The sequence below is a fragment of the Rhinichthys klamathensis genome, unplaced genomic scaffold (genome assembly GCF_029890125.1).
Source record: "Rhinichthys klamathensis goyatoka isolate OS25496 unplaced genomic scaffold, OSU_Roscu_1.1 h1tg000090l_1, whole genome shotgun sequence".
Classification (NCBI taxonomy): domain Eukaryota; kingdom Metazoa; phylum Chordata; class Actinopteri; order Cypriniformes; family Leuciscidae; genus Rhinichthys; species Rhinichthys klamathensis.
Window position 1 is genome coordinate 88,305 of NW_026606629.1, and position 67,838 is coordinate 156,142.

The following is a 67,838-nucleotide window of genomic DNA, read 5'->3' on the forward strand; positions in this document are numbered from 1 at the left end:
GATGAATCGCACAAATATGATGGTGGGGCTCCGCACTGCACTCCCCGGCACTGCACTCCCTTGGCTCCACTGTGGTCCGTCGGCCCTAGGACTCCTCCGGGATCCCTTGTCCCTCCGCCTCAGCCTCAGTCAATCGTCGCTCTGCCTCTGCCCCGGGTTTCCGGGTCTCCGGCTGCGCCTCAACCCTCCACCATACATCATTAAAGAATGATTAATTTGTTCATTCGTTCATGCATGTTACTTACGACACATTACAGAATAACTGACCTTAAAAAGGGAAAAAAAATTGATTTAGTGAAGGAGATGCGTGGAGCCAGTAGTGACTCCTCCACCATGGCCTGTCTGCCCTAGGACTCCTCCAGGCTCCCTCGTCCCTCCGGCTCAGCCACAGTCAGCTGTCGCTCTGCCTCTGCCTCTTCCGGGTCTCCGGCTGCACCTCAACCCTCCACCATTCCGACTCCACCGGTCTCCTCCTTCCCTCCAGCTTCCTCATTATCCTCACTCCCTCCGATGTTGCCCCACTCTGCTGAGCCCGTCTCCACCATTGTCCTGCGAGCCAGTGACTCCACATTAAGCTTCCAGGCCATGGATGTCACCCTGGTCCGTTGGCCTCTCAGCTCAGCCTGGGTCTCCATCACTTTTAGTTCCACCTCCATCAGTCAGTCCCCAGGTTCCACCTGGAACTTCAACCAAAGCTCCATCCTGGCTCCTCCCACCATTGGCTCCGCCGTGGTGTCTCACACTACTGGCTCCTCCTTGTCCCTGTCCATCACCAGCTCTGCACCCTCCTCCAAAGCCCCCTCTCTCCCTCCACTGTTGAATTATCAGTTACGGCATGAGGACGCGCCTTCCAGGAGGGGGGACTACTAGGGGGGTCATAGTTTGGACTCTTATTTTGACGTTCTGTTTTGTTTCCCTTAGTTCCTATTTCCCGGCTCTGTTTATTTTCGGTTTCCTTGGTTTCTGATAATGTCCCTGTTTATTATTAAGGCTACTTATAATTATCAGCTGTGTCTTATTTAGTTCATTGTTAACTCCTGCATATTCAGTTCAGTCCTCTGTTGGTTATTGTCTATATGTAAAATGTTGTTTATTTCCTTGTGTTCATTTAATGATTTCCTGCATTCACCATTAAAGACTGTTAAAAATATTCCTAGTTTGTGCATGTTGCTTACGACACGTAACAGGAACAATTTGTTTCTTATTTTTTGTTCAGTAGAAGAATGAAAGTTATACAGGTTCAGAACAACATGAGGGTCAATAATTGATGACATACTATTTCTAACCAGCATCATTTACTTTGTCAACCAGCCATACCAAAAAGATCAGCTAGATCAGCACAAAAACCACTAACGTTACCCACCAGAAAGATTTTAGATGCCTACATCTCTTTTTTCCTACTCTTCAAAGAGACAGTGATAGAAGAGACAGAGATGGATATGTGTGTGCCACACAAGTTCAGTGTAGCAATAGACTGTGTTTGTTTTGGAGCATCTCCGTATTCTTTCAGTTGTCAGATAAGCTGCTTCAGACTCCAGAGTGTTTTCCTACCGAAACTCCAGATGAACTGCACAGAGTGTGTCTGAGCTCCAGGCATCAACATTTTAAAAATAGGCCTGGCAGGCCTTGACGGGAAGAGCGGTGTCAGTCGCTCCACTCGTTTTTCTGTCTTGCAGCCTCACTGCTTCACTTTACTCTCACTGCATCTTCCTCACAATCTCTCTCAGGGAGCACTGTGTGTGTGTGTGTGTGTGTGTGTGTGTGTGTGTGTGTGTGTGTGTGCATGTGTGTGGACAGTGGATAGGATAAGTGCCACACCACTATGATTGCTGTTTGTGGAAGTGTAACTTTCATTTAATGTCACAATAGCCTAAACCAGTGTACATGTTGAGCTGTAGCAAATAGCCGTGGTGCTCATACAGGGATCTGGTTTGTGACACTTCCTGGTCCAGTTGGATTTCTTCTCCTCATGTTTCCTTCGTGGCAAAAAAAAAAGAAAAAAAAAGTGCTTTTGTCACATATGTAATTCGATAGGTCTTACAAAATTGGAAATTCATCTGTCCAAAAAAACATTTCAGCACACAATAAACCATTGGGTAAAAATGGATTATGAAAATTAGATGTGATTTAGAGCCATAAATATTGTACAAGCCACATAGAAGACTGTCCATGTTTATTGCCATCTTTAAAGTCTACATGAAATCATAATAGGAATTGTGTGGCTTTTAGTCTATGTCTGTTTGCTTTGAGGTAAATTTTGCTCTCAAATATGATGATCCCTTTACGAGGCACTCCCTTCCTAAAATTTAAAAACAACTATCTATTTTTATGTATTAAAGACACATTTATACACATTATAGAAAAATAAAAATGCTATATTATAAAGACAACATGTTCTTTGAATAAGTAGGTAATTGGCTTTTATGCTGTCATTGCACTAAAGCAATTTATTATAATATTATTGGACTGTAATGTAATGTATAAATTATAAAGGAAATGTTTTCAAATAAATTCAAATGTGCTTCAGTATACGTAAGTATGTGTATATGTAGATTTATTTCTGTCAACTGTCAAAAGAATGAAATAAATACTAATCTTATAATACTAATCTAATATGAAATAAATACTAATTAACACTAAATAACTAATCTTATGATTTTAGACAGTAGAATTAAACAGTAATATTATACAATTGTGTCAAACATATTAGGATCATATGTACACATGTTAATTTTGACATAATTAAAACAAAATTCACATTTAGCAGATATTTGCATTTACAATTTAAAGGGATACTCCACTTTTTTTGGAAATAGGCTCATTTTACAACTCCCCCAGAGTTAAACTGTTGAGTTTTACCGTTTTTGAATCCATTCAGCCGATCTCCGGTTCTGGCAGTACCACTTTTAGCATAGCTTAGCATACATCATTGAAGTGGACAAGACCATTAGCATTTCTAAAAAAAAAATGACCAAAGAGTTTCGATATTTTTCCTATTTAAAACTTGATTCTTCTGTAGTTACATCGTGCACTAAGACCGACGGAAAATGTAAAGTTGCGATTTTCTAGGCTGATATGGCTAGGAACTATACTCTCATTCCTGCGTAATAATCAAGAAACGTTACTGCCGTACCATGAGTGCAGCAGGCGCAATGATATGACGCAGCGCCTGGAAATAGTTCCGTTGTGTTGACGGAAGGTAGCCTATTTTCAGGCGCTGCGTCATATCATTACGCCTGCTGCACTCATGGTACGGCAGTAAAGTTTCTTGATTATTACGCAGGAATGAGAGTATAGTTCCTAGCCATATCTGCCTAGAAAATCGCGACTTTACATTTTCCGTCGGTCTTAGTGCATGATGTAACTACAGAAGAGTCAAGTTTTAAATAGGAAAAATATCGAAACTCTTTGGTCATTTTTTTTTTAGAAATGCTAATGGTCTTGTCCACTTCAATGATGTATGCTAAGCTATGCTAAAAGTGGTACCGCCAGAACCGGAGATCGGCTGAATGGATTCAAAAACGGTAAAACTCAAGTTGTAAAGTTGAAAAATGAGTTGTAAAATGAGCCTATTTCCAAAAAAAAGTGGAGTATCCCTTTAAAGTCTTTCTATTGTGGGAAACTGAACTACAAATATTGGTGACTCATCCTGCACTATACTCAGATTTTTGTCCAATCAATTGCTCTCTACCACCTGTAACCTACTAGTATACGTATGGGATGTAAAAAAAACCTATTGACTGTTTAAAGCATGAAACAGAAATTGTGACAGTCTTTTCTTCCATTTTGTGACATATATCCATGCAGGTAAAACAGCTTCTTGAACAAAACAAAATGTAGGGTGGGACATGGTTTTGAACATTGAGAATTGATTGGATGGTTGTGGTTTGCTATTGCTGTGATGTCATGTGAGTGACAGGTTGGTCCCACCCTCACACCAGTAAACACATCATCAGAGAAGAGAAGAGATGTCGCTGCGAGAGGGAAGGGAAGTTGTTTTGTTTTGATTATGAGGGCACATGATATTAAAATAATAATATGCACAGATAAATCATTTATAATAAACATTGCAATATTCCATAAAAAAAATAGGAACTGTCATTTTGATTTCATGCGCCATTCCACATTCCCCGCCCACACTTTCAGTTTCAATAGGAAGTATGTGGACACAGGACAGAAAACTACACTTGTCAAGCGATTTCACCAGGTCTTTCACTCTTGTCTCCTCACTAATAAAAATCCAAACATGTCAGAGGTTTTTTCTTTCATCTCTCTCCTTCTTACAATATTCCCCCTCTCTCACGTAACTCTTCCTCTCTATCTCTTAATCCCTCAGCCTTGCCTGTTTCTACTGTATTTCTCCCTCTTTTTCTTTGAACATCAGACAGGCTTAGTGTGTCACTCCAGCTGGCAGCTAGTAGAGGATCTTTTAATTAGTGAGTGAGGAAGGTCTGTCAGAAGCATCATAGTTTGCTCTGTAAACATTACCTCATACTTCCTTCTCACCATGGTGCAGGGGTAGGGTGGATGGGTTGCCGTGGGAACACAGGAGTGCAGTGCCCCTGCTTTAAGAGGGGCTCGCTATAACAAGCAGACAAAGAGGAGAATGCCCTAGCTCAGCTATTGGGTCAAAGGCACAGCCCCCAAACAATAGGTCACTCTGTCTGAAGTCTTCAAGAATTGTGAAAACCCGTTGAGAGAGGTGGGAATGGTTGGGGAGAGAGGGGTGAAACGGGACGAGCAGAAAATGTAGCAGAAGTTTATGCTATTTTCAATCTATCCGTGTACATCGATGCCCCAAATGCGGAATATCCCTTCGCACCTGCAGACGACGCTGCTAAACAAGTGACCGAGCTGGAGTTTTTGCGAGTGTGTGGGACGGAGCGGTGGCGCAGAGCTCAGGAGAAAAATCATTGTTTAGAGGAAGGGGGTGTGAGAAGGGGCACGGGGTCACACACGCATGAAAAGAAGGGGACACTTGTTCGGAGGAGAAAGCTCCACAAGTTGAAAGATCAGGGAAAACAATGCCAAGCCATTAGAAAGAGCCCTGGAAAGCACAATGCAATTACTTCCATTGCTCCTAGTAACCGTGTCTGGGTGGGAAGACACTATTTCACACTTGTAATGCGTTCTGTCGAGATTCACTGCGCCCGCACATTACATTTAACATGCTCATTTGAAGCAGAAATTTACAATAAACAAACGAGAGGACACACGCGCCTTTGCTCGAAGTGAAATTCGCCGAAAGTGTCTTGAAGTCTCTGTGGAGTTGAAATGGAGTAGAAATAATCTAAAAGCACTTGATTTGAACTGAGAGAGTGCTCTCATGCGCTCTGTGTCACGCTGAGTTGTTAAGCTGTACTTTAAAAACCTCTCTCTCTTTTTCCCTTCTTAGGATTGGGCAAACAGTGTCTTGATTTTCATACTGAGGAGTTTTGATGGAAAATAGAGAGGAAATGACAGTCTGTGTGTGTGTGTGAGTTGGGGGGGATGGGGTAGGCAATCTCTTCAATGCCACGATGAAAGCCCAAAAGAGGTGGCAAAGAAAAACCTCGGGAATGTTCTGGGGTTGCCACGGTGATAGAGAAGGCCCACTCACAGCGTGGCTTTCAGAAGTTTGGAGGCTTTATCAGTGAGACACAGCATTTGGCCTCAGGCCAGCACTCCAGGAGTACACAGGCAAACACACACAAACACACGGTCTCTTGCATACTCAAACCCAAATGCTATGAACGCTGAAATTCGCATACTTCGTTTTCCATCAAACCGATTCCCAGTAACCCCACCATGAATATGCACCCATGCACCCTAAGTTACTTAACTGTTACCTGAATCAGAATCAGCTTCTTTGGTGTCAGGAGGGGCTTAAGGTCAGCTACCATTAACAAAAATTATGGTTTTAAAAAAAAAAAATTCTCCACGGAACACCAAAGTAATACAAATCTACCATGGATTTACAATGGTCCAGATAAGCAGGTAGTGTCATGGTGCTTACATTTTTCCTCTAGTACTTGCACTCTATCGCAAAACCTAGCGAAAAGGATTTTAAGGCATAGTAATCATGCTCATAAGGCTTAAAGTTGGCTCCCCTTGCAAAAAGTAAATTGATATCATACGTGGTATTCAGTAATCCAAGTTTAAAAGATGTCCAAAAAACATTGTAATACCATGGTGCCCTTTTGTTGAATTTTTCTTGTAGCTCTTTCATTATATTTATGAAATCATCTCATACTAGTGCTCTGTTTCAAAGTGAGCTGCCTACTTAAGCAGTATTTTAAGGCATCATAGGCGTGATAAGAACAGGGAAACTGTTCCAAAAATACAGAATTTTGGTCATTTTGGCTGTCATAAAATAAGATTTTCACTAAACAATGCTCATGACTAAAAGAGTTCAGGATAACAATCTATATATATAAAAAAAAAAAAAAAACATCTTTAACTTCGACACTTCCTGAAAACTGGGGTTTTTAACACCCTATCATTTTAATGCAATCCAAAATAAATAAATAAATGTACTCGGTTACTAACGTAACCTCGGTTCCCTGAGAGTAGGGAACGAGTTTTGCGTAGCTATACGCAGTGGGGAAACTCCTTTTCCTCGAAATTCTGAAGCTTAAAATGTAAAACGCATTTTGCAGCTGCACAGCTAGCACATTGAGTGACTGACTCACTCATTGGCTGTGCAGTGGCAACTGCACATCCAATGGCGTGGGCGGCTCCAACGTGTACACCAATGAGCTATCATTACGTCATACACGTCAGAGCCCGCCACAAGGGGCGTGGCCAGAGCCCATAAAAGCCCCCGAAATAGCCATTATAGCAGGTTACATCAACTGAAGCGACATACTGCCATGCTACTCAGTGCGGCCGGTTATACGCAATACTCGTTCCCTACTCTCAGGGAACCGAGGTTACGTTAGTAATCGAGTACGTTCCCTTTCGATAACGGTCACTTCGTATTGCGTAGCTATACGCAGTGGGGACGCCACGCAAAACGCTGCACCGAGTAGCTGGTTGAAACTGCAGCTCGAGAACTCTGAGCCTACAGAACCAGCCATAACCAGTATATAGTAAGAGACCCGGAGACAGACACCTCAAAATATACCCAATATAATGTAATGTCCAAAACATCCATGTTTAACCCAATAACTTGAGACCAGACGGAGTCGGGTCTTTAAATAAAGGGATAAGATAATCGGCCAGAGGCGGGTTTTATAATGAATGAATGTGTGCTTATGACATTTGACATTTCATGTGGATAAGACCGGACACCAGTCGGGTCTAAATCATACAGAAAGGACCCCCTGCCTGCAGGGAGGGTACCTCCATGTTATAGAACTTCACAAATGTAGAAGGCGAGGACCAACCGGCCGCTGCATAGATATCATGAATGGGAAACCGAGAAGACCAAGCCCAAGACGAGACCATGCCTCTGGTCGAATGAGCTCTGGCCCCAATAGGGCAAACCTGACCCACTGAAGTGTATGCCAGAGAAATAGCATCAACTATCCATCTGGATATCCTCTGCTTTGTGACGGGAGACCCAATGGACCGGCCACCAAAGCAGACAAAGAGCTGTTCAGATTGTTTAAAAGACGCTGAACGCTCCAGATATATTCTCAGTGCTCTGACAGGACAGAGTAGATTAACCTCCCCATCCTCTGAAGAAGGGGGAAGGGCAAATAGAGTGATCACCTGTGCTCTAAACGGCGTTGAGAGCACCTTAGGCACATAGCCGTGTCTGGGTTTAAGAACGACCTTCGAGTCGCCGATACCAAACTCCAAACAGGAGGGGCTCACAGAAAGCGCCTCCAAATCTCCTACTCGCTTGATAGACGCCAGTGCCAGCAGGAGAGCAGTCTTTTGCGAGAGTAGTTTGAGATCAACCGACTGGAGCGGTTCAAATGGTGGGCCCTTCAGGGCCCTAAGGACCGTGGAGAGGTCCCAAGACGGAACAGACGGAGGCCTGGAGGGGTTCAGCCTCCTGGCTCCTTTCAGAAAACGAATCACCAAGTAATTTCTTCCTATCAATCGGCCAGCCACCGGAGCATGATAAGCTGCGATAGCTGCCACATACACTTTGAGCATAGACGGGGACCTACCCGCGTCTAACAGCTCTTGCAGGAAGGAGAGCACCACAGGTACCTCGCATGACATGGGTTCGAACCGTTTGTCCAGGCACCAGCTGGAAAACACTGACCATTTAGAAGCATACAAGCGCCTGGTAGAAGGGGGCCTGGCTTCATTGATCGTGCTTAGGACCTTTTCAGGAAGGTCCCCGGGTACCCGTTGAGGGGGCACACATGGAGAGCCCATAGATCGGGACGTGGATGCCATACCGTCCCTTCCGCCTGTGTGAGAAGATCTTTCCTCAACGTGACAGGCCAAGGGACTCCGTCCACCATCTGAACCAGCTCCGGAACCCACGGTCTGGATTTCCAGAGCGGGGCTACCAGGAGGACTGGGCATCCGCTCTCCCTGACCCGTTCGATAGCCTTTGTCAGGATCCAGGATCCGCTGCTGGTCTCCCTCAAACAGGACCGGAGACGGTGTCTGGGTAGGGGGAAACGAAGCACCCGGGGACGTGACCGGCGTGGGATCGTTAACCTCCATACCCTCCGGTTGACGCTGACTGCGGGGGGGGGGGGGGGGGGGGGGGGGAATCGCACCGTGTACGCCCAGCTTAATATAGGCATTTATTTGCTGTTTGAACACATTATTGCTCTCAAATGGAGAAAGACAAACTTGAAAGGACTGTTGAGTACCCAACGTACCCAACCGTCTAACAGCGTTTTAACAACATGACCAAAAGGTTGCTATAACTACGTTGTGTGGTGAAGGTTGTTACAGCATTGTCACAATGCTGACATTAAACCACCGTTTAGGGCCTTTGCTTAAGGTTGTGCCTATGGTGTCTTGATAACCACTGGACTACATATGTACTGGTCACTGCCCTGAAGTGCGAACATCAGCCTTTTAAATTTCAACCGCCCGTTGGGCTCATTGTGTCGTCTCATTCTTCATCGAGCAAGGATACGTGAGTATTGCATTTAATTTAGCCTACCTCAGCTAAATAAGATACGTAATTATTCAAACTCAACCTACAACTTCATTTTCTAATGTCACTAATGTAGCCTCGCTCGCACTGTTTAGTTTTTCATTTGATTTGTCTGCTATTTAGTCTCATTCGTTTCTTTGCTCCTCTGGATTTGTGGATGTTTCCTGGACTGATTCAGTTTACTGACCTATATCGCCCGGATTTCGACTACTGTCTGCCATGTACAGAACCCGGTTTTGTTCATTAAATGTTCTGATCTTTGGTTTTTATATTTTATTTATTATACTTAAAATAAATTTGTATATTCGTTTATTTAGTGTTTTTCTTTTTTCACAAATGAATGACTTTTGGAAGTGCAATTTGATTACCATATATGCAGTTTTAATAAAGTTGAATTAACGTAACTTTCTGTCATTTTTACTCTTCAAAGTGTACACTTGCAGGTGTTGATTATAATTAGGCTAATTTACTGATAGCCCCATTAAATAATAATAAGGATAAACAATATTTAAAAAGTATTTAATTATCTAACATCTGACTGTTTAAAAATGAACCTCAAAACATAAAATACTAAATGGGGGATATCTATAGGCCTATATAGCATAAAAAAACATAATGGCCGAGGTAAACCCAGGAGGACAGAGGACTGAGGTGGAGCCGGAGGCAAGGCGGAGCCCGACGAAGCCAAAAGGGTGGAGGGTCACAGATGAAGTCCCATAAATCCATGGCAAAGGCAGTGCAACGGCTGACCATGGCGAAGCCGCAGGGACGAGGAAGCTCGGTGGAGCCGTATGGATGACTGTCCCAGGTCGATGGGCTGAGTAGGAGTGATGGGCTCGGAGGTTCTAGGCAGTGCAAACAGGTCAACAGTCCAGGGTCGAGCTGACGAACAATCAGCCTGAGGCGGATACACAATGCACCCAGCAGACAGCGCAGGAGGTGACGAAGGGCTGATGAGAGGCAGTGAGGACAGGGATGAAGGACTGGGCAGTGCAGGCAGGGATTTGACAAACGGTCTTCCTGGGCAATTCTGGATACACAGAGGGTCTAAAAGCGGCTTCCTTGGCCAATATAGAACAGGTAGATTTCTCTTGGCCAGAGCAGAACAGACCTAATTCTCAGGAACAGCTCTCTTGGCCGACTCGGAACAGGGAGAGGAGGTGGGAATGGGTGGCAGGACGGGGACATCAATGACATCAACAACTCGGTGTTAGGCGATGAAACAGGTGCATCCACATCCACCTTAACTGACGGGACAGGGATCCATTCCATCACCTCATATTCCACCAATAATCCCTCTGAGACAGACTATGTTGCCAGCTCAAGCACCTGGTCAGATTCGTACAGTTCGGGCTCTGTGGCGATAAATGGCTTTGGCTCTGGCATCACAGCAGGCTCTGCGGTGGGCTTAGGCTTCAGATCCGTTGGGACGGTGGTGGCAAGTGGCACAAAGTGTGTGGCATTGAAGACTGCATTGTGACCCTCCTCCATCTCACCGATGGTAAAGGGAGACCCACAGTGGAACAGGACCCAGTCCACGAACTCCTGAAAGCTCCCTAAAGTCTCCTGCCTGGAGTTGGACAATGAGGGAGTTTCCAGGAGTCTAAAAACATCAGATCCATTTTGTTTGGTATGTTCTGCTGTCACCAGTGGTTGCAGCAAGGAATGAGATGAACTGGTTCTATTCGCAGCAGGTATGATTTTATTTAATAAAAACTCAAAACACCTTAGACTAGAAAACATGAACAGAACAACCGTGTAAAAATGCGATTAAAACAGACAATAAATTGAAAGTGAACTTAAATACACAAACAAACCAATCAACGAAAGAATGACAGGTGTGCATGATAATCAAATCAAAACCATAGAAATGAACTGAAAGCAAGGAAACAGAACTAAAAATATACTATTTCGATTTTGAAAACATTGATTTATATGTTTTTCCGGCCTGATGTCAGTAGCGTAGCAGCATACAAATGTTAAACTTACATTAAAGCCACCATGAAATAAAAACTGACAGACAGTATTTATTAGATTTTTTTTTACCTGTGCACATCATAATTTTTTTTTTATTCATGTGCCCTTGTAATCTTTTATCAAACTTCCTTTTGCAGCGACATCTCATCTCTTCTCTTCTCTTTTTCGTTCTTGTTCGAGAAGCTGTTTCACACGGATACAGTATGTCATAAAAGGGAAGAAAAGACTATCGCAACTTTTGATCAAACATTAGCTTAGCAATACGCTAATGTTGAGTCTCCTCTGTGTGAGCACTATTTGTATGTTGTGCAGAGCTGCTACCTAGAGTGTTACAAATCAGTCACTTATGAGTTTCATCTAATTTGCAATGCCCTAAAGGCAGCTGCCTATGTAGGCAGTAGACAGCTTGGTTTTGGAGTTTAATCTTGGTGTTTTTGTTCATGTGATGTTTCTCACCACAGACCATAGCTTAACAATCAGTCATTATGTGGGGTGAAATAACACAGGCGATCTGTTGAGTTTCTCAGTGCCAGTCCCTGAACATCATGGAAGATGGAGTTGAGAAAAATGGAGTTGGGTTGAGACATTTGGCATCATGAAGACATACACCTTTCTCAGGTGGAGAGACAGTTCTGATCATTCATCTTCATATACACGGATGCTGCTTGAATCTCAAATTATTCGAGGGTGTGATGGCATGCGTACGTGTTCAGACCTTCTCACCCGTGAACCCCTAAAACTGCTGAACATAGTGATACGCACTGACATTCATAAAGATACACACATTCGGTTTCAATGGATTAGAGGAATAAGACTCAAACAGCTTAAAACTACACATACACACACACTCGCATAGCTGATTTATATTCATTGCCAGTCACAAACTCACAGCAGGACATTGGCAGAGTGCCTTTGTGCAGTCTGCCATTACGGCTTGGCAATGTGCCAGTATCTATGGGGAGTCAGTGGGTCAAGACGACAGCGATGGGGCAAGAGCAACGGAGTCCCTGTAGAGCCAGGCTGCCCGGCCGAGTCCTCCTCCTCCTCCAGCACAGGGTGACTGCTCTCTGGACTCTGAGCATCTCCATACCCCCTGGAGGCCTGGATCTGCCAGTCCTCTCTACCCTAGAGCTGCCCTCCCTCTGCCAGCCCGGCTTTCCACAGTCCCTGGGCAACACAGGCTACTAGGGCCAGCTGGCTTCTGAGTGCCATGGCAAGGGGTTTTTACTGGTAATTTCTGCGAAACACACACACAGAGTGAGCTGTGCCCTCTAAATGCATGCTGTAAATATGCAATGAAAACACTGACGCACAAAGACGCGCTTTGTGTACTTAAGCTCGGTTGGACATCTTCTGTTGCTCTTACTTATTTTCAGTTACTTTAGATAATTTTGCATGTGCAAATATTTTTAATGTTTGCTTGCGAAGATGTTCGTGTTGTGCATCTACTAGAAAAGATTAACATTCCTACGTCGGATTTCTCGCAGGCGTCGTGATGCCAGATATTCGGTGAGGTTGGCACTTCCTTTTTCTGCAGCATCCAGTGGAACACAGCAGGGATTACTGGAAAACACTTGGCAAGCCATAAATCTGTTTCAGCAGAGATGCTGTGCCATTGCAGCGTGTGAAGACGAGGCAGTGGTGATGTTTAGCACACCAGATGTCCTGCTTTTAAGAACTTTTAAAAACTGTACATCATTTCTGACCAAATGGCAAGCGGTGTGTGCCAAATATCAGCGAATCGGCAGATTCGTTCGGTGAAAACTGGTGTACTGCAAAGTCCCAGTGTCTTAAACTCTGTTGATTGCATTTGCTGCTGACTATTGGGTAGTTTGCATGGGCTGAAAATAAAATGCTACTTAAGGATAAGCATTTTAATGCAATGACTGCAGGTAAGATTGCTAGTCAGACAGTCTGCACTACAGGAAGAGAGGGAGGGAGATGAAAGAAGATCCTGTGTCCACAGGTTATCAAACTTTAATACACACTGGAAGCAAAGAAGAGAGAGCAGCAGGAGAGTGAGCACAAATGCACACTAATGAGCATCTATCTATCTATCTATCTATCTATCTATCTATCTATCTATCTATCTATCTATCTATCTATCTATCTATCTATCTATAAAAGGAAAACTTGCAGGGGTCTAACAGACTAAGGGGTTTAAAAGCAGAAATGTATTTTCTTCACCTACATGAATTGTATTTATTTAGTTAGTTGTTTATTTATTTGACCTGCAAATGTAGTTTGAAGTGCGTCCACTTCCTAAGTACACTGCATAGAGAGTCCCATTGTCAGAATTGTTGCAATGCACCAAACCGTTCTCTTCATAGAAATTCCCAGAATGTACTGTAAACAACCAGTGAACATGCACACTATTTTCTCCCTTCCCTAAAATTTAGTAAAATTTTCCATGTCCCTTCATGGTATCTTAAACTGAGCTTGTTAATTTCGTTAAAGAGTTATGTAAACTTTGCATAACAAGGTTGAAAATCTCATTCAATCACATGTAATAATCAAATGTGTGCTGCTCCCTTCTCAGGCAGATTTTTTTTTTTGCTCTTTGACAAACCGACAAGTTTACATTATTTTCAGTGATCAGGACAGGCCTATAAAAAGGTCTATAACACATGGTCTAAAACAGTTGATAATAGTCATATTAATAAACTCTCTTCTCTTTAATCTAATCATATTTTTCCCAGGCTGAAGGCACATATTTGGGTTGTGTTGTTGTTGTCCAGAGTGGTCTATCCACTAAACTCCATCAGTTGTGAAACTGCATTACTCTAGCGAAATCAATCATCTGGAACCTTTAGCATTATGTCGGGAACATTCAGTTTGAGGACAATCAGTGTTAGAACAACAAGAATCAGCAGCCGCTACAAGGACCATCTGTATATAGAGAGAAACACGAGAAACACTAATATTTAGAGCAAAACACTTCCTTTTTACAAATGAACAAACACATGGATTAAGGTTGTTAATGAATGCATAACATAATATTTGTCTTACATCTGTAAGGTGAAAACAATAAAGTGATATTGATTTTTTTAATATAATTTCTATAGTTAACAGTAAATTGAAATCATGATACAGACTAGAAATTCTTCTGTGTGAAATATAATGTAGTAATCAAATGTGAGGGTGACAGTATGCAATTGACAAATCCACATGACTTACAGTATTTATAATATATTGTCTAGTATGTCTACACACACACACACACACACACACACACACGCACACACACACACACACACACACACACACACACACACACACACACACACACACACACACACACACACACACACACATACCTACTTAACCACAATGTGAGGACGTATGACTGGGAACCCTACCTTTAGGGACACCCCTTTCTGAAGGGTCTAGAGACAAAAGAAAGACATGACTGCACTTCTGGAGAAGCTGTCATCACACTTATCACTTGATTTTATTAATAAAAGTCTTCCTTAAAGACCTGACATTTTGCCTTCACTTTAGGGACAGTATTTTTTATGTCCATTTTGGGGACATTAAACACAAACTCTGATCAAGTCATACTTTGAGGACCATGGTGATACACAGACTCTGGTTAAGTCATACTTTGAGGACCATGGTGATACACAGATTCTGGTAAAGGTATAATATCAGGACTTTGTTGAGATGGTATATATTTAGTGAGTAAACAGTTTTTTATTTTTATTTTTATTTCGTCAAGATCACAGAAAATGGGTAGCCAACATTTTTGTCTGATTTGTAGCTTGAGATGAAGTGTCCTTCACTGCTCAGTTGGGGAATGACAATTAACATTCAGAAATATTATTCATTTGACTGTATTTGATTGATTGACTATCAGAGAGAACCAAAGATGGAACTGAAGACAATAGTGTCATTATTCAGCTCAATTCTATTTCAACTGTAAAACAGCTCTACAGAAGTCATTTAATAATTGCTGAAATTTTACAAGTTATGTGCCTGAAGTAGAGGTCAGCACAGGCTTTAAACTTAAGCCCAAACCCGGCCCGTACCCGAAATCATTTAACCTGACCCGAACATTACGGTTATATTTTAAGCCTGAGCCCGACCCAAACCCGAGGTCCGTTTCTCAGTAAATTGCTTTTTTTTTGTGCAATATGCTGTATTTTATGATTGCTTGCCACGATAATTAAAAAAATAAGCTACATGTACAAACACCGTTTCACCAAGGCACATCGGCCCCTCATCAGTCAGCACACAAGAAAAAAAAGAGAAAAAGCACAGAACTTACTAATTACGAAACTTTGATGAGGTTGAAAAGGTGAAACAGTCATAAATTCCCCTGGAACCCAAACATTAAACTTCATAAAGTTTGCGCAGTTGCACAACTATTTACACAAATATAGCCTATCCTTCTCAGTCCGAGTTATGAATGAAGGGAACAGCATCGCGAGCTGATGTTTCAGCGCATCCTCTGACTGCGTGTTGTGACTGAAATTGTGTGTGCGGGAGCACATGCACAAAAAAGTTTTGTAAAATGATATATGATAAAATAAAAATGATTCATATATCATTTTACAAAATTGTTTTGTTTGTTATTTCGATCACATCACAATCAGAGGAGGACGGCTGAAACTGCACACATCTACTTTCTCTCTCGCGTGATCGTATAATTACGATCACAACACAGCAAGCAGCCGAGCACACGGCACGCAAACTAATATATATATATATAGCCTAAATAGTTTTTCTAAGACCACGGCCTGCATCCCTCTAGTTAATTTAGCATCGACTGCAAAATAATCATTATCACAAAAACATCTTGAGTCTTTGGCTACTCACTGGTAGCCTGGTTCTACCAGACTCTCGTACATTTCATTTGTACAGAGAGTCTGGCCTCGCTCCATTGAGAAACGTTTACTTCCTTGTAGGCGGGTTCTCTGTTAAAGTTCAAAACTATTGGATCTGCCCAGCGTCACTCAGGATCTGCCATAGCCAATCGCTAACGTGTGGTCGTGACGTATGTCATGCGCCGTAACCGGCTGGAAACAACAAGTCCGAATTCCATATTCATAAATCTAAATATCTAAATGCTAAACCTCTCTTTCTTATATTTGTGAAAGAATTTTAAAAATACCTCTTTTCAATTAAGTTGTCTGAGAACAAAAAAAGCCTTAAAAACATTAACTGTTTGTAATTATTTTCCTTTTTCAGTGTCATGTAATTCTCTTAACTTGTTCATGTTTATTTTATATTATCCTCCTACTGTTTTATTTTTGTTTTGTTTTTATTATTATTTTTTGTTTGTTTTTGTATTATGTTTTCTGTTATTACTTGTGTATTGTTTTAAGCAATAAAAAAACAAGTCCGAATGATCAGAGGATTATGTTTAGAATAAGATGTCTGTCAACGAGAGCTGCATGTTTTGTTCATCGAATTTAAGAGTTCAAGGAACAATTCTAAATTCTAAATGTTTATTTGACACTAAGGACAGTGATGTATTCAGTCAACTGTCGAAGCTGGGTGTAATCATTAACAATACGCCGCTGCGGTCGTTTCGGATCTGCCGCAAATGCTGTACAGTGATCATCGTGCACGCCGAGCTGCCCAGCACCAACTCCTAACCTTTCTGCCTCCCTCACTTGGTCCTCCATTAGTGCAACAAGAGGAGACGACAACAACTATCGGCTTTGCATCCTATCGTTCGCCTTAGCTAACTCATTCACCACTAGCGGAGTGAGCTGGAAAATTAAACTTTTCCCGAACCCCTTGGGGAGGAGGGCCACAACATCATGGCCACCAACAACACTTAGCAAACATTGATCTTGCTCCGGCTTTAACTTCTGGATATTCGGCAGTTTTGCAACAACGGACCGAATAGATTTTCTCACGTCTTTCTCCGCTGCCATTACTGAACTCCAACTCAAACTGACGCGCTACATCAACGTCATCGTTCTCAGCCACTCCCTCTGTTCGCTGATTGGACCGGTAAAAAAATTATTTCTGGAAACCAAAGTCTACAGCACAATCCCAGACGTAGTACTGAAGGAAAATAAAATTGAGCGGAAGTGCGTAGGAGGGCGGAGCCAGGCTAACTCACTGGGGCTTTAACACATTAGTCATGTTCTTCTGTAAAGTGTAGTAATTGTCCAAAAAACAAACAAAAAAAACACACACTTCAATTAAATGACTCTTTGGGGACTTGATAGACACACACACACTCCGATTAAATGACTCTTTGGGGACTTGAGAGACACACACACTCCGATTAAATGACTCTTTGGGGACTTGAGAGACACACACACTCCGATTAAATGACTCTTTGGGGACTTGAGAGACACACACACTCCGATTAAATGATTCTTTGGGGACTTGAGAGACACACACACACTCCGATTAAATGACTCTTTGGGGACTTGAGAGACACACACACTCCGATTAAATGACTCTTTGGGGACTTGAGAGACACACACACACTCCGATTAAATGACTCTTTGGGGACTTGAGAGACACACACACTCCGATTAAATGACTCTTTGGGGACTTGAGAGACACACACACACACTCCGATTAAATGACTCTTTGGGGACTTGAGAGACACACACACACACTCTGATTAAATGATTCTTTGGGGACTTGAGAGACACACACACTCCGATTAAATGACTCTTTGGGGACTTGAGAGACACACACACACACACACACACTCCGATTAAATGACTCTTTGGGGACTTGAGAGACACACACACTCCGATTAAATGACTCTTTGGGGACTTGAGAGACACACACACTCCGATTAAATGACTCTTTCGGGACTTGAGAGACACACACTCCAAGTAAATGACTCTTTGGGGACTTGAGAGACACACACACTCCGATTAAATGACTCTTTGGGGACTCGAGTGACACACACTCCAATTAAATGACTCTTTAATATTAACAGTCTTGAACACATTGTGTTGAAAGTACACATTGCAGTTAATGACAGAAATTCAAAAACATAAAAAAAAAAAAAAAGAACAATGAAAAATCAATTAACTTGGAGGTGGGAATGATTCTCAGTGCACAACCATCCTCGATATTTCCTCCATCCACCCATCAAAATCTCTACCTCCTCCTTTACCTTCACTCCTCCCTCTTTACCTTCACTCCTCCCTCTTTTCAACCTCTTTACCTTCACTCCTCCCTCTTTTCCATCCTCTTTACCTTCACTCCTCCCCATTTTCTCCCTCTTTACCTTCACTCCTCCCTCTTTTCCATCCTCTTTACCTTCACTCCTCCCCCATTTTCTCCCTCTTTACCTTCACTCCTCCCTCTTTTCCATCCTCTTTACCTTCACTCCTCCCTCTTTTCTCCCTCTTTACCTTCACTCCTCCCTCTTTTCCATCCTCTTTACCTTCACTCCTCCCCCATTTTCTCCCTCTTTACCTTCACTCCTCCCTCTTTTCCATCCTCTTTACCTTCACTCCTCCCTCTTTTCTCCCTCTTTACCTTCACTCCTCCCTCTTTTCCATCCTCTTTACCTTCACTCCTCCCCCATTTTCTCCCTCTTTACCTTCAATCCTCCCTCTTTTCCATCCTCTTTACCTTTACTCCTCCCTCTTTTCAACCTGTTTACCTTCACTCCTCCCTCTTTTCAACCTGTTTACCTTCACTCCTCCCTCTTTTCCATCCTCTTTACCTTCACTCCTCCCCATTTTCTCCCTCTTTACCTTCACTCCTCCCTCTTTCATCCTTTACATTAGCTGTGTTGGACATGGGCTGTGGCTGGATGTAACCGATCGGTGAGAGTTGCCGTGTGGAGGCGGGAGGAGCTGAAAACTGAGACGTGAGTTTGACTCTTTCTGCTTCCCGTAGTGACGCTTGCGCTGTGTTTGCATACTTTACCACAGCTGAAGTGGAATAAATGCATTATTTGCCAAATACACCGATATTTCAGAGACATTTTGATTCAATACATGTACTGCTTAATACAGCGTCTGTTTGTACAAGAATATAGTTCAACATAAGCCTAAATCCCAATGAAGTGGGGTCTACATTGTATCAGTTTTATTTTGATAACCATGACAATATAACATCGCGACTACATGAAAAGAGCTTTCACTGTTATAAAAAACAGATTTGTGCGGTGGATTCGGCAAATCGTGGATCAGTTGTGTCGTCATCAGAGCTCGTGAGTCGCTCTGGAGAAAGTGCTCTGGCTGAGTCCTGCTCTCGAATCGCTCTCGCCGTACTCTGAGACCATACGTCACAGTCACGGGGCGTCGCTGTCTGAAGCCGTACACAAGCTCTAACCGTCATGCACTGCTCAAGTCAGCCGTCTGTGCAGCGCTGTCCAACAAGTTCAACAAGCATAAAGCTCTCCTCCCTCTTTACATCATCTTTATATTCTCCTCCCTCTTTACATCCCCTTTACATTCTCCTCCCTCTTTACATCTTTTACATTCTCTCCTCCCTCTTTACATCCCCTTTACATTCTCTCCTCCCTCTTCACATCCCCTTTACATTCTCTCCTCCCTCTTTACATCCCCTTTACATTCTCTCCTCCCTCTTCACATCCCCTTTACATTCTCTCCTCCCTCTTTACATTCTTTCCCCCCTCTTTACATTCTCTCCTCCCTCTTTACATCCTCTTTACATTCTCTCCTCCCTCTTTAAATTCTCTCCTCCCTCTTTACATCCTCTTTATATTATCTCCTCCCTCTTTACATTCTCTCCTCCCTCTTTACATTCTCTTCTCCCTCTTTACATTCTCTCCTCCCTCTTTACATTCTCTCCTCCCTCTTTACATTCTCTCCTCCCTCTTTACATTCTCTCCTCCCTCTTTACATTCTCTCCTCCCTCTTTACATTCATTCTCTCCTCCCTCTTTACATCCTCTTTACATTCTCTCCTCCCTCTTTACATTCTCTCCTCCCTCTTTACATCCTCTTTATATTCTCTCCTCCCTCTTTACATTCTCTTCTCCCTCTTTACATTCTCTCCTCCCTCTTTACATTCTCTCCTCCCTCTTTACATTCTCTCCTCCCTCTTTACATTCTCTCCTCCCTCTTTACATCCCCTTTACATTCTCATCCCTCTTTACATCCTCTTCTCCCTCTTTACATTCTCTCCTCCCTCTTTACATCCCCTTTACATTCTCTCCTCCCTCTTTACATCCTCTCCTCCCTCTTTACATTCTCTTTATATTCTCTCCTCCCTCTTTACATTCTCTCCTCCCTCTTTACATTCTCTTTATATTATCTCCTCCCTCTTTACATTCTCTCCTCCCTCTTTACATTCTCTTCTCCCTCTTTACATTCTCTCCTCCCTCTTTACATTCTCTCCTCCCTCTTTACATTCTCTCCTCCCTCTTTACATTCTCTCCTCCCTCTTTACATTCTCTCCTCCCTCTTTACATCCCCTTTACATTCTCATCCCCCTTTACATTCTCTCCTCCCTCTTTACATTCTCTCCTCCCTCTTTACATTCATTCTCTCCTCCCTCTTTACATCCTCTTTACATTATCTCCTCCCTCTTTACATTCTCTCCTCCCTCTTTACATTCTCTTCTCCCTCTTTACATTCTCTCCCCCCTCTTTACATTCTCTCCTCCCTCTTTACATTCTCTCCTCCCTCTTTACATTCTCTCCTCCCTCTTTACATTCTCTCCTCCCTCTTTACATCCCCTTTACATTCTCTCCTCCCTCTTTACATTCTCTTCTCCCTCTTTACATTCTCTCCTCCCTCTTTACATTCTCTCCTCCCTCTTTACATCCTCTTTACATTCTCTCCTCCCTCTTTACATCCTCTTTACATTCTCTCCTCCCTCTTTACGTTCCCTCCTCCCTCTTTACATTCTCTCCTCCCTCTTTACATCCTCTTTATATTATCTCCTCCCTCTTTACATTCTCTCCTCCCGCTTTACATTCTCTTCTCCCTCTTTACATTCTCTCCTCCCTCTTTACATTCTCTCCTCCCTCTTTACATTCTCTCCTCCCTCTTTACATCCCCTTTACATTCTCATCCCTCTTTACATCCTCTTCTCCCTCTTTACATTCTCTCCTCCCTCTTTACATCCCCTTTACATTCTCTCCTCCCTCTTTACATTCTCTTCTCCCTCTTTACATTCTCTCCTCCCTCTTCACATCCTCTCCTCCCTCTTTACATCCTCTTTACATTCTCTCCTCCCTCTTTACATCCTCTTTACATTCTCTCCTCCCTCTTTACATTCTCTCCTCCCTCTTTACATCCTTTACATTCTCTCCTCCCTCTTTACAATCTCTCCTCCCTCTTTACATTCTCTCCTCCCTCTTTACATCCCCTTTACATTCTCTCCTCCCTCTTTACATCCCCTTTACATTATCTCCTCCCTCTTTACATTCTCTCCTCCCTCTTTACATTCTCTTCTCCCTCTTTACATTCTCTCCTCCCTCTTTACATCCCCTTTACATTCTCTCCTCCCTCTTTACATCCTTTACATTCTCTCCTCCCTCTTTACATCCTTTACATTCTCTCCTCCCTCTTTACATCCTTTACATTCTCTCCTCCCTCTTTACATTCTCTCCTCCCTCTTTACATCCCCTTTACATTCTCTCCTCCCTCTTTACATTCTCTCCTCCCTCTTTACATCCCCTTTACATTCTCTCCTCCCTCTTTACATTCTCTTCTCTCCTCCCTCTTTACATTCTCTCCTCCCTCTTTACATCCCCTTTACATTCTCTCCTCCCTCTTTACATGCTCTTTACATTCTCTCCTCCCTCTTTACAGTCTCTCCTCCCTCTTTACATCCTTTACATTATCTCCTCCCTCTTTACATTCTCTCCTCCCTCTTTACATTCTCTCCTCCCTCTTTACATCCTTTACATTATCTCCTCCCTCTTTACATTCTCTCCTTCCTCTTTACATTCTCTCCTCCCTCTTTACATCCATTACATTCTCTCCTCCCTCTTTACATTCCCTTTACATTCTCTCCTCCCTCTTTACATCCTTTACATTATCTCCTCCCTCTTTACATTCCCTTTACATTCTCTCCTCCCTCTTTACATCCTTTACATTATCTCCTCCCTCTTTACATTCCCTTTACATTCTCTCCTCCCTCTTTACATCCTTTACATTATCTCCTCCCTCTTTACATTCCCTTTACATTCTCTCCTCCCTCTTTACATTCTCTCCTCCCTCTTTACACCCCCTTTACATTCTCTCCTCCCTCTTTACATCCCCTTTACATTCTCTCCTCCCTCTTTACATCCTCTTTACATTCTCTCCTCCCTCTTTACATCCTCTTTACATTCTCTCCTCCCTCTTTACATCCTCTTTACATTCTCTCCTCTTTACATTCACTCCTCCTCTTTACACCCCCTTTACATTCTCTCCTCCCTCTTTACATCCTCTTTACATTCTCTCCTCCCTCTTTACATCCTCTTTACATTCTCTCCTCCCTCTTTACATCCTCTTTACATTCTCTCTTTACATTCACTCCTCCTCTTTACATCCCCTTTACATTCTCTCCTCCCTCTTTACATTCTCTCCTCCCTCTTTACATCCTCTTTACATTCTCTCCTCTTTACATTCTCTCCTCCCTCTTTACACCCCCTTTACATTCTCTCCTCCCTCTTTACATCCCCTTTACATTCTCTCCTCCCTCTTTACATCCTCTTTACATTCTCTCCTCCCTCTTTACATCCTCTTTACATTCTCTCCTCCCTCTTTACATCCTCTTTACATTCTCTCCTCTTTACATTCACTCCTTCTCTTTACATCCCCTTTACTTTACAGATGTAAAGAGGGAGGAGAATGTAAAGGGGATGTAAAGAGGGAGGAGAATATAAAGATGATGTAAAGAGGGAGGAGAGCTTTATGCTTGTTGAACTTGTTGGACAGCGCTGCACAGACGGCTGACTTGAGCAGTGCATGACGGTTAGAGCTTGTGTACGGCTTCAGACAGCGACGCCCCGTGACTGTGACGTATGGTCTCAGAGTACGGCGAGAGCGATTCGAGAGCAGGACTCAGCCAGAGCACTTTCTCCAGAGCGACTCACGAGCTCTGATGACGACACAACTGATCCACGATTTGCCGAATCCACCGCACAAATCTGTTTTTTATAACAGTGAAAGCTCTTTTCATGTAGTCGCGATGTTATATTGTCATGGTTATCAAAATAAAACTGATACAATGTAGACCCCACTTCATTGGGATTTAGGCTTATGTTGAACTATATTCTTGTACAAACAGACGCTGTATTAAGCAGTACATGTATTGAATCAAAATGTCTCTGAAATATCGGTGTATTTGGCAAATAATGCATTTATTCCACTTCAGCTGTGGTAAAGTATGCAAACACAGCGCAAGCGTCACTACGGGAAGCAGAAAGTGTCAAACTCACGTCTCAGTTTTCAGCTCCTCCCGCCTCCACACGGCAACTCTCACCGATCGGTTACATCCAGCCACAGCCCATGTCCAACACAGCTAATCACTCTTCACTTTATCATCTTTACATTCTCTCCTCCCTCTATAACAGAAATATCAAAAAGTTTAACATGACATTCCATCCAACTTCATTGCAACTGAACAAAGAAAACTGAATAAATGAAATTAGACTATATTACTATCCTCTACTTCTTCATTAGCTTTCTTATACTCTAACTTTTCACTTTATATTCTGTTTCATTCCATCCTCAGAATATTTCTACACCTTTATCCTCATTTCTTTTAATTAAGCTCAATTTCTTACAAAAAGAGCATAATATGCAAAGTGTTGAAGTGTTGATGGCTCCCTACAAACCACCCTTTCTTTTAAGAGTCGTGATCCTGTTCCGCACATAATTTTTCACACCAGTCCATGTTCGCTGCTTCAAAGCTTCTGGCTCTGCGTGAATGCATCTTTCACAGTCTTGCTTACCAGGAACTTTGCATGTCTTGATGAACTTCATCATGTGTCTCTCTACTGCTTTTACCTCACTGTCCTCCCATTTCTTTTTTGGAGCGTGTGAAGAACCTATGAAATAGTTAAAAAGTAAATTCTCATTACAACTAAATCGGTGAGTAAAGACCAAATCAAGATTGTGTCCTCATGTGTTGATTATTTGAATTTGGCTGGATATTGCTGCTTGGAGCTAATTCATGTTTATTTGATTATTGTTGTTTGTGCAGTTTAGAGATTTTTCTTACATTGATCCACCTGTGAAACAGATTGATCAGATTGAACAGGTTGAACAGGTTGATCAGATTGAACAGGTTGAACAGGTCGATCAGTCTCTGCTGGTGCTGTTGTCTGAGATAGGTCACTGTAGTCCTCCTCATCACTTGACATGGAATCACCTTGGGCCTCAAGTTGCTCTAAATAATTAAATGACAATAAAATTAACACTATATTGCTTATACTTAGTATCTGTGACATGATGTGTTTTGCAAATAAGTACAGCACAGATACACACAGACTAAATATACTCATACCATTTGGGTCAATTTCAATGTCATCAAGTTTCTTTCCTTTGTAGTCAGACAGTGTTCCTTTCTCCATGGCCATTAGGACTTTACTCATTTTTGCCAGCTGCAGTGTTCCCTCTGGTAACCGGTAATACTGTCTGTGGATTCTGATATCGTGACCAAGGAAATCAGCCAGTTGGTCTGCTTCATTCTCATCAAGGTTAAGAATTTTAGACATGGTTGCTATGTGTTTCCTGAGCCTAGTTGATGACAGTGCTTCAGGGTTCTTTATGCCACATTCGCAAGCAGCTTTGTTGATGCACTCTCCACCTCTGTAGGCTGACATTGCTCCACATCTGGCAAACATAAAGGGATTCTCTGCTGGAACACCACAAAGCTCCCGCGTTTCAACGAGCAGCTCCATGGCAGAAACCATGGAAGGCTTGAGGAGCACAGGAACCTTTCTGCCTCGTTTACCCCGGATCTCAACTCTTGTGAAGTGCAGACACAGCTTCCTCTCAAACTCAGACAGACAGATGGCAATGTCTTTGTGTAGCTCAGAAGAATCCCTACTTTTAAAAGCTGACAAAAGCATCCGGGATACCTCACCTTCTCTCCTTCGGTTGAACAGGATGACCTGGGACAGTGTGACCTTGGCTAGAGCAGAGTAGCTGTCAGCAGAAGGGCAAGTTCTGAGCTTACTTAGGAGCCCATCGTGTTTCTTTTCAAGATGTGTGTGCAGGACTTTGACATCCTGAGTGAAAGGAATGATCTGTGGTGTGTTCCACTTGGCTTCTTTCAATGTAGTTATAGCACCAGCAGAAATGTACTCATTCCACCTTGCCTGGTGTATTTTCCTGAAGTCTCGGGCGCATTCAGCACGATCATGATCTCCATACATCATGGCATTGCTCTCAACAATGCTACAGACCTTGTTTAAAGAATGCCCAAGTTTGAGAGCTAAAGAAGGAATGCGGTAGGAGTTTTTCTCTTCATTGTAGCCACATAAAACTTTAACAGCTGCTATGACATGTTTGAAGTTTGCTGGTATGAAGAAGTCTACCATTGTTCTCAGTGGGGTAATCTTCCTTGCTTCAAGAAGAAGTCTGCCTACTTCTCTCATCTTCTGTCTGATGTAGTCATGTTTGGTCACATCAGACCCCATCCTGTTGAACATGTGCTCCCCCAGCTGCATGATGCATCTGTCAGTATGAACTACACGCGAAACTTCATCATAGTTCATAAAGGACAGTATTTTCTTGAAACCTTTGCTCACTTCTAAGCCAACTGGTGTGTTTAAAGCACACAGAGATCGAACTCTTTTCCTGCCCTGGGCATCATCCTCTTTAGGTTTAAGGGGACAGTTTTTGATATGCTTCCAAAGGCTATGCTTGTTGTAAAGCCCTTGGCAGTAAATGCAGTGAATAAATTCTTTGGCTCTTTGTCTATTTTTTGGACGGTAGCAGGCAATCATCTCCCCATGTCCTTGTCTCACCACATCTGTGTTGTGGGCAAAGTTGCCCCTTTTTCTAAGGAGGTTTAACTGGACTTGTCTTTCTTTGGAATGTTTTGGAAATGCTATTGCCTTTACAACCCCCACTTCGTTGCGATGGACAAATTCAAGGTGTCTTGCCATTTTTGAATATGGCTTAGAGCAATAAAGGCAATACTGCTTCTTGTTGTACGCCTTGCGTTCCTGCTTTGGTGATGGCATTGACTGAATAAAAGTCTTTTCACCAGACAAAGTGTTTGTCTCTTTAGATTGGCATTTCATCTTTTTTGGTGATGGTGCGGTCATAAATTGATCAGATGAACTACCTGCCTCGTTGGGAGATGTTGGATGTATCAAAGCACTTTTGACCATGTCATGTCCAGAAGAACTACCATCCGATTCATCGGAGCTGATTTTTGGTATGTAGTCAACATCGCTGTAGTCTGTGACATCGCTGTAGTCTGTGTCACAGACGGAACTTCCGGAATACTGAATGAGAGAATTTAACACTTACTCAAGGCAGTGGTTGCTGTAACATTACGTTTCATCATATTGCGGATACTATTATGCAAGCCAATTCATAATTATGCAAAAAAAAATTGCATATAAAGTATCACATGGCAAGTCACATACCTGTCTTTTTCTTGATGGCCTTAAAGAGGATATCTGGAAGAGGATGAATACAAACCAATATAAATGATATATAATTTCATATAATCTATTGTTAGTTCTACCAGTGCAATACACCCCGACCATCCCAATAATTCAGCAAATGAATCTACCCACCTCCCATGAGAGTGTCTCAGACACCTGTGATGAGTGAACCACTGGTGTTGACACAGCACAAGGTGAAGATAAGGGTGGAGCAGGCGAGGATGAGGATGATGAATGCTGCGCATAAGGCGATGAGGGCTTCACAGGCGAGGATGATGAAGGCTGCACAGGCGAGGCTGATGAAGGCTGCACAGGCGAGGCTGATGAAGGCTGCACAGGCGAGGCTGATGAAGGCTGCACAGGCGAGGCTGATGAAGGCTGCACAGGCCAGGCTGATGAAGGCTGCCCAGGCGAGGATGATGAAGGCTGCACAGGCGAGGCTGATGAAGGCTGCACAGGCGAGGCTGATGAAGGCTGCACAGGCGAGGCTGATGAAGGCTGCACAGGCGAGGCTGATGAAGGCTGCACAGGCCAGGCTGATGAAGGCTGCCCAGGCGAGGCTGATGAAGGCTGCCCAGGCGAGGCTGATGAAGGCTGCCCAGGTGAGGATGATGAAGGCTGCACAGGCGAGGATGATGAAGGCTGCCCAGGCCAGGCTGATGAAGGCTGCCCAGGCCAGGCTGATGAAGGCTGCCCAGGCGAGGATGATGAAGGCTGCCCAGGCGAGGCTGATGAAGGCTGCACAGGCGAGGATGATGAAGGCTGCCCAGGCGAGGATGATGAAGGCTGCCCAGGCGAGGATGATGAAGGCTGCCCAGGCGAGGATGATGAAGGCTGCCCAGGCGAGGATGATGAAGGCTGCACAGACGAGGCTGATGAAGGCTGCCCAGGCGAGGCTGATGAAGGCTGCCCAGGCGAGGATGATGAAGGCTGCCCAGGCGAGGCTGATGAAGGCTGCACAGGCGAGGCTGATGAAGGCTGCACAGGCGAGGCTGATGAAGGCTGCCCAGGCCAGGCTGATGAAGGCTGCCCAGGCGAGGCTGATGAAGGCTGCCCAGGCGAGGCTGATGAAGGCTGCCCAGGCGAGGCTGATGAAGGCTGCACAGACGAGGCTGATGAAGGCTGCACAGGCGAGGATGATGAAGGCTGCCCAGGCGAGGCTGATGAAGGCTGCACAGGCGAGGCTGATGAAGGCTGCACAGGCGAGGCTGATGAAGGCTGCCCAGGCGAGGCTGATGAAGGCTGCACAGACGAGGCTGATGAAGGCTGCCCAGGCGAGGATGATGAAGGCTGCCCAGGCGAGGCTGATGAAGGCTGCACAGGCGAGGATGATGAAGGCTGCCCAGGCGAGGCTGATGAAGGCTGCCCAGGCGAGGCTGATGAAGGCTGCCCAGGCGAGGCTGATGAAGGCTGCACAGGCGAGGATGATGAAGGCTGCCCAGGCGAGGCTGATGAAGGCTGCCCAGGCGAGGCTGATGAAGGCTGCCCAGGCGAGGCTGATGAAGGCTGCCCAGGTGAGGCTGATGAAGGCTGCACAGGCGAGGCTGATGAAGGCTGCCTAGGCGAGGATGATGAAGGCTGCCCAGGCGAGGCTGATGAAGGCTGCACAGACGAGGCTGATGAAGGCTTCACAGGCGAGGATGATGAAGGCTGCCCAGGCGAGGCTGATGAAGGCTGCACAGGCGAGGATGATGAAGGCTGCACAGGCGAGGCTGATGAAGGCTGCCCAGGCGAGGATGATGAAGGCTGCCCAGGCCAGGCTGATGAAGGCTGCCCAGGCGAGGCTGATGAAGGCTGCACAGGCGAGGATGATGAAGGCTGCCCAGGCGAGGCTGATGAAGGCTGCCCAGGCGAGGCTGATGAAGGCTGCCCAGGCGAGGCTGATGAAGGCTGCCCAGGCGAGGATGATGAAGGCTGCCCAGGCGAGGCTGATGAAGGCTGCCCAGGCGAGGCTGATGAAGGCTGCCCAGGCGAGGATGATGAAGGCTGCCCAGGCAAGGCTGATGAAGGCTGCCCAGGCGAGGCTGATGAAGGCTGCACAGGCGAGGATGATGAAGGCTGCCCAGGCGAGGCTGATGAAGGCTGCCCAGGCGAGGATGATGAAGGCTGCACAGGCGAGGATGATGAAGGCTGCACAGGCGAGGATGATGAAGGCTGCACAGGCGAGGATGATGAAGGCTGCACAGGCGAGGATGATGAAGGCTGCACAGGCGAGGATGATGAAGGTGACGTGGGAGGTGTTGATGTTGATGAGGACAGGGCAGGAGGGCATGAGGTTGATGAGGCCATTATAGAGGTGGACACAGCACAGGGTGCTGATGAAGAGGGTGCACCAGATATGGATGCGACTGAGGATGACTGTAACAGTCTTGATTGAAACCGCTTCTGCAGATATATAAAGAGATATTTAGCTTAAACAAGAATAAAATGACATTAAAAATATTGAAAACTGTGGCACCCATATAAAACAAAACAAACACACTGTAGGGGTAAACAAAAAATAAAGAAACGTGTTTTGCACACTTCAAAGCAAAGATCATTAATAAAATAAAAAACAACAAAATTGTGACAATAGTCAAATTAATAGTTACACTGGTTCAGACATTAAAACTCTGAACCAATAACTACTTAAATGATTAGTTCACTTCAGAATTAAAATTTCCTGATAATTTACTCGCCATCATCACACCATCTAAGATGTTCATGTCTTTCTTTCTTCAGTGTAAAAGAAATGAAGGTTTTTGAGGAACACACTCCAGGTGTTTCTCCATATAGTGACTTCAATGGGGTCCAACGGGGGGGCTTGTTTGTGTGATAGACATTTTGAACAATCTTTAATGACTCGTGACTACTGAGTTGTCTCAGAGAGTGATTCTTTAATTTTGTGTTGACTGCGCACACACAACATCCTATAGGTTCTGTACTGGAAACAGAAATGATTAGTTAAATCACTCGAGTCTTTGGGTCCTTCGTTCTTCCCATCAGTCCCATTGAGGCTATGCTGTCAGTACTGGAAAGATAAATGATTAGTTCACCTCTCAAGTCCTCGAAGACTCAAAATATGAACTAATCAATTCTGCATCCAGTATTGACTGCATAGCTCAATGGGGCTGCCACGTGATGAACGAATGACTTGAACCCGAAGTCGATAGACTCGAAACGTGTACGTATCCGGTACTACAGACTGCATAGCTCAATGGGGCTGCCACGTGATGAACGAATGACTTGAACCCGAAGTCGATAGACTCGAAACGTGTACGTATCCGGTACTACAGACTGCAAAGTTAAGTTTATGAGGATGTCACAGGATGAACGAACGGCTTAGATCGGGAGGTGAGGTAACTAACAGACTGCATAGCCTGAAGACCCAAATAAATTAATGAATCATTTCCGTCTCTCATAATTTGGCCTTTTCCTTGCATCGCACTTTTTTTCTTATTCTAAATGCGATCAACATTTGATGTGTTTGGGGAATTTGGCTACCATTTTAAATACATTCTACTGAAATGAACAAAAGGTTTTCGAAAAAAGATTTGTTAATTTTGATGAACGAGATTCAAAGATCCAAGTCAGTAAAATGATCCGAACGTGCCACAACTATTACACACGTGTGCTGGATGAAGTGGATATGCACCTGTAGTCAACTGGTTGCCTGTGTTGTTCATTATTTTGGGGGCGGAGCAATGAAGGGAGGTGTGTGTTTGTTTGGCTGTCGATTTTAAATATCAACAGTGTTTATCAGAAATCACTGACTGCACTTTTAACTAGCTGGCAGTAAACATCAGTAGATCGCTGCTGCATGTATGAGATGGTTACCGTTTTATTCCTTGATGTTCTTGCTTTGCCTGACAGCTTATGTGGACCCTTGCTGTTCACCTTGTCCAATTCAGGAAAGGGAAGAGAAGCTGCACAATGGGGCTAAGAAAGCAGGAAATATTTGTGAAGGACAGAAAAACTTGTTTATGTTCATTTCTCTAGCTGTCCTACACTTTAACTATCATTTCTTTCACACACATCTCTAAGCTGAAATAGTCAATAATATAATGATACAGATGTTTTAAAGTGGACCTACCGATTTCTGCGGGCCCAAACTGCTGGCTGGCTTTTTATCAGTGGATTCTGCTGATGCTTGATTTAAAGGCTTCAGAAATATGAGACCACAATCACATGGTAACTAATCAGAATGACAGTAAAAGATTATCATGAATTACTGATCAATCTCTTTAGCATTTTCTTGATAGTACCTTGACTCGCCATGGCCAATCTGAGTCTCCATAATTGTAAGTGATTTCTTCTCCTGGTAGAATGTCTCGTACAGCAAAGAGACACAGGTGAGGTTTTCTGCTCACTTCAACGGTTCTCATTTTGCAAGTAGGATTTCTGGTCTGATCGTTTACAAGTCTTCCCAAGGACAACCCGTCTTCTTTAGATGCATCCATGCTATAAAGACATCCAATTATCACTCAATACTTGTAATCTTAGTATACATGATAGAAATGTACAGTTATTTTCTATAAGTGGTTCTGAACCCCAGTCCTGGGAACCCACCGCTCTGCATATGCTGTATGTCTCGTGTTTTAATCCAGCTGATTCAGATGAGGAGTTTATCATCAGAACACGGCTCTATGAACTCAACTGAGTGTGTCTGGTGAAGGAGACATACAGAATCTGCAGAGAGGGTCTGAAAACCACTGATATATATGATAGTGTACTGCAACATCCTCTCAGCTCTCAGATAAAGCCATCTCAAATTAAAGGGATACTTCACCTCTGCGAAGATGAATATGTATTTAAAATGGGTCATTTATGTAGAAGAAATGTGAAATTATTTTTGAATTTGGAGCTTTCTACTGTAGACTGAGAAAAGCCAGAAAATGTATTTTTGGCTTATGTGGATGAAAGACAACAACTCCCAGAATGCACTTGCTTCGCTGCCCTAGGAGGCCACGCCTACCGGTAACAGAGCGCAGTAGTTAAACAACAAGTATAGGCTACTAGTGAGTTCGAAAATGTGTTTTGAGATCGCCCAAAATGTTCGGGATTCGGCTTTTGCGTTCTACAGTCACCATTCATTATGTTTACTGTGGCGAGCAGGACGAGTGAGAGCCGCGGGAGAACGACGCGAGTCATGTTTACTGTGGCGAGCAGGACGAGTGAGGGCCGCGGGAGAACGACACGAGTCATGTTTACTGTGGCGAGCAGGACGAGTGAGGGCCGCGGGAGAACGCGCGAGTCATGTTTACTGTGGCGAGCAGGACGAGTGAGGGCCGCGGGAGAACGGCACGAGTCATGTTTACTGTGGCGAGCAGGACGAGTGAGGGCCGCGGGAGAACGGCACGAGTCATGTTTACTGTGGCGAGCAGGACGAGTGAGGGCCGCGGGAGAACGGCACGAGTCATGTTTACTGTGGCGATCAGGACGAGTGAGGGCCGCGGGAGAACGGCACGAGTCATGTTTACTGTGGCGAGCAGGACGAGTGAGGGCCGCGGGAGAACGGCACGAGTCATGTTTACTGTGGCGATCAGGACGAGTGAGGGCCGCGGGAGAACGGCGCGAGTCATGTTTACTGTGGCAAGCAGGACGAGTGAGGGCCGCGGGAGAACGGCGCGAGTCATGTTTACTGTGGCGAGCAGGACGAGTGAGAGCCGCGGGAGAACGACGCGAGTCATGTTTACTGTGGCGAGCAGGACGAGTGAGGGCCGCGGGAGAACGGCGCGAGTCATGTTTACTGTGGCGAGCAGGACGAGTGAGGGCCGCGGGAGAACGACGCGAGTCATGTTTACTGTGGCGAGCAGGACGAGTGAGGGCCGCGGGAGAACGACACGAGTCATGTTTACTGTGGCGAGCAGGACGAGTGAGGGCCGCGGGAGAACGCGCGAGTCATGTTTACTGTGGCGAGCAGGACGAGTGAGGGCCGCGGGAGAACGGCACGAGTCATGTTTACTGTGGCGAGCAGGACGAGTGAGGGCCGCGGGAGAACGACGCGAGTCATGTTTACTGTGGCGAGCAGGACGAGTGAGGGCCGCGGGAGAACGACACGAGTCATGTTTACTGTGGCGAGCAGGACGAGTGAGGGCCGCGGGAGAACGCGCGAGTCATGTTTACTGTGGCGAGCAGGACGAGTGAGGGCCGCGGGAGAACGGCACGAGTCATGTTTACTGTGGCGAGCAGGACGAGTGAGGGCCGCGGGAGAACGCACGAGTCATGTTTACTGTGGCGAGCAGGACGAGTGAGGGCCGCGGGAGAACGGCACGAGTCATGTTTACTGTGGCGAGCAGGACGAGTGAGGGCCGCGGGAGAACGGCACGAGTCATGTTTACTGTGGCGAGCAGGACGAGTGAGGGCCGCGGGAGAACGGCGCGAGTCATGTTTACTGTGGCGAGCAGGACGAGTGAGGGCCGCGGGAGAACGGCACGAGTCATGTTTACTGTGGCGAGCAGGACGAGTGAGGGCCGCGGGAGAACGGCACGAGTCATGTTTACTGTGGCGATCAGGACGAGTGAGGGCCGCGGGAGAACGGCACGAGTCATGTTTACTGTGGCGAGCAGGACGAGTGAGGGCCGCGGGAGAACGCGCGAGTCATGTTTACTGTGGCGAGCAGGACGAGTGAGGGCCGCGGGAGAACGGCACGAGTCATGTTTACTGTGGCGATCAGGACGAGTGAGGGCCGCGGGAGAACGGCGCGAGTCATGTTTACTGTGGCGAGCAGGACGAGTGAGGGCCGCGGGAGAACGACGCGAGTCATGTTTAATGTGGCGAGCAGGACGAGTGAGGGCCGCGGGAGAACGGCGCGAGTCATGTTTACTGTGGCGAGCAGGACAAGTGAGGGCCGCGGGAGAACGGCACGAGTCATGTTTACTGTGGCGAGCAGGACGAGTGAGGGCAGAGGGAGAACGGCTCGAGTCATGTTTACTGTGGCGAGCAGGACGAGTGAGGGCCGCGGGAGAACGACACGAGTCATGTTTACTGTGGCGAGCAGGACGAGTGAGGGCCGCGGGAGAACGACACGAGTCATGTTTACTGTGGCGAGCAGGACGAGTGAGGGCAGCGGGAGAACGGTGTGAGTCATGTTTACTGTGGCGAGCAGGACGAGTGAGGGCCGCGGGAGAACGACACGAGTCATGTTTACTGTGGCGAGCAGGACGAGTGAGGGCCGCGGGAGAACGACACGAGTCATGTTTACTGTGGCGAGCAGGACGAGTGAGGGCCGCGGGAGAACGACACGAGTCATGTTTACTGTGGCGAGCAGGACGAGTGAGGGCCGCGGGAGAACGACACGAGTCATGTTTACTGTGGCGAGCAGGACGAGTGAGGGCCGCGGGAGAACGACACGAGTCATGTTTACTGTGGCGAGCAGGACGAGTGAGGGCCGCGGGAGAACGGCGCGAGGCCGGTGGCGTGATTACTGATGAGCGACACCTGTGAGACGAAATTTTCTTAGCAATGTTAAAATGCACATCAACCGATCACTTGTTTAGCTTTCATGTAAACACTACATTCAGATTCACCAATCGGAATGAATTCAGTTAGATTGAAACAAAAGGTGTGCATGTAAACAATGAATGGCGACTGCAGAAAGCAAAAGCTGAATCCCGGACATCGACGGCCGGACATGTCCGGGAAAAAGAGGATGGTAACCCCTACTACTCAGCTTTCGCCACAGAACAAGAACCTGCTAGCTTAGCTTCCAGAAAAAGATGTCTGACACTATGTGTACATTGTGTGAGTGAGATCCCACCCTCTATGGGCGGGTTGAGAACATGCGGGACAGCCCCTACTACTGGCTGTAGTCTTTAGCCTCTGGCCAAAAAATCCTCCGATGACGCAAAATGACGAATTTTGCTTCATCGGAGGATTTTTTCCAGACAAAAAATACATAAATCTCTCGTCTCAGGGGGATATGAGGGTGGAAAGCATGGTAATTCGAAAATACTACAGGTTTTCTACTAATACAAAGCTTAATGCTAAATCCTGAACTATCCCTTTAACCATTTTGTTCTCTTTAGGGAATACAGAGAAAAACTCTGGTGCGGTTTGAATGAAATATGAGCATAACATGGACCAGAGACATATAAACGAACCAAAAACAGGAAGATGTGACCCTAAAAAGGACAAACTGGTCAAGCATAACAGGTTTGACGATAGAAATGCCAATCTGAACACTAAGCAGACCCGGACCAAACGAACCAAGCGAACAGAACTACAGGCATGAACACACCCTGAGTATTTTACAGTTCCAGATATTTTATCATCACTACTACATCAATCCAACAGTTCTTTACTCACCACCAATTTCTGCCATGCCACTGAAAATCAAACAGGAACGTGTTCTCAGCTTCAGTGTAGTGTTCAGTTCGAGCAAGACTCTCCTCTGAACTCAGAAGTTCACCTCTGTATTCAAGAACAAAATCCCCTCTGAAGAAAGCTCCAGTGGTGAAAACTCCACGCCCTGAAGAGGAGAAATTCATTAGCAGCAGTTTCTTTAATGTCAACTATTATTTTGATTATTACTAAAAGTTCTTAACCATATGATGTACATTATATGATGTAAAAGGGAAATTACTGTAGGAAAATAGTCAATAGCCAGGCTAATCTCAAAGTATGCTTTGCTTTTTATACTTTACATTATACTTTTAAAGGGGTCATGACATGAGACCAAATTTGCCTTGATCTTTTGGTATATAAGAGATCTATGTATTATTAAAACTTCCTGCAAGTTTAATAGCTTAAGATGCCCCCCCCCATTATAAACGAAGCATTTATTTAATCAAGCTCTAAATACAGCTCGTTGTGGATCCATGGTACGAGGTGACGTCACGGTACGAAGTGACGTACCAGTCGTTTGCATATGACCGCCTCCAGCACAAGACAACTATGCCTCATTTCGCATCATCGCATGCGTTGTCATGCAGCGAGTGGGTCTGTTTACAAGAAGATTGCGATGCCACGCAGACGTGCTGTTCCTGGCTGCGGACAAACAACATGTTTGAATACGCCACCGAACGATCCAGGCGTCAGGGAAAGCAGTTGGATGCAGTTTATTTGCCCCGCCAAACAGGGGTGATTCTAGGATTTTATAAATGGGGGGGCCACAGGGTGGACCAAGGACCAGTCAGGGGGGCCCATGGGAAATCAGCTAGAAAATTCAACTAGAAATAAATACTTGTTTAGAAAATATTAAACACGAATTAAAAAATCTTTGCAATGCCCAGTGCCCTAATATAGATGGTATTAAATGTGGCACTGAACAAGAGCCTGAAAATCATTTTGTATTTAACATGGATTGGACCACACAGTTTTGTTCTTATAAATAAAAAAAACATCACCTAGGCATTAATTAGTCATCTAACATGCATTATTCTCAACACAAACATTGAATGTGTGTGTGAGTGTCGGTGAACGTTCTCTGCATGAAATCGGTCTCTAAAATGATTTCTTAAAGAAATCTTGGATGTCCTGTTGCGGTGTATAAATAAACAAAAACCCATTAAGTATCTAAATTACACAGTTGCATGTAGCTATGGTGTTAGTTAACATTCTCACATTTTAATGTTCACCACGGCACGACTTTTTTGGAAAAAGATTATTGTGCCTTTAGTATTTAAAACAACAGATAGAGTAATCTATTAAAAATCTATAAAAATTATCTATTTTATATTTATGTGGTCGTGCGCTGCCACGGAATCTCTATTCAGTCTGCCGAAATTACGTTAGCTGATCTAACGGTACTGGCTTGATCAGTCACACATGAAAGTAATCAGACTAACATACGGTGCAATATTTACAATGACGTGTCGAGGTATCTCTCTCTCTCTCTCCTACTGTTTTAAAAACGCGGACCTGTGATTTCGCTTTGCGAATCGCAAATCAAGCAGTGATTGACAGCGCTCTGATCCAATGGCGTTGGGCATTGTCAGGTTGACAGTAAATCTAGCCCAATGATGTTGGGGGGGCACCAGGGGGGGGTCAATCATATTCCAGGGGGGCCAGTGCCACCCCGTGCCCCCCTTCTAGACACGCCCCTGCCGCCAAAGCCTTATTTGATCGGTGAGTGATGTAGATGAGTGTGACAGGGCGCATGTTACTGAAAGAACGAGCAGAGCCCCGGCCGCGCGCGCGCCTTCAAACTGTCTTGCTCTCTCTCTCCCTCCCTCGCGCATATGCAGGGATGCAAACACATGTATGGTCCAAAAAGAGAGAGGTAATCGAAGCCCTCGCCCCGCAAATTTTCTTATAGAAAATATCCAGAAACTTACATTGCCACCAACCCCTGCCATCCCCGGCCCACCCCTATAGGCACATATAGTAAAATTAAATTCGAATAAAGTTGACAAAAAAGGTTTTATAAAAAGATAAACCTCATTCTTTTTATAAAAATGATTTAAAGGCTGAAATATACGAGTAAAAAAAGACAAATTACTTGACATGTACATTAACACTAGAACTCCCAAGGCAGTCATTTTGACTGTTTTAAAATTTTGCAATGTAATAACTTTGTTGAAATAAAACCCATGTAACTATAGGACCCTGACTTTTCCTAAATGTGTCTATATTTTATTCTATCATTGTTATTTTATTAAAATTACAAGACACAAAAGACTGAGTTTTGAGTATTTCTACCTTGAATGGTCATAACAGTCATACTGACCGTATGCATTACAGACCGTGTGTCGGTTGCTCCTTTTTCCTGCTCTTGAAGATGCATCACCGTTGACTAGCAACAATTTCTCTTGTTGTTTGTTTAGTCTATTGCAAAGCTGAAATCTAGCTTTAGCTTCGAGCTAAAACCAAATTGAAATATTGAAAAGAGAATATCAGAACAATGTCAGCAAGAAGAATGACTGCCACAGAGGCTTTAGCCATGCTTCAGAGCCTTGATGAGGCTGAGTGGTTGTTGGTTAACTAATACAATTTTACATACATCATAATTAAAATGTAGTGTTCTGATGTTTATTATTACCTATCCTAACATAACAGATCCATTTATTCTTAGATTTGATATAGCTTTTTGAAATGATATGCAAATAATGTATGAGCAGTCAGAATGACTGCTATGGCCATTATAGTAGTTATAGAATTCTGGGAGTCCTAGTGTTAATGCATATTAGCTTATATTTTATTATTAATAGTAAAATAACAGTCTGATTTTCCCGTGGCGTCTGTTGTTGCTATGCAACCATGCACTGCACTCTCCACAATGACAAAGAAGTTTTAGTAGGATTTTGACTGTACCACTTCTGCATGAGATGAGAACACTTTTTGAGAACACTTTTTAAGATGTTCTTGGGTCAAGAAAACGCTCGCTCTGTCTGGATGTGCTTAAATCCACAATAAGGACACTTTCCAGTCACACATGCTCACTTCAATAAGCCACAGAACGCAGGTTAATGTGTTTACATGCTGGGCAAATCTGGAATAAGGGGCAAAAATCTAGCGGTGTCGATTGGTTTATGCTTATGCCGTTTATGATGACCTTAGTCTGCGTTTACATGACCACACGCACTATGGGCTTATTGTGCATAATTGGGCTAAGAATGCGCAAATAAACACTGACTTTGGGTTGATGGAACCAGAAATGCAAAAATGCAACTGTTTTTGTTTTCGGGCTAATGCCTGCAGAACTCTATTCAGAAATCTTGACTGCACAATAAAAATAAATTATATATTAAATTATCAGTTTTGTAGAGTAACGTTATTACTGCTTATTCATAAATACTTGCCTTTATATTTGCTGATGAACTGCTCTTGAAGCTCAGGCTTGTCGGTTTCACAGGTAATGTGATGCTCAGCGTCCTGCAGAGGTTTCTTACGTCTTTTATTTCCCAGCATGGCGACTCACTTTCTTGAAATGACTGGGAAAAAAAAAAATATATATATATATATATATATATATATAATGTGAATGAAATAAACAAGCATATTTAAAAAATCTTGTTGATCTTACTGGAATTGTTCACCCAAAAACATACGTAATTAACATACAATTATGTTAAGTGTTCCAATTGAACCTCATGTTGTTCCAAACACGTGTGTTTTTTCTGTTCAACACTTAAGTATATATTTATATTATATCACAGAGCTCTATTCAATGACAGCACGTGTGACCAGTCTACAACAGGAATTTAGATTAAAAAAAGGCAATGTCAATGATGCCAAAAAACATTGGTTCTTGTGTGTCTTGTGACCACAATTGACATGAATCTACTATATTGATTAGCTACAGCATACAGGATATTTTCAGTCAATAACCAGCTAGATTTATATGGACTATTTCTAATGTGCTTTTTGTCTGCTTTGGACATTGAAACACACAATAAAAATACTATAAAGTGTCTATGTACCATCATTGGGCAAAAAAAGATAAAAAAGATAAATAATAAATCTAGAAAAAAACATTCCACTGAAAAAAAGATTTTTGGGCAAATATTGTATTACATAAAATTAAAAATATATCAAATAATAATGATATAAAAATATATAATTAATATTTTAAATCACAGTTGCAATTTGACAACACTTGAGAAAAACAATGATATAGTAGGCTATCACTGACTCGTTTTTTTTTTAATTTGTAGAATCTAAAGTACTATTATATAAGAAATAACAAAATTATATTTACTGGTCAATGCCTACAAGTAGGCAATATACTTTTTTCCTTATTGCAACAAATTATCAAATGAGAAACAAATAAAATACAATCGAGAAGTAAATAAAACCCTAAGCAAAAAATAATTAAACCACTAAAATAAACATACATCTTACTAACTTTCATATTTCACAATGTATTTAGTTATCATGCATTTTCAGGACAAGACTTCATCTCACCTTTCCTGCGTGGTGGAGGGTGGAGGGCTGTCGTCTGACTGTTTCGCGTCCCATTGTCACGTGTCTGCATTTCCCGGGAAAATACATCCACTGTCGCAGACGTGCGTAAATGACGTAGTTACGTATTTGGATTTCACGTTGCAATTGTGACTATTTATTTGACCGAATAGAAAACTCTCTGATGACAAGAATCTTTTTTTTTTTAATCGCAGTAGTGTTTCTTCTTCTTCTTCAAAAAAAAAAAAACTGTCGTGGATCAAGTCTTTCTAGTGGACAGAGCACATGATCACTTGTAAACGAACTCACCCGACTCGAACTAGGAACCAGTGCGCATGTCCGAACAAGCACAGGTTTAAAAGAGCAAAAAATGCAAAATGAGCAACCTAGATATCTTGAACAGACATCTTATTTTCTACTAATAGCATTTATTAATCAAAATAGTAAACTGATGTATGCAAATACACAGCAGGGCTGATATTCAAGCTGGTATAATATGTCTCTACTTTTGGAGTCTGTGTTGTTGTCAATTTATTCGAGTTAAGATGGGGGATGGGTGTGGATTATTTCGAGGCTCTAAATTAAACTTTAACAAGTACTTTAACAGCATTATCTTCTTTGTATTTCTTTCATAAATTAATGGTATTTTACATTACAGGGCGGAGAAGCTAATAGACCTTGTAAAAGTGCTTTAAAAACGCATAGCCACGACAGTTTGTGATCTTTTGAGCAGCACTTCTGCTTAGCTATCTACCTGTAACTGTCAGTCTGTTAGTTCAGCCAGAGACAAGTTCAACTCTCTGTCACTCCAGTCAGTCTCAGTGCTGTGGGGGAAGGGCGCGCGCGCGATCAGTCTCTCTCAGTGCTGTGGGGGAAGGGCGCGCGCGCGATCAGTCTCAGTGCTGTGGGGGAAGGGCGGCTGATCACAGTGTGAGCAGATCTCAGTCAGACTGACAGTCACAGGCAGAGCTAGGGTTAGGGTTAGGGTTAGTGCAGATCCAATGGCTTTTAAAATCAAATTAAGTACAAAATAATTATGTAAACAAACATTTAAACGTGTCAGCTTGATTCATGATTCTTTTAAACACTTTTTTTCTTTTGTATGACTATATGTAACTGCTCTGCCCCCCCCCCCCCCCCTCTCTCTCTCTCTCTCTCTCTCTCTCTCTCTCTCTATCTATCTATCTATCGATTTATATATATATATATATATATATATATATATATATATATATATATAGGCTATATATATATATATTGAGAGATAGATAGATAGAGAGAGAGAGAGTGAATGTATGCTGTAACTGCTCTCCTCTATAAACAGTTCTTATCAGTCGCTTTGGTACATTTCTTGAATCATCCTTAAGATTTGCAAACAAGGAAAGTGCATTTCGTACAAACAGCAGAACACAATAGGATTACATGACAGCATTTTGACATTCTTGTTTGTGACACAAGGCACTGATATGTTCATTGATATATATTGTACTAAGGATTTTTAACAAGTTACAGGCTTTTGATGGTTGTCAATATAACTGTATCAGTATTTTGAGAAGTAAACACTGGCTACGATTTTGATGACAATGAAAAGACTGCACATTATCTGTATGACACATAAACACATGTACCCATTATGAGACTGGACTCACAGATACACTGTTGGTCTGTTAAAAAATGACAATGCCATTGCGATGAACAGACTATTCAAACACATACTGTATATGTGTGTGTGTTACATTATGTCTCTATCAAGTATATTTATATAGCGCTTTTCACAATATAGATTGCATCAAAGCAGCTTCACAGTATCAATCAAAACATAATAACAATGTTCGTTTCTTAGTGGAAAAACATCCACGTTTGGTAGAGCTGATCAATGGTATTAATGATTGGTTAATTAATTTGAATATCCCCAACTGAGCAAGCCAAAGGCAACAGTGGCAAGGAACCGAAAAACTCCATCAAGTGACCCGATGGTGTCCTAAAACTCCATCAGGGACCCAATGGAGAAGAAAAAAACCTTGGGAGAACCCAGGCTCAGTGGGGGCCAGTTCTCCTCTGGCGTTTATGAACTAGAGGCCGGATTTACAGTAACTGCAAGGTAAAAATGTATATGAATGTCTCTAAACAGACTTTAAACGTGAACCTGTGATTAACGCTGATGGCGTTCACATGCGCATTAAGAATTGATTCTATAGTTATGTGCGTTTGAATATATGTGCGTAGGTTTGTATTTCCCTAGAAAACCATGCCTGAACAAATTACTTGTCTATAAATTTGATACATAATTTTGTTTTATTTTATCACTTCGGGGTAGGTACGCGAAACTAGATTCACAACGCTTTATCTGTAGAGTTTATTGTTTATTGTTTATTATTTAGATCCCCATTAGCTACTCCATTAAGCAGCAGCTATTCTTCCTGGGGTCTTAACAATTTTTCAACAAAATATTAACATCAAGGCTGTACAACAATGAAGACAAATACAGAAGTGCACACAACATCATTTAAGATATCTAATTAGTGGGAAAGGGATCTCTATCACGTATTTTTACTGTCTCATGTAAAATGCAAGTAGACTCCACTGTAATACAGTAAGTCTACAGCTTATGGTGAACAGTACAGTATAGTGAACACTGTCTGATTACACGCATGTTCTGTCTATAAAGACTTGAATGTTTGAGGACACACACGGTTGTTCTCCCAACATTCAGCTCAGCTTTCAACCCGCCTCGGCCATGAGGTCATGAACATGATCTACAATATTGGCCCCTATTTCTTCAGAAACCTACAATCTCTCTGTTTTACCTCTGTATCCTTCCACCACACATCCTTACTCCTCCTCTTCTTCTTCTCGGCTGTTACCCTGTTGTTCTTCCATTCTCAGAGTGTGTATGTGTTGTGCTCTGTCTATATGGCTTCCAGAGGAAGCTTCATGAGATGCACTCTGAGCGATTATAGAGAACTGGTGATCATTGATTGATCTAATGCTTTACATTCCCCTTCATTAGTGAAATTCAAAATTCACATCTGCAATTCAGGACAAAAAAAGTATAATAGAATTGTATAGAAAATATGTTTGACAGTTTATGACAACTAGTAATTTAATGCCTATATGTTTTGAGGGGTAAGACTATTCAACAGAGAACCAGTATAATACATTTTGATCAACATGACATAAGCAATTGATAATGTAAGAAACAGCAGACACTTACATTTATTGCATGAATGTACCAAAGCATTTGCAATTTGTTCAAAAGAATGATAAACTGCTTTCATGATGTGCACAAGTGACTAGATGATGTGGAGGTTGAACAAGAATTTTAGTTGTGATTTGAGAAATGCACCAAAGCGCCTTAAAAAAACGTATGTAATTAGTGTAAACATTTAATTAATATAATAATATAATATGAGAATGTTTCATGCAGCTGCTCTCCTCTATATAATATAATATAAAATAATATAATATATACTACAAAGAGAATGTTTGCTGTAACTGCTCTCCTCTTTATATAATATAAAATAATACAATGCAATATAATATAATAAGAATAATGTTTGCTGTAACTGCTCTCCTCAATATAATATAATATAATATAATATAATATAATATATAAAGAAAAAAGTTAGCTTGTTTGCTGTAGTGAATGTGTTGCTGTGGTAACTGGTAACGGAGTCCTGTCCTGCTCGTGCGGGGGGTGGGGGAGGGGCGGTGGCCACTCAGGGAAATCACTGATATTATGAGAGGAAACGGCAGAACGCAAAGTAGGAGAAAACACTTCAAACAAATAAAATCACTCATAAAAGCAAGCGATTTAGCATGTTTTCACATCTTTTGGTGGCTTGTGTGTTTTTATTAAACAAACTTGGATGAATAAATCATCACATCCATATTGACAGATTTAAACAGCTGTTCCTCCGCTTTTGGAAGAAAATATGTACTTTGTAAATTCACATGACGTAATGTCTCTGTCTCTTCCCCGCTTCAAACTCGTTCCTACATGATTAATAAACTCCTATGTAAGTTACTGTACAGCTGTATAGTCTCGGTGACGCGCAGCAGCGCGATCTTCACACACACATAACGTTACACAGAGCAGACTCCGATGCGAGAGCAAAACTGCGAGGATTAAAGTTTAATAACATGCCCATATACATCGTGAGAGCTCCTGCTGCTCAGGGTAAATTAGTCTATTTTTATTTAAATAATAATTATTGCGAATTTATCTATTATTGAATGTGGATTATCTGTCAATTCATTCATAATAATGATATCGCCTCCGCTCCGCCATTTTTGTTGATGACGTGATGGCCTCAGATTGGTCAGATCATTAAGTCCCGCTCTCATAGTGGCTTCCTGCGCTCTGATTGGTCAGAATCCCCGAAGTGTGTATCTTTTCCGGAAGTGCAGTACTCCTAGAGGGCGCTGTGTTATACACACTTTAGTGGGGGGGCATACACACTTCACATACACAAATCACTTAAAACTGATTTTTTGGGACAAGTGAGATTTTAAGTCTGGACACCATTTTAGAGTATGCTGAATGCCATTATATAGTCAAACAAATGAGGACATACAAAATGTCCTCAATTTTTGAGGTGGTCCTCAGTTTACTGGTGTGTATCCTGGTGAATGTACCCAAAAGGGACATAAACAAACACACACACACACACACACACACACACAAGCATCACACTATCATTTCCCATTAATTCAGTAGACATACTAGATATAAAGGAAACACATAATATGTGTGGTAACTGTATGCGTAACTGACTATATAAACAGAGCTATTTTTGTTAGTTTGTATGACTTTAGTGTTTATGGGTAGATGTGTACATGTTACCCTACTGAGGTGTGTGTGTGTGTGTGTGTGTGTGTGTCCTGGTAAACCCTACATTATGGGGTTATTATCCCCACAAACATGGCAATATCCAAAGTCCTTGTCCTCGTGGGGACATTTCTTGGTCCCCATGAGGAAAACAGCATATAAATCATACTGAGTGATGTTTTTTGAAAAATATAAAAATGCAGAAAGTTTTGTGTGATGGGTAGGTTAAGGGCTAGGGTTAGTGTAAGGGGATAGAATATACAGTTTGTCCAGTATAAAAATCATTATGTTTATGGAAAATCCCCATAAAACATGGAAGCCAGGTGTGTGTGTGTGTGTGCGTGTGTGTGTGTGTGTGTGTGTGTGTGTGTGTGTGTGTGTGTGTGTGTGTGTGTATGTGTGTTTGTTTCTGTGTGATGTTGGTGCTTTTATGAAGCAGTGTTTGAGCAGTGACAGCCTGTTGAGCACGACAAACTGTGGAAGCTCTTGTGAGAAAGAGATAAGGGATGTGAAGAAAGACCTGAAAAGTGAGGGGAGGGGAATAAACCACAGAACAGAAAGAGTTTGCTAGAGAAAGAGAAGGAAAGCTTTATTTCAACAACTTTTAGTTCAGCTTTACAACTGCAGTTGATCTTCAGAGAAGTGTTTTTGCTCTGTCTGAGACGGGTTGATTGGGAATCTGCCTCCACACATTCACAGAATTGACATTCTCGGGAGTTATGAGTGGAAGAGGGTAAAAGAGACGCTTCATTGTCCTAAAATCTCATAAAGGATAAAAAAAAAGCAAGTTTCTAGCATATTTACATTTATCTATTGAGGTGGACAAATGTGTAACTCTGGTACATCACATCATTAAAAATAAAGAAGAAAAAAGAAAATGCTAAATATAAGTATATTTAAAAAAGAAACACTGAGATGTTCTCTAAAACATGCTATCATTCGATATTTTATGAAGTGTCATTTAAGCATTAATTTCAGTATTACAGCGTGCAAAGGTAAAATACCAGTCATATGTATTTTTTCTTCAAACATATGAAATTCAAATACAAATTGAAGATTTTGTCACCAAATAAATAAATAAATATGATTAAATACACTACCGTTCAAAAGTTTGGGGTCGGTACGATTTTAAATACTTTTAAAAGAATTCTCTTCTGCTAACCATGGCTGCGCTTATTTGATTAAAAATACAACAAAAATCAGTTATAGTATTAAATATTATTCCAGTGTAAATCAGCTGTTTTCTGTGTGAATATATAGTAAAGTGTAATTTATTCCTGTGATCAAAGCTGAATTTTCAGCATCACCAGTGTCAGTGTCTTCAGTGTCAAATGATCCTTCACAAATCAGTATAATATGAAGATTTGATGCTCAAGAAACATTTATTATTATTATCAATGTTGAAACAGTTGTTGGTCTGTCAGTTGTACAGTTTTTTTTTTTTTTTTGGATTCTTTGATGAATAGGAAGTTCAAAAGACTTTTGTAACATTATAAATGTATTTACTGTCACTTTCGATCAAATTAATTATTCCTTGATAAATAAAAGTATTGATTTCTTTCCTCCAAAAAATAAAAATAAAATTCTCACTGACCCCAAACTTTTGAACGGTAGTGTATATATATATATATATATATATATATATATATATATATATATTCATTTAATAGATACATTTATACAAAGGCACAAATTATATTTGTCAAGAAAAAATATTTTAAGCATTTAAGCATAGTCAAACATACAAGTGCTTAAACTTTTAACAGTCTAATTTAACGTTTCATTCTGACTAAATCAACCTGACATATTAGGTTAAGCCAACTAAAGTAATTTACATCACTCTGAAGAGAAGGTTCCCTACAGAACCAAAAGGTTCTTGACCCAATTTTAAATAACCCTATGCCAAAGAGGTTCCATAGGGAGAAATGTCTTAAATTATTGCATACTTTCATGTTTAATGGGTTTTCACCCCAGTTTTTTCTAGAAATAAAGTATGTTTATGAGCTGTTTAATTCATAAAATTGAATCAAAATAAAAAATGAATTAAAACTAAATTAATTCATTAATACTAAATCCCAAGATATATAAAGCGCCTGAGAAAACCCTTATTCTATATAGAATCTTTTCTTTCAAGAGTGTAGGTTAGATCAAGTAAAAAGAGATCGTTGAGGAAACATTGCAATATGTTTCAGTGTTAATGTGCTTTTATACTCTGTGTTAAGATACGTTACTTATTTTGTCTCTTTCAGTGTTCCCCCATCATCCTTATCCCCTCAAGTCTGCTGAGGAAAACCGATTCTCAGATCTTGACACAGGATACATTACATCCTTCTTATCGATGAGTGAAGAACAACATTCTGTCCTCTTCTTTAGTCTTTTAGGCATTTGTTCCAAGTGTCCTAATGTTGTGATCACAAAGCACCTTATCCCTTCCAAAGCTATAAAAGGTCACTCTTGACTGTTGAGGCACATGAACTCACACACACACACCATCCAGCAGGAACAGTGTCAGGAGTGTATCAGGAGTTAATGGACTGTGCGTTAGTCAAACAGCAGCACCTTACTATTCTAAGAATGCTACATTGTCAAAACAGTCAATGTGTTTGAAGGGATAAACTCCTTTATGTGCATTAATCATGCAGGCACAGCAAAGCTATGATTTGGCACAAATTACCCTCAGGATATAGTCACTTGAATTAAGTTAAATCTTACTGCATTGTTGAAGGTTTTACAGGTTCTGCTTTTATCCCACACAAATAAACATCTGATAGGGTTTGAGTCATCCATGCGTGAAATAAATAAATAAATGAAATAACGCTGTTTGGTTTTGAAAGTATTGCTTTATTCTTACACAATAAGTATTCTTGATTGTTATGGATATGAATTCATACCATACTGCCCCGGCTATTTATATTAGACAGATGTAGAGACTCATTATGAAGTCAGACAATTCTGTAAGAGTGAAAGCTTGGCGTCTCTCAATACTGCGAATACGCACAAAGGTGTGTCAGCCGATATATCTATATTTTAGAACAAAAGGAGACGTATTCCTCTCCTCTCTTTCGTTTGTGTGCGCGTATGTGTGTGTGTGTGAGAGAAAGAGAGAGAGAGAGAGTGAAGATGAGAATCATCATCTGGCTTTGACTGGCATAATTGGCTCTTTTCTTCCCCGCCGCTACTTAGCGCTGATAGCCCAATTTAGCCGCCACATGCTAAAGACACTTTCAGAGTGTAATCAGAATTAAAGAGAATGGGTTTTACTCACTTTAAAGGCCCTCTGTGGGCTGAAACATTGATGGGTCCCTTTAGTTGTCAGAAGAGATGGGGGACACATACGGTTGGCAGGGTCTGGGGATGATAACACGCCTGTGGTGTCCTCAGGTAACATGCAAAGACACTTCTCTGAGAATGACCCCGTTCCAAAAGACAGGCCTACGTAATGCGTCTGCTCTACTGTAATAATGCCGGAGATCTGTAAATTGGTCTCGAGATACCATCAAAAGACTATTTAAGACTATCTTAGAGTGAAGATATCCATGGTTAGGTGACAAAAGAACACGTGGATTGCACTTCGTCTAGCGGCGCATGCTGATGCATTTTTCCCATTACGGATGATGGCTTGTGACTATATAGGAAATGGACAGTAGCTTTGAGATTATCTCTCATTTCCTTTCAGTCAGCCTGTCTGTGTTCTTTTTCACGTCTTTTATTCTCTCGTTCTCCCTCTCCTTCTTTCTTGTATGCATAGTGGATAGAGTTTTCTCGCTGCAGGCTATTTCTTTTGCTAAGCTGAGTAAAATGCAAATGCCGCTCGTGAGAAATAAAGGAGGAGAGGACAATTCTGTGATTTTTGCTCCAGCTGCTTTGAGCTTTACTGTTGCTGAATGGCACCTTTGCTAGAGCCCTTCAGAGGTGTTGTAGTGCTCTTTCTAGATGGAAATTATTCAAATCTCTCAATGAGGCTTTTGTCTGTCGATTTGTGGTCAATAATGCAAACATCTGTCCAAAACTACAGTGTGACTGTTTTCTGTACATTGCTAGGAAACCTACCTAGCTGAGATGTCACGCTCACAAGAGAGAAGAGGACAGGAGGAAAGATAATCCTAGCCATCCCGCCCCTATAAAGGAGCTTTCACTGAAAGAAGGCCTTGTGTGTCTTGTGTTTATTAGAGGGACTTGCTCTTACCTGCAGGGGAAAAAGAGATTTGAATTGCAGTCACTTGCAGAAGAAAGCACAGCCAGCACATTTGAAACTTTCCTCAGACTGAACGTAGAGCTGGAAGCGTTAATGACATCGCTGTGATGTCATTTAAATAAGGGAGTGAGGCATCCGAAATTGTTTAGCATTCCTAATCACGCAACTCAACAAAAATCGAAGCGGCAAATTCACTAGCACAACATAAGGGAGAAATTTAGTTGCTGTTTTCAAGGGAGACATGAGGCTGGTTGGCGATGCCATCAAATGCCTTGTTTTAGCGAGGAAGCCCATTTATAGCAGCTTATTCAGTAGTGAATGTCCATAGGTGTAAATATTTCCCATGTATTCTCTTACAAGAAATCACTCAAAAATATGTATGGAAAATAACGGCCGGGCCGCTGAGTTAGGACTCTGTGATGTGATTCAATTTCACTAGGATTTACTGTGATCCATGTGTGGATTCCCTTGGGAAATATGTGCTTTGATTAATGTAATACAGGGACTGGGGGAAATAGGTGTGTGTGTGTGTGTGTGTGTGTGTGTGTGTGTGTGTGCCTGTGTGTGTTTATAAACAGCTTATAAATCATATAACTGATGTTTTTTGAAAATGTAAAACTGCAGAAAGTTTTCTGTGATTGGTAGGTTTAGGGTAGGCAGGGCCGGATTTATGCATGGACATTCAAGGCACATGCCTATGGGGGGGTTATTATTATGGGGGGGGGGTTATTATTATTTCACTCTATTGGAAAAACAATGTAAGATTACTAAATTAACACATTTTTAAATATTGGGCAGTCAAACCTCATTACTCAATAGCCAGGCCTCTATCCTGAATATAAGTGCGCCATGCAGTTTGGACTGTCTCTGCTTGTTTGCAATGCAAGGGTAAATAAAGAACTGGTTGTTTGAATAAGTGCAGCATTTTCTTTACTCAGGAATCTGTCTCTATAAAGGCTAATGTTTTATGTATTTGAAATGCACGCACTTACGAAATGTACTTACTGGCTTAGGTACAGCAGTTCTAATGGAGGACAAAACACGTTGGCTGTGTCTGACATTCACTGGTCAAAAACTCAATTTGAGTTTTGAGTAAAGCCAAATATATATGAAGCCACAATAGGCTATCATATTTGACAACACAGTGTTTAATTGTTTAAAAAAATAGTGGTTGATTTTTCCCCATTTCCTGAAAAGCGGTTTACGAAATTTGAGGTTTCTGACTGAAAGCGACGGTTTATGGTTTTGTATAAGCTACCGGGGTTAATCTAATAGGTTGGCCTATTTCATTATTCATATATAATCTTGCATCAAGTTTCAGAAACTATAGGAATGTAGTCTACAAAGTTACCTTATAATTGTAGATATCCCGTCAGTTCAACTTTGCTTTATCATTTCTTAAGAGTTCCCATTAGGTCCCTTACACTTTTCTAACTTGGTGACGGATTTTCATGTTTTTGTATAAAAGAGCATATAACAGCAGGCATAGTGTACCTACTATAATCCATGCTTATCGTCATACCAAATTACAAATATTAAATTTAGAAAATATGTTTGTAGGCTATGTGTGTCAATGACAAATAAAGTTAGAGAGGATAAAAATGACAAATGCAACTGCAAAGTTCTTTAACTTGAACTTATTTGAAATGTACAACTTTTCTAAAAAAAAAAAAAAAGATTGAATGTCTCTAAAAATGTCAAATGACATAACCACCAAGTAAAAGTATTAAATAAATAATTGTAAAAATTACTTGCGTTTTTTTTTTTTGTATATTAAATATTAAGAGGTTTTCTTGTTACTCCTTTTGACCTAATCCAAATGTGATTTTTTTTATAAAAAGATAAAATATGCGATTTATTTTAAATGGTTAAATACCAACAGGCGGTGTAAAGGCGTCCACTATTTCATGGCTACTTTCATGCAAAACACGACTTTAACCCCAAGTAATACAACCTTTCTATAACAGGAATCAATTAGTCCGCAAAATGAAGGCGTAACAAGAAATAAAGTATCTAAATTTACAAATATCACACTGGGCCATTGTTTAGCATGACTTATGACAGTGATTGATGTATCATCTGTGTACCAATGTCAGCTGATAGACTACATATTTCCCGTTATAAACTTATTGCATGACCTGTTACAGGGAGGGTCATGTTTGTCTTTGCAAATTAATTCAAAATGCTGTTCCGGCAAATATCCCACTGACACTTCACATGGCTTTTTGATTGATCAACCTTGTTTAACGTTTTAAGAAACTGACTTCATACCAGCGATAGAAATTACAACTCATCAACTAAATAATCTTTTAACACGCAATGTTATTGTTTAAAGACTTATAAATGTATTTGACTGTGCTGCTCGCAAGAAACTGTCTTAAAACACTTAAACAACTTATTTGTTTTCAAATTACAGATTTGCAAAGAAAAAAAAAACTCGATTAACTACATTTTAATAACTAATTCGCCATATCTTTGGAACCTAAAATAGCCTACATAATAAGTAGCCTACCGTATAAGTCCATGTTTATAAAGTCTTAGAAGTCTTTGCTTAAGAAGCTTAATGAAATTGTCAAGGAGTTGATGTCATTAAACTCCCTGCATCCCTGATGCATTTGGCGCATTTGTTGGCCCTCGCAATTACGCATTTATTTTAATATAGCCTAAATAATGTGATTGTTTTAAGATTCTTTAGGCTATCAAGGTAAGCGCAAGGCCCTCACTAAAGAACAAGATCCACATAGATATGCATTTTACTGCCGATTTTTACAAACGTGCAATACAACACGACTCTTAAATTCAATATAGGCTACAAATTAAAACAAAACATTCAGGCAGAGAGAGTGAGAAAGAGAGGGAGAGGTAGATTTCTTACCGCAGGAATGAATCCAGCGCAGCTCCCTCTCTCTCTTCCTCCGTCTCGAGTGAATCCCGCTCTCCTCCGCTCCGCTATTATTTTCACTTAAACATATGAAAATTTATGCAAATGAAAATCAGCACTAACTGTTCATCGCTCGCAGTGCACGAGTGTCGCTGTCCTCGACCCTTTTCAATAGGTTAGCCTATATAGGCAGGCTATACCAGGGGTGGATCAATCCTCAAATAAACAAACAACAATAAATCACCACCCAGGGATTAATACGGCGTGTTTTTTGTATTCACCTGATGGGATTTTTTTGTTTTGTTTTCTGGAAAGGTCTAATATAAATTTCTTCAAGTTAGGTGCAAGTGATGTAGCCTACCAAAGTTTCCATTGAAACAAATAAAACAATATGATATATTTGGTGTTTATTAGCTATGCGATTGTGTTTATTTGTGCATTGTTTTTGTATTTTAATGTTTTATTTATTTTTACCTCATTAGGTCATAGTCATAGATGTTACTAAATTTAATAAATACATCAGTTTAAAAGTTTACAGTGCTGGTGCTTGAAACGGCTCGTCTAAATCTGAATAGGCTAGTGCTTTCCGTGAAGTTATTATCAGTCACATACATTTTCTGGATACAAATCTAATATATGCTCACTTCATTTTGTACCCCTAAGCCAATGCTGAAATCCTTAATGTTTTTTATCTGCCTGTTATTTGCTTTGCTTTATCTGTAACCCATCTATTGTGAATTCCATGTTTGTTTGTTACTTGCCCATTGGTAAAAAATCAGACACAATTAGACTCAAATTTATTATCATCATCAGTTTAATTTCAACATTTAAATGCCTGTTGCGGACAAAAGGCCGACATCAGTAAAATAAAACAAACGCTGTAGCGAATTCAAGCCAAACAGTTTCCTCTGCAAAAAAAAAAAAAAAAAAAAAAAGATAAAAAGAAAGAAAAGCTAAACAAAACATCTAAAGCATCGTTAACCTAAGCAAATAATGCCGTAAACTGCAATAGATTTATATAAACTAAGCGTCCTGTTCAGAGAGAAGGTCTAGTCACTTTTATTCGTATGTTGACATATCCAAATTAGACATAGCAAATTGCAACGCCTTAACGTGATTTCTTAGCTGTGCCCTAAGATCTGTCACTCTCCCGAAGGATATCCAATGAGCATCAATCTCGCAGAAACTTCCTCGCGGTAATTGGGTGAAGGATGTGGATGGTGTGCGCACGCGGGGGCTGAACGTAAACATTCGCGTGCACTCGCGCTCAGAGAGAGGAACGGAGCGAGCGAGGACAGTGAAAGTCTCCCTCGCGCGTGTATTTGATAGAGTTGTGTGCAGTGGAATGCATTGAAGATTAACGTCAGATGGACTCTGTGAAAGGAAAAAATATGAGTAGCAAGACTCTGTAAGAAAGGACTGAGGACCAGAGAGAAGTTTACAAACGAGCGTCTTCTGATAAGCCTCCACATAAAAGTCAACAGAGAGCGCGCGATGAAGTTCGGTGTGGGATTTTTGTAATCGCCACGTGAAGTTGATGTGAAGAAGAAAAAGAAGAAGAAGAAGAAGAAGAAGAAGAAGAAGAAGAAGAAGAAGAAGAAGAAGAAGAAGCAACACTTTTTTTGTTCTCATAATTGGTCTTTAAGACAATGAAATTAACAATGGAATTCAATTGTAAAAGCAACTTCCATGCATAATGTGGATTTCTACGCTGAAGGTATTTCTTTCTCCTTTTGCTTACGATAAAAGGAGGTTTTGACGGATATATTTTTTGCCATCTTTTGCTGTGTTGTCGGTGGACCAAATCAAAATACCACGCATATTTTTTCCAGCTTGAATAATTCATGAAATAGTGCGTGCCTTCTAGGCTTGGAAAAAAAAAGTTACGACAATACGGGGAGGGGGGAATAATAAGTAGAATTGTTCAAAGTGGTGAGGGGGGATGGCCACAGCGGCTTCCAATCCTTACCTGGCCAGCAATAGCATTCTCTCATCAGCCTCGATCGTGCACTCGGAGTCCGGAGGTGGTGGCATGCAGCCGGGAAGTGGTGTCGTAACATCGGTGTCGGGAGGGTACAGAGGAGACCCCGCGGTCAAGATGGTGCAGAGCGACTTCATGCAAGGAGCCATGTCGGCCAGTAACGGGGGGCACATGCTGAGCCATGCCCATCAGTGGGTTACCTCACTGCCCCATGCCGCTGCCGCAGCAGCCGCCGCCGCAGCCGCCGCAGCAGCAGAAGCGGGCTCGCCTTGGTCCTCCAGTCCAGTTGGCATGGCCGGTAGCCCACAGCAACAAGACGTGAAGAGCAGTTCAAATAGGGAAGACCTGCACTCGGGCACCGCGTTGCACCACAGACCCTCGCATTTAGGGGCTCACCAGTCGCACCAAAGCGCATGGGGTGGCACCACAGCCTCACACATCCCTACCATCACCGGAGGACAGCAGCAGTCCCAGCAGTCTCTCATTTATTCCCAACCCGGTGGTTTCACAGTCAACGGGATGTTGAACCCTCCTGGGAGTTTAGTCCACCCGGGGCTGATGCGAGGAGACTCTCCAGAAATGGATCACCATCATCACCACCATCATCATCAACAGCAGCACCCTCACCACCACCACCACCAGCACCACCACGCCGGAGTGAACAGCCACGATTCGCACTCAGACGAGGACACGCCGACCTCCGACGACCTGGAGCAGTTTGCCAAACAGTTTAAGCAGCGTCGGATCAAACTGGGTTTTACTCAAGCCGACGTTGGGTTAGCCCTGGGAACTCTTTACGGAAATGTTTTCTCTCAGACCACCATTTGCCGGTTCGAGGCTCTCCAGCTGAGCTTTAAAAACATGTGCAAACTCAAGCCGCTGCTGAACAAGTGGCTGGAAGAGGCCGACTCGACCACCGGTAGTCCCACCAGCATCGATAAAATAGCAGCTCAAGGCAGGAAACGAAAGAAGCGCACCTCCATCGAGGTGAGCGTGAAGGGAGCATTGGAAAGCCATTTTCTGAAATGCCCAAAACCGGCAGCGCAGGAGATTACCTCTCTGGCGGACAACCTCCAGCTGGAAAAGGAGGTGGTTCGGGTCTGGTTCTGCAACCGAAGGCAGAAGGAGAAGAGGATGACACCGCCCGGGGTTCCTCAGACGCCCGAGGACGTGTACACCCATGCCGGCAACGTGAGTGCAGACACACCGCCTCCGTCCATGGACTGCAAACGTATGTTCACTGAGACGTAGAACGAATCATTTTTTATGTACAGTTCAAGTCAGCAAGATATCACAAATATTATATGTATATTACGAGATAACCCAAAACTGAAATCTTTAAAAGCTTTTCGGTTTTTTTTTAATCCTCCAATGTCCCTAACGTTAAATGACTGTTTGCTCTGTGTTTCAGGGGAGTTTTGTGGTAGATTACTTAAAAGGTGCAAGTTTGAAAGATGAACCAGACAGCAACCACAACAACGTGACAACTACGAGCTCCTATGGCCAGGAGATTCTGGTGCACTGACACCGAAGTCATAACCAGCCCAAAGCCAACATAGACTTTATGGATTGAAATCACAAAAGAACTCCCAAGGACATGGATCAATGCAGACGAACATTAAATATTAAACAGTGGAAGAATTCACCCCAGGACACGTATCAATTTTACGCACAGGAATTATATTACTCATTTTAACAAAACGGAATTGTCTTGTCTACTCTCTTGGAGCATTATGTGCAACAAACTACACCTTTTATAATTCATAGTATTTTTGTGGACTACACTTCTGTGAATAGCTTTTACACAGAGAAAGCTCTTAAGAAAAAAAAAAGAAAAAAAAAAGATTGATTACTCTCAAGCTGCACTTATTTTCCAATTTCAGCCGACCCCTTGTTAAACACTTTTTGTTGTTGTTTGGCTGAATCATCGTGGATATTGCCCTCTCTTCACTGCTTTTTCCCAGGCAGATTTTTTTTTGTGGGGATTTGATAACAAGTCTGTGTAAATTTGGCAATATGAAAAATTAATGTGTTGGTTTAAATGATTTGCTTTATATTTTTCACTAAATCAATTTAAAATATTTTCAGGAGCAATTACAGATTTGTTGCGCGCTGTGATGACTTTCAACCTAGTAGCATCTCTTGTAGGCCCCCCCCCCCCCCCCCCCCCCCCCCTGCCATTTTAAATATTGATTATATTTTATACTGTTAGTATTACACTTGTTATACAGATATTGTACACAAACGCATTGACGAAGCTGAAACAAACCGTTGTCAAACCGTTTCCCCCGTGGTTGTTATTTAAGTTCAGTACTGACTCAGCGAGAAGTGAATGAGAACAATAAATCTGATATAGCTTTCAGATGCATCGGTGCAACTTTCTTTCTTTCTTTCTTTCTTTCTTTCTTTCTTTCTTTCTTTCTTTCTTTCTTTCTTTCTTTCTTTCTTTCTTTCTTTTTTTCTTTCTTTCTTTCTTTCTTTCTTTCTTTCTTTCTTTCTTTCTTTCTTTCTTTCTTTCTTTCTTTCTTTCTTTCTTTCTTTCCCAATTTGCTTAAATATTAAAACTAAATTCTAAATGAAAACTCATTTCTGATATTTGTTTGATTTGCTTTATTGAGATTTTTTTCTGAAATGTATACAAAGGGAATTTTGAAGAGTTTCTCAATATCCTGACCCTTGGCCTAAAAATGGGAGTCAAAGAACTTCTAAAATGTTTTCACTTCGCAAAATCGCAGTGTCATATTGTTGTCTTATTTTCCTTTCTGTTAGCCTGTTTTTTATGTACTGTAGCCTACATGTTTAAAAAAAAAAAAGAAACAATCATATCATGTAATTGTCTATTTATCTATCTGCTATATTAACGGCGTTTAAGTAAAGATAAGCTTCACGTCATCGTTCCAAAAACAAATAATGTAATACATTTTGTATTTGATTATAAAACTTTTTTTTTTTTCGTCAATGACTTACAGATTTTCTGAGACTCCAAATAGGCTAGTAGTCTATTTTCGTATTTTACCCATAGGCTATGCATTAGCTGACACCCACTATAGGCAAGCCTATGCTGATTTAGATTATTTTCTTCTCAACTGAATATAAATGATCAAAACAGTCAGAGGCCTTATTGGTTCCAAAAACACTGAAATGTCATAAATCATATTATAATCATGATAGCATCAAAGTGACATGGAAATGTGTTACAGTATTCAAAATACGCTTCATCTCTCGTCCTCATTAAATCAGGGTAATAATTTCCATATTTTGCTTGACATGCATAACGTCCCACTAGAATGCTTTGGAAGTTTCTTTTTCTCTTTCTTTCTTGTTTTAAAACAAATATTCGACACATAAATAGTTATCAGCAGCGACGTGATATTTGCCTTAATGCACAACCCAATTACCGCTTTCTTTGTAGTATTTTATGCAAACATTATTTTATTGTTTAGTCCAAGTCATTTCAGTAAATAGCCTAACTGGATGAACTCAATAAAACAACTGCAATATCTTAGTATAAAACAAACTGCAGAATTGCATGTAGCCTATTGTATGGCTAATTCAAATAGGCCTACATCATAATGAATCGGCGTGCCTTCAGCAAACAGTTGATTTATTTGGCTTTATTATGAGAACGGCCGTTTCGTAAAATTCCTCTCTTTTTTTCTTCAAATTTAAATTTGAAAAAGCACGAGCGTCCCGCTCAGCGAGTGACGTAATTTGGAATCCATTCCGTGCACGCTCTAAAGCAGTAGTGCATTTGTATGCATGGAAATTCGTATGCTTGCCACGTAGCTCTCCGAGTGCAAAAGGGCCTAGATCCTTCCATCAGATTGCAATGTAAAAGCGTGCAAAAACGATTGTGTGACTGAATTGCCTTTTTCTGTAAACCGACCGTTACTACTGGGGAATAGCACAACCGTTGGCCCTTAATTTTCATCAAGACAGGTTTGACAATTTCTCCCATTTGTATTCATTTCTGCTATGTTTGAAATAGCTTTGCACTCTCAAGGCGCAACACCAACCTTCCAGCTGAACGACGCTTCTGTTGAGACTTGAGAGTGCAGCTGAATTTTTTTTCTGAAGAACTTTTGTGTGGTAGTGACTATTCAGCTAAACACACGATCCTTCTATTGAAGATTTAAATTTCGCGGATGATTTACCGTACATCCGTTGCATGGCAACGAAATTCAACCTGTGGTTATAAGCACGCGCCCCACCCTTCATGCAATATAGCCTAGCTACTACTCAATGTTAATAGCACCACTCACACACCCAGAATAACTGAGTTGTGAAGCTTGCAGTTTCTGTCTAAAATGCTGTCTAAAATGCACTTTTACTGAATAAAATAAGACTTTGATTATATTACTATTTTCTAGTTTTAATTTTCAGCTTTACTTTGCATAAAATGCAATATATTCGAAAATGAAGAAGCCTATATTTTTTGTAAAAGTATATTTTCAGTGATCGCAAAGTAAACAATCAATTACGTTGACTCAAAACAGTCAACCTTCAACTGAAGTAGGCCTATATAGCCTGTCTAATGAAAATAGCTGTCCACGCTCAATGATAAAGAGTAGCCTATGACCGATGATTCTGATTAATGTGATAAAAGATGGTTTCTTCTTCTTAGGTGTTAGACCCTGAATTGCATAATATTAAAACTCACTGATACCTTATATCTTTTAAATTGAAAAATATGTGCGTAAGTCCTTTTATCGTTTCTGAGCTCTACTGACTAACAAAAAATGCAGAAACCATAAAGCAAAAAAAAAAAAAACCCAAAACAAAAAAAAAAAAACTGTAAAAACATAACTCTAGCACGCAAATTTATTCTTTTCTATTCTTTTTATTTCATTTTTGGTAGCTCTGTTCTATGTGGGGATGATATAGTCTAATGCTTTATTATGCAGTCAAAATATATATATATAGGCCTATATATAAACTCGGGCTTCTCTTGAGGTGTCAAATGTGTGTAACTGAAAGTAAAACAATTAAAATGAAGATTCGAATTTAAATGTTTTTATGAATCGGTTTTTTTTTTCACACTGCTCTTTTAAATCCTTTGTATAAACGTTAATTTTACCAAAATAGTGGATGCATATGGACCATAGAAAATAAATCATACCCTCTCATATTTCTTTAGCGCCATCTTTTGGAATTCCCTCCCGCACGAATTTAGAGTATCAATATCAAACCTTTTTTTATCGATAAAACAATACTGAATGAATATTTAAAAACAACATTAATTATAATTACGAAAAACGTGCTGGTAATAGGCTACTATTTTTGAAAACGTTTGAATAAACATTTCTATCTTTATTTTATTTTTTTATGGGTGAAATGTATTTGTTTACACAATAAAAATAAAATAAAACAAAATGATAAAATTGGTTACAAAAAATCGAAAATGGTGCAAAGGCTAACCATAAACCTTTAAATGCCTCTTTTAAAGATATTAAACTGCATATGTTTGCCTAGTGCACAAGCTTGGGATTAGAGACACAGAGAGATAGCCTAATTAAAATGTTCATAGTGATGTATTTATTTATAATTTCTTAAAATCTGCTTTTTTTGTTCCATGCAGACTGGCCGGACACCTAACTGTGTCTCACTACACAGCATAACGTTTGCTTTTCTCGCAATTCCCTTCAGTCCTTCAGCCAATAGATGTGGTCCGAGCCTCATACAGGATGGCTGAATTAGTGGCCAGGGGACCTTCACTGTCCCACACCTGCTGCAAGCCCGTGGCACACTGCCAGCTGAGGTCAGTTAGCCCGCCAGGCACATTACCCTGGCAGCAGTTGCCAAGGTGACAGCATGTCAGAGCCTGCCCATTGAGGAGTGAATGGAGGGCTGACGGCCAACGCATCGCTGCCTTTGACCGGCCCCTGGAACTTCAGGAAGTGGGGGACCGAGAAGGCACACATTCAAATGCTCAGAAATAAACTGACTCTACACGTGGCAGGGGCCTAAATCCTTAACCTCTATAATCTCAACATTAGTGCTGATATGTGATACTAAGTGAGTTAAACACACTTTTACATCTCAGACTTGGTCGGTCTGGAAGTGCTTCGAATGACAGCCGTTAATTCTGTATAGGTAACAATCACAAATATGGATATGAGAGTGTGTGTGTGTGTGTGTGTGTGTGTGTGTGTGTGTGAGAGAGTGAGAGAAAGCAGGAGAGAGGATGAACAGCGATAAAAGACGCTAGTAAAGAACAGGAGGTGAAAGGTGTTCCTGCTTTTGTTGTAGCTATCACATTAAATGGAGGATGTGAAGCAGAGGGGAAATAAGCTGTGGGCTCTGTGGTTTAATAGATTACTTACAATTGGACACAGGTATTTGGAGTTAGCCATTATACCCTTGAGGCTCAAAAAAAAGGTAAAAGACAGATCACAATTCAAGAAAATCTGCCGCTGCTTCTCGTTCAAACGCCTTTGTGTTTTTCTAAAACAAACATATTCATTTAGCATACTGTTTTGTGCTTTCAAAATGCGTCTGTGAATATTTGCATTAGCATGTTTTTGCTGTTTCTGAAGAACACTTACACATATCAAGAGCCCTTTCAAGCATAAGCTCTTTTAAATTCAACTCATTGTAGTCACGGCACAATTTGTTAAGGTCAAATCTTTGTCTGAATGGATTGAGTCAGAATTGTATTGAGGTCATCAAAAAGCACAAAGCCATATCTCTTCAAGGGCACATCTGAATTTCAGCTGAGCTCTTAGAGCCTCAATCTCCCTCGGAAAGAAAGGGAAAAAATGTAGACCTAAACCCATGGAATAAGGTCTCGGCATTAGAAAACGGCCCCGACAGGCCTCTCCTGAAACGCTATTACAGTATGCGGAGACTGAATTCAATATGCGCGTACACGACGAGCCATTTGGCAGCTCAAGAAAATCATCCTCAACACTTATTTCCGGGATGGTTTGGTTTTAATCTTCTGTTTTCGAGAACTCACAAGCCCTATATTGTGAAGGATTCGGTTGGGATGTCAAATCCAAATTGTCACTTCAGAGAGATTTCTCCTTGGACCACGTCATTATTAGCAAAAATGGCAGAACAACAAAATCCTTTCATAGATGAGAGGATACTTTTCACTTTCTCTCTGCTCACATTTCACTGTACTTATCGAGGATAAGTGCAGGAATTCCTGTTGTTCAAGCCTCTCCAAACATGTCACATACGACGTAGCGGAGAGTTTGCGGGCTGAAATAAAAGTAGCTAATTGATGCAATACACCAAGGACATAATTATCTCTTTGAATAACTGGCGGTGGTTTAATTGCTGGTAATTGTTCTCCAAACCTTGTTCAGAAGTGATGAACACAAGACTGTTATTATGCATCATGTGTTAATCCTGCTAGTCTGGCTTAGTCATTAGGGCTTCTGTATCAAAGCGCCACGATAAGGGCCGCAGAGGGGGAAATATCATACGCGCACACACAATGTACACGCATAATTGTGACATAATGCGTTATAGTCCTGCATTCCTCCTTGATAACACCCAGGCACACACTGTACCTAAATGCAAACAGAAATAAACAGGCAATCTCTGTGCCACCTATTCACGGTCCTCTTCTTTCTGCTGTCACACGCTCCGGTGCGAATTTTCCCTCAGATGTCATATTTATAACAGTGGGGTTTCTGTTGTCCTGTGTTTGCTGTTAATTATTGCCACATTGCAACACCAGACTCCGAGCTCTACAGGAAACAAACACTGATTAACGTGATTGGGCCTGCTGAGAATTGCGGGTCCGGTTGAAGTGTGTTGATTGTTGAACTGTTCCCACTCTCTCACCCCAGCAGTCTTGCCCTCTTGCCCTCTGAGCCTTGTGAGGCCGTTCAGTGGCAAATACTTCAAAAGATGTCTGGGGGTTTGCATAATCTAAAGTAATCCAAGATCTGATCGCAAATGCTCGTGTTTTTGAAATTACAATGAGAATGTCAGAAAAGGAATATTCCGGGTTCGGTACAAGATGAGCTCAATCGATAGTATTTGTGGCATAATGATGAATTAAAAAAATAATAATTTTACCAATTACTTTTAAACTTGTCCCTTTTCTTTAAAAATGGCAACAATCTGGGTTACAGTGAGTCACTTAGACTACAGTAAAAAGTGAATGGGGCCAATACATAAACGTTAAAATACTTTCCCACAGTTTAGCCACAAGATATAAACAATAGCCATGCACTGTAAAAAAAAAAATAAAAAAAAATTCCTGCCTTAAATTTCTAAGTAATCAACTTGGTTGTTTAGTAACCTTTTCTGTGTAAAGTTATTTCCAATTTTACAACTTTGTTTCCATGTGATGAACCACACAAATGACACCTTTATAGCTGCTCAAATAATAGAATAACAATGATAGGAAAAGTAAAAAAAAAAGCTATATTTCAAATAAATCCTTTTATTTTGAACTTTCTATTTATCAAAGGATCCTTTATTATTTCACAATAATACAATCTTTACAAATGATAAATAAATCCAGCCTTGGTGAGCGTAAGAGATTTCTTTAAAAAAAATCGAACTGACCCCGAACTTTTAAATGTAGTGTGTTTTTTGTTTTAGCTAAAATTATAAGCTTCACATTTATGCTTTTTACCCATTCAATTCCATTGTAATTGGCCCACTACAGCTTTAAAAAAAAAAAACATTATGGGGAAATTATTCTTATTTTATTGCGATCAACATTATGCTAAACTGTAAAAAAAAAAAAAATTGCTGCCTTAAATTAAGTACAATCAACTTGGATGTTTAAGTCATTTCAACTTAAATTACATTAAACTGGTTAATAAATTAGCTGAATCTTGTATAACTTATAGAAGTAAAGTTATAAAAAAGCTAAACTTCTTTTTGGTGAGTTAAAGCAATGTAAAAACATGTCATAACTTATTGATCGTATAAGTTTTTACAGCGTACAAATGCTGTCGATTAAGCTTAAGTTGTTTTGATCGGGGAATATTTATTTAACATTACTCAAAATAACTTAAAGGGGAGCACGGATCTTAATAATAAAAATACAAATAACACGACAGTAAAACATGAAAGAACAATAGAGAGCACAGCACATCATTTCAACACCCTTTTTCTTTGTTATTGGTTTAACCTGTTTTCTAATTCCAGTTCATCTTAAAGTAGATGGATGTGCAAGGGCTGGCAGTGCTACTGTTTGATATTCAGACTCAGCACTTTGGCTGAAGGGGGAGAGGAAGTCTATGTGGCTCTTTCCTGTCTCATTCCTGAGTCTCACGGGCTCATGTTTCACCTGCTGCATCTGAAGTCTGAAGCCACATGTGTGTATATGAGACAAGAGTATTTATCTTTGTGTTTTTTTGAGCAATGAATTCCTTCCGTTTAACAAACTAGCTTTTGACTGAACATGACCAGATGGAGCAGAGGTGGTGTTATTGATAGGGCCGGAAGTTTCCAATGAAGCGGAAGTGCTTGAATTAACATGTTCATCATACTGACAGTTGATGTGCAAAATAGATCCGGGTTTGTATAGTTTTTATATCACTGTGACAGTGATAATTCACACACTGATCATCACTGCCCCCTGCTGGTTTTTAAATTATTCAGACACATATTCCTAAATTATTGAGATGATTTATCAAGATTAACACTTCCTTGGTGCAACGCTCTAGTTCAATTACAAGGAAAGCAAATGAACGTCCTCCCTCAGTGAGAACATCTAACATGAATTTTCTCTCAGAGTATTTTAATTCAATTATTCTTTCATCAATCTTTTGAAGATCAAATATATCTGATCAAAGCCATCTGAACATATGTAATGTATGACTCTAAACTGGATTTGTAGCAACCTGACAAAGCATAACGGTTTATTCATGGTCTTATATGCCACAAACTGTAAGAATATTTGTACAGGGATTTGTATGAGAGGCTATGCTGAATAAATTACATTTAGGGGGTAATATTCAGACCGATCTGTAATCCATGATTCAAGCCACCAAAGTGGTATTATAGAATATATGAGAGCAATGCCCACAGAAGAGAATAAAAACTCATATAAGCCACATGGATTGATTCTAAAAGATTGAAGACGAGTTTTAGTTCACTATATATTCAGAGTATTTAGTAATAGGTTTACAGAGACAACCATTCATTCTATTTGGATTACACTTAATTTCATTAAAATCAAAGAGCAGTTTGCACATTTAGGCTATGCGTTTTGAAATTCTGGCGTCATTTACTCACCTATCAAATGGCTTTATAAAATTTGAAATTAGCACACAAATCAAATGGACTACGTTTATGGTGTACATTTTTTGGAGCTTGGAAAAAATGATGTTGCTTCTTGCACATTTCGCGAGATTTTCAAAGTGAAAGTGTAAAAGCGTTTCGAATAAAAGCGCGTTCCGTTTTTTTTCTAATCAGATTCGAATAAAGATTACATTGGTTGTTGTACGTATTGCAGCAGTTCGGAAATGAAATGCCTGTTGAGTAGCGTTAAAAGATTCATGCTCTATCGTGCTTGAAAATAGCGTAGCCTACCACCTACTCTAAACCTAACCGATAGTGTTAGCAAAGGTGACCGCGAGATAAAAACCCATAGCTAAAGCAGCCATGTCATTTTAGCTTGCTTCTACACGCCTTTTATCGTGACTCGTGTTTCACGGACTCATACCTGAGTGCTCCACATCACAAAATAAGCTCTTATTACTGAGCTGAGCCAAATGATACGGTTCCCTATTTCCGGATGGATTCCTTAAATCCGGCCATATTTCCCTATGGCCGGATTTCCCATCATGATTACAAATGCAATGCTGTCAGAGAAAGCAACATAGTATCGGCCCAGATCCGGCCCACATCTGGTCAGGTTGAATCCACATGTACCAGATGTGGCCCGGATCTGGGCCGACACTCTGTTGCTGTCTGGGGTACCAGGTGAGTTACCAAGCAAGTTCTGGGCCGACACTCTGTTGCTGTCTGGGGTACCAGGTGAGTTACCAAGCAAGTTCTGGGCCGACACTCTGTTGCTGTCTGGGGTACCAGGTGAGTTACCAAGCAAGTTCTGGGCCGACACTCTGTTGCTGTCTGGGGTACCAGGTGAGTTACCAAGCAAGTTTAATACAGAAAAGCCACACGTGAAGCTGATGTGATGGAAATGTCAAAATGTATAGTCTACAAATAATGCAGTAGGGTAAAAGCATTTTGAGGTCATAACATAGTAGCCTATACTGCACAAGGAACCATGCGTAAATAAATCAATAATCCTCCCTGTAATCATAATTTGAAAATCAAAAAATAAAAGTTGTGTTATTGTTTTACTGCCAATGTTTATTTCAGATGGAAACTTGAGTGAACTGTATAGGTACATTTTTGAAGTTTTGTAATAATGCAAACATAGTGGCACGTTTTTAAAGTGACCCTATGTTTCAAAAAGAGAAAGAAAGTCATAGAGGTTTGGAACAGCATGAGTGTGAGTAAATGATGACAGAGTTTTTAATCTCCGGATGAACTATCCCTTTGAAGGAGTTTTAAGCTTTGAACTGTGAAAGTCAAGTTTTCACATGGATGTACACAGTCATGGCTCCTCTGTTTGAGATTATGCTACAGGTTAAGTCATTAATGAGTTTCCAGCTGAGGGCAAAGATGTCTGCATATGTCCTTTAAACGTGCAAACAAGCTACAAGAGTGCAGGAATGATTAACCCTGCGCAGCCACAACAGGCAGGTGTCCCTTCGGTGGTTTGTTAAACACTGAATTACACTTCCTCGGCCAGCTCTCTATGCCTCTAATCACATCTGCAATTACAGAGCAGAAATATTGCCCCTAATTGATACGGCCCGCCGATTTGTTTCGATTTCTCGTCGCCTCAAGTCATTTTCTCCCTTTACCCGCTGGCTTCTAATGAATGGACTCGTTAGGAGGGGGCGTGTCTAAGTGAAAGTGACTCTAAGCACACAGCTTTGCCAGATGTATGATGGCAGGGAAAAGGGACAGTGTTAAAACAGCAGGAGGTGTAATGGCACCTCAGAGCTGGATAGACGGGGAGGGAGTGGGCACCTGTCCATTAGGCCCTCCTGAGGGTGGACGTGTTAAGTGTCTGGGTTGCAGTCAAACTCTAGAGGGACAGTTGTCATAGAGACACAGCTGTCAGCCAGTGACTGAGTTTGGGAACTGTGGCTATACGCTGATGAAGATCGCAGATTAGATGGTGCAAAAGACTGACTAATATCTGCACCTCTCCTCGTTTTCACCCACACCTGAGAGAGACGTTTGTCTTTTGACGAGGACTGTGAAGAGGACTGATAAATGAGCACCAGATGAGGGACAGATGTAAGTGTAGGAGTTTGGATCATCTTAGCGTTAGATTAATTCTCGTTTGGACCGTTTCAATTTGTGAACCTATTCCTCTGCAGCATATCTTCATCCCTTCCAGAACAGTTGCAAAAGCGAACTTAGGTCATTTCAATACAAACGCATGGGAAGGTGTCACGTACAGGTGCAGTGGGTGCAGTTAAACTAAAAGTCTGAGACTTCTGCTATTTAGCATTTTTGAATTTTAATACCTGTTCCATTACTAATTACATTATCAAACATTTTGAGTGATTGAGGTTTCAGACTTTTTAAGCACTACTGCATTTCCTTTAGACTTCAGATAGAGATAGATAGATCGATAGATCGATAGATAGATTAACACAGTTCTCCCGCTGTGATTTGGCATCTTTCTTCATTTATTGAAAGTGCAAAATTAGTCGCTTTCTCTTCAAAGACTATTTTGTGTATACTATTCATGACAAAATGCTTTATAGGTACAAAATCTTGTGAGAGACTAGAGAAAAACAATATTCTGTATTCTGAATAAGATCCCAGCATTGTATCCCTATTCATTGATTGCCATTACAAACGACATCTCATTGGGTTATTCATAAATCTATCATTCAGTGTCTGCATCTCTTCACCTGTACCCATTTAAACTGAGGAAAATTCTTGTGCTCCTCAAAGTGGCATTTTTTGAGAGCGGGTTGGCGGATTAGAGCAGCTCTGTTGAGATTGCATTAGAGCAAACATCTGAGAGGTAATTGACAGGGAGATGAGCTCTCGTAGTGCCAGTGTCACTCTGCGTGATCAGCATACCTGTACGCCAGCGCCTTGATGGGCATATCAGACTGCTGGGTTTGATGCCAATTTAGACAAGTGTGCCTTTGTAGTCACCTCACACACACGCAGGTATATTACACCCCACACTAGGCTATATGAAGAAGAAAAAATTACCTTTTAAATTCAGCATTCAAGTGACTTATATTTCTGTACACATATATTTATGTCAAAGGGAGAGCAGGGAAGTTAGTTTTCATAAACACTTATCTTAATGGCACATTTATTCTATAATTAAGGTAACACTTTATTTTGATGGTCCCTTTTGAACATTCTTTTGACTATAAGTAACTTTGCAACAAAGGCCTACATGTACGAACTCTCATTAGAGTATTAGTAGACTATCTGCATACACTTATTGTGATGGTCCCCAACAGACATTCTACTGACTATATGTAACTTTGCAAGTACATGTCAACTTATTAAGGTTTATATATACACACATAATTTAATATAAATCTGCAATTTTTCAATGACTTTTGGAGTTCAAGCCTTCTTTACCCTTGTATTGTATAATTGTGGATGAATTAGCCTAAATATTGTGAAATAAAGTTGAACAGAAATAAACATGGACTGTTAATAATGATGAAAAAGGAAATCTTGCACATGAAATTATATCAAAGTATGAACTAGTGTAATAAATATGCTTTCACTACAAGACTAAATCAATGATAAGGTGTGGTGTGCTGTCCCAATCACCGAAAGGTTGTGTCCCACAATCACCCAAATGTTACCAAAAAAAGGGGTTTTGGCTCAGTTTACATAAAAGTGTGTCACGCATCCTTTCATTAGGCTATGATAGGAACTTGTTTCCTGTTCAAATGGGTAACATCTTCAATCTTACAGAAATGTGTCATGTGTTGGGGTGATGTTTTTAATTTATGGCAAGAAACCTTGCAAAAGGCGGAAATTCAAAAACTGTCCCAATCACCCTTAATTCTCCCTACTGTATCTTACCTTCTGTTCTGATGTTCATGCATGTTTTTCTCATGCTATAACTTGACTCGAGCTCCACGTTGCCACTTGAACCGATTGCCAACTAAAATGCGAGCTATCACATCACATTTAAGAGCGTCAAAAATATTAAGATATTTATTTATTTATTTATTTAACATTTAGGCTATGTGTGCATTAAAAGTACCATTTCGGCAACGATAACATTTCTGAGGCAAATAAAGATAAAGATGTGGTGACTGGTGTGTTTATTGAACCAATCAGATAAGAGTAAATCGAGAGTCAGTGAGAAGCTCATTTGATTGGCTACATGAAGCAGGTGGACCCGCCCTCATTTTCGAGCTTGCAAAACTCAATGATACCCCTTTTCCACCAAAGCATTTTGAGAGCCGGTTCGGAGCCGGTGCCTACTCGCGAACCAGTTCTTTGTGTTTCGACAGCCAAAGAACCGGTTCTCGGCCAGGAAAATTGGTTCCAAAGAGGCACCAACTC

General features: G+C 41.4%; 1 protein-coding gene across 2 annotated transcripts; it reads left to right on the top strand.

Moving 5' to 3' along the window:
* Positions 1 to 52,889: 52,889 nt before the first annotated feature.
* Positions 52,890 to 55,437, top strand: pou3f3a (POU class 3 homeobox 3a). Of its 2 annotated transcripts, none has more exons than XM_056251773.1 (2): positions 52,890 to 54,504; positions 54,685 to 55,437. In XM_056251773.1, exons 1-2 carry the CDS (start codon positions 53,235 to 53,237, stop codon positions 54,729 to 54,731), a joined length of 1,317 nt encoding a protein of 438 aa, XP_056107748.1. In that variant the 5' UTR covers positions 52,890 to 53,234; the 3' UTR covers positions 54,732 to 55,437. The 2 variants fall into 2 exon arrangements, with proteins under 2 accessions (XP_056107748.1, XP_056107747.1); XM_056251772.1 differs by having other exon boundaries at positions 52,890 to 54,464.
* Positions 55,438 to 67,838: the final 12,401 nt, after the last annotated feature.

Coding starts and splice junctions, on each gene's coding strand:
- pou3f3a (XM_056251772.1), top strand. CDS start 53,235: ATGGCCACAGCGGCTTCCAATCCTTACCTGGCCAGCAATAGCATTCTC. Junction 54,465..54,684: donor TGTACACCCATGCCGGCAAC/GTGAGTGCAGAC, acceptor TCTGTGTTTCAG/GGGAGTTTTGTGGTAGATTA.